Raw genomic sequence first — 72,089 nt, 5'->3', positions numbered from 1 at the left:
CCTTTTTCCCTAAGAGCCTCTCCGACCTCCTAGGCTCTTCCGCCACCGCACACCGGCTCCAGTGATACCAAGTGTCGCCTTTGCCCCTCAGCTGGACCGCGTGAGAGGTTCGAGTGGTCACCTCGAATGGTCCCGTCCACCTCGGCTCGTCCCACTACCGCTTACGCACCTTCAGCCACACCGACTTCACCTCTGGCGTGGTCACCTCCTTTCCGGTCGGATCTCCCACCTGCGTAGTGAAACTAGAGACAAGAGCCTTTAATGCTTTAAACTGTTTCACATGTTCAGACCCATTTGTTTCCTCTCTTAACTATCTTACACCTGCTGCAGGGCCTGGAAATTGTCTCCCTGTCAGCAGTTCACATGGGGTAAACCCCGGTGCTCTGATTAACTGAGCACCTCACACTCATGAGTGCTATAGGGAGAGCATCAACCCAATTCATGTTTGTCTGTGCACAGATAAATTCATCCACCCTTTTGTCCTATCTAGGTGGAGGTTAACTTTGAGTCGTGGTCAAGTCTTGTCAGCTTTTACCAGTCAGTCAGTTTGTTTTTATTTCCACTCATTCATTCATTCATCCATTCTTTCTTTGCTGATAGTGGAAACCATCGCCGCATTTGATTTCCACCCTCAGCAAAATGACGTCATTTTAAAAAGAAAAACTTTAGGTCGGATTACCTCGCTGAATCCTTTTAGGCAGGGACTCTCATTTTTTAATTGTCCCCAATAAGTGGCTTTCTCCTGAGCCCATTTTAATGTGGAGAAAAATACTTTGCGACTGTTTTCAGTAAGAATGTTTTATAGCGCTTTAAAATTCAATCTCTCAGGCCTGGATTAAAGAGCTGATTTGTTAAATCAGGAACTCACAAAATACCAAAATATCACCACCGGTGGATCACTCCTCTCAGATGTTCTTATTTCAGTGCACTGTAACAAAAGCAAAACAAACGTAACCAATAAAATACTCATATAATAACAAATACTGGGTATTTGTACCCCCCCTCCAAGGGCTGGCTCCAGACAGCCCAAAACAAAAACAGACGACCAACCCAGGGCGGGCGGCGGGGGATCCAGGACGGAGGGACCACAACCAAACAAAAAACAAGCTCCAGTGGGCCAAACGAATCGTCCAAAACACATCACACACTGGAGTTCCCGAACAGGGTCCCAAAACATAGTTCAGGAGGCCGGCCCGGAGGCTGACAACTCGGGTCCAAAAGCCGACCGCGCGGGAGGCAGCGGTGGCGAAGTGGAAACAGTTCAGGCGGCCGACCGTGCGGACAGCAACGGTGGCGACGGGGAAACAGGTCAGGCGGCCGACCGTGCGGACAGCAACGGCGGCGAAACAGGTCAGGCGGCCGACCGTGCGGACAGCAACGGCGGCGAAACAGGTCAGGCGGCCGACCGTGCGGACAGCAACGGCGGCGGCGACACAAGTCCGGAGGCCGGCCGCGCGGAAGGTAGCGGCGGCCTGTGGGAGGTCGTCCATATCGACGATGACGCCCAACAAGCGGCCTGGCAGATGACCGCCGATGTCGAGGCGGCAGTTTGGGACCTGAAGGCGGTGTGGCCTTCGCAGCACCAGACGAGACGGCTGGTGCTGAAGGCTGCAGCTGCAGCTGGCGGCTGGACGGGCTCCTCGGGCCCTCCAGCTGACGAGGCAGAAGACTGGACGGGCTCCTCAGGCCCTCCAGCTGACGAGGCAGGAAGCTGGCTGGTTTCTCCTGAACCTCCAGCTGACTAGTCTTGGGGCTGGACGGGCTCCTCGGGCCCTCCAGCTGACGAGGCAGAAGACTGGACGGGCTCCTCAGGCCCTCCAGCTGACGAGGCAGGAAGCTGGCTGGGTTCTCCTGAACCTCCAGCTGACGAGTCTTGGGGCTGGACGGGCTCCTCGGGCCCTCCAGCTGACGAGTCTTGGGGCTGGACGGGCTGGACGGGCTCCTCGGGCCCTCCAGCGGACGAGACAGGCGGCTGGACGGGCTCCTCGGACCCTCCAGCGGACGGGACAGGCGGCTGGACGGGCTCCTCGGGCCCTCCAGCGGACGGGACAGGAGGCTGGACGGGCTCCTCGGGCCCTCCAGCGGACGGGACAGGAGGCTGGACGGGCTCCTCGGGCCCTCCAGCGGACGGGACAGGAGGCTGGACGGGCTCCTCGGGCCCTCCAGCGGACGAGACAGGAGGCTGGACGGGCTCCTCGGGCCCTCCAGCTGACGAGGCCGGGAGCTGGACGGGCTCCTCGGGCCCTCCAGCTGACGAGGCCGGAAGCTGGACGGGCTCCTCGGGCCCTCCAGCTGACGAGGCCGGAAGCTGGACGGGCTCCTCGGGCCCCCCAGCGAAAACAGTCTCAGAACCAGTGGGCACTGGAGCCCCTGGCACACACAGAACAGAACCAGCAGGTGCGGGGACCTCTGGCAGGGACGGAACAGAACCAGCAGGTGCGGGGACCTCTGGCAGGGACGGAACAGAACCAGCAGGCGCGGGGACCTCTGGCAGGAACAGATCAGAACCAGCAGGCGCACGGGCCTCTGGCGGGAACAGATCAGAACCAGCAGGCGCACGGGCCTCTGGCGGGCACAGATCAGAACCAGCAGGCGCACGGCCTCTGGCAGGAACAGATCAGACTGCAGCTGTGCAGAGCACCGACCCTGCTCAGGCAGCAACAGCCGGGTGCAGTCCTCAGCTGGGTTCTTAGCCTCCAGGGGTCCAGAGTCAGCTGAGGGCTGTAATTTAGCCTCTGGTGAGGCCCTGGAGCAAGTAACAGTCTCTAAACTAGCCAGCTGTTGAGGAACAATTGCCTTTTTAACATGTTTGTCTCTCTGCAAAAAATACGTACTAGAAAAAGAGTCCAAAACGGGAGGCACAGACGCAGCCTCCCGTACAGAGGAAGTCGGTGAAGACGGAGCTGGCATAGATGACTGGGCTAGTGGGGATACCGGGGGCCGAGCTGAATGCTGCTGTGCAGCTAAACGAGCTTGCGGCTTTGCAGCTAAACGAGCTTGCGGCTGTGCAGCTAAACGAGCTAAGGACAGCTGAGCAGGAGAACGAACAGGCAACAAGCAGTTCTCCTTGTCATCTGCTGCACAAAACAAAGCCCCTGAATAAACCGTCCCACAGTCCAAAACAGAAAAAGGGTCCTTCACACTCACCACAGCCTGCAGTGCTATAGTCCTAATATCCGGCTGTGGGGTGACGCGCCGACGGCGCGATCGTCGCCTCCTCCCGGCGGACGGCTCCGGCGGGCCGGGCAAAACCTCCGGCGGGCCGGGCAAAACCTCCGGCGGGCCGGGCAAAACCTCCGGCGGGAGAAGCTGACGTGGCTGTTCCGGGGCGGCCGTAGTCCGCTGCTGCTGGACAAAGTCTGTGGATTCCCGAGCTTGGCCACCTCCCGGGCTTTACGCAGGTTGCGAATTAAGTCCGAAAATCCCCTGACCTGGTGGAGATAGGGATTTCCATCCAGAATAGCCTCAATGGCATTTATCCCCACAACCTTCGCTTGTGCGTTGGAGGTGTGGGTTACCCAGTCCACCAGGCGTTGGATGCATGCGAGGTCGCTCTCCCCAGACAAAGCTGCTGGATCCATCTTGTGGTCGGCTCGTACTGTCACGGCTGGCGGGGTGAGCCGTGTGGTGTGGAGGAAACGGAGGACCCAAAATGCAGACAGCCGATAAGATGATAAGAGTGAGGGTTTAATTTACAGTGTACAAATAACAGAACTGAGGGCAGGACAGAACATAAACGTAAACTGGGTGAGCTAAATAACAAACCGGATCATACAAATGGGGTGGGAGGCAGAGAGACACAGACGAGGAACAGACACCATGAAACACAGACGAGCCGACAATGAACACAGACCGACACCCACTATATATACACACACACGGTAATCGGGTAATGGCAGACAGGCGGGGACACAGCTGGAACCAATGGACATAACGAGACACAACCCTACAAAGTAAAACAGGAAACACACAGACTGTTTTACATAACAACGCGGGGACATGAACAAAGCACCGAGGACAGACACAGGTAGGGCTGAATATACACCAAACTCCAGAAAACACAAAACTCTGGGTCAAAATGACCCAGTACCATGACACAAATTCTGTATTTGGACGTTTGTGTGCAGCATTTTGCATATCAGCATAGCATTTGTTAGTAAAGCATTCTTCATTGCAGCAGTGTGTGTGTATCACTCTTCATTGCACAAACATGTGTATGTGAGTGTGTGTGTGTGTGGATCACTTCTCAGTGAATTGAATCAGCATTTCGATTTGTGTGCATGTGTGTATCATTTCTCAGTCAATCAACGAGTGGATATGTGTTCGTATGTGTGTTTCTCTTAATTCTGAGTCAGTGTATGTAGATGTGTGTGTTTTTGTGTGTTTGTGTTCATCACTTTCCTGTTCTGATGTTCTGGGTAAACCAGGACCTGAAGCGTGCTCTGGGGTCCTGCCTCCCCCTTTCCAGTCCGTTTGCATCCCTTGGTGCTGCTGCCCAAAGTTCTATCCATACTGGTTCTGGCCCCAATTGAGGCAGTCCTTTTCTCCAGTGTCCTGCATCTTCTCCTTGTCCAGCTCCTCCTGAGCCATGCTCAGTTTCTGCTCTGATGTCTTGAGCTCTCACTGAGGGCAGAAACCTTAGAGTCTTTTCCGTACACGTCAGATTGAAGTTTATTGATGTTTTCCTTGCTTTGCTCCACGGCCTTCTGCAGCTCTGCTGTTCGGCTCTTCTCAGAGGTCAGCTCCTGGCTGAGCCCCGACACCTGTGCCTTCAGCTTATGTTCTTCTGCTGCTTTTGTCCAATCTGAGGTGCCTCCTGACCTCAGTTACTCCTCGTGTCTCTGGCACGCCCTTTTTGCTGCACGATCATCCGTATTGGTCCGTCACTGTCCTGCACAGTTTTAATGCAGAGTTGTTAAGGTCAGCATTCTTTTGCTCGGCCTCACTTTTCATCCGGGCTTAATAGGCGTCTCGTCACAGCTCTGTCAGCTGAAGCCGTCTGGAAATCTCCCCCGTGTAGTGAAACGGGCCTTGGATTTAACGTTCTCCGTCTCCGCTGCATGAGATCTTTTTCCTGCAGCAGTGTTGACATTCTCAGGCTGTTGTTGTGAGTCCAGCTGCTGTAGCATTTAGTCAGGGTCACATCAAAGATGGTAGAAGGGAGAGCAAAGATGGTAGAGGGGAGAGCAGGAGTCCAGGTCAGCCTCGGCTTTCCGGGCCGACAAAGCAGCCTGTAATTAAGCATAAAAAGAAAAAACAAAAACAAAACAAAAACAGACGAACAGGAAAATGATGTTGTTTTGGCTGTCAAAGGAGCTTGCAAAGAAAAGCGTCTGGACTTCTTTAAGTTACTTCAAGACGTTTCACCTCTCATCCGAGAGGCTTCTTCAGTTCTAAGGTCAAATGGTGGAGAGTCCCAGATATAACCTGGTGGGAGTGTCCCCCACAGAGGGACAAAAGGACCCCCTGATGATCCTCTAATCGCCTGAGCCAAGGTGTGGAACTGGGTGTGGGTCCCAATCAGCCAGAGTTTCGGGTGAGTTCATTGTGAAACCTGGCCCCACCTTATCATGCGAATTCCTGAGGTCAGATGGCCCAGGGTGTGAGTGGGCCTTAAGGCGTCTGGGAAGGGATCTCAAAACTGGATTATAGATGGCAGAGAGTTGGTGTCGTAAACCACCGCCTCTGTTCAAAGATGGTCGCTCACAGTGGACATAGATGGCTTCTTTCACTCCTCTTTCAAACCATCTGTCCTCTCTGTCCAAAATGTGAACATTGGCATCCTCGAAAGAGTGTCCTTTATCCTTAAGATGCAGATGGACAGCTGAATCTTGTCCTGTGGAGGTGGCTCTTCTGTGTTGTGCCATGCGCTTGTGCAGTGGCTGTTTGGTCTCTCCAATGTAGAGGTCTGGGCATTCCTCGCTGCACTGTACAGCATACACCACATTGTTAAGTCCACCTTCGCATGATAAGGTGGGGCCAGGTTTCACAATGAACTCACCCGAAACTCTGGCTGATTGGGACCCACACCCAGTTCCACACCTTGGCTCAGGCGATTAGAGGATCATCAGGGGGTCCTTTTGTCCCTCTGTGGGGGGACACTCCCACCAGGTTATATCTGGGACTCTCCACCATTTGACCTTAGAACTGAAGAAGCCTCTCGGATGAGAGGTGAAACGTCTTGAAGTAACTTAAAGAAGTCCAGACGCTTTTCTTTGCAAGCTCCTTTGACTACGATGACCTGGATGACTGAGAACCTTCACAGACATATTGCCGTACATTTTGGGAGGAACACCCTTCAACTGGTGCGGGAGTATGAAAGGGAATCAAGGAAACTAGCGGATTATAGGAACCATCTCCGTTTCAACCTAAGATGCAGACAAACCAGAGTTGTTCCTAAGAGCCTGCGCCTTGGATCCACTGTCAGGGGATACAGAGCAGACTTGATTCTACAGAGAGCGCAAAATCACCTTTTAAGTGAAAGGATAAGACAGGTCCATTTCACTATAGATGCCCTCCAGATCAAGATCAGCCAGACTCTGCAGGAACTGGAAACCCTTCTACCCTCTCCAATCTTAGAAGAGGTTTACAAGTTTGTGGACAAGGCTCAGCGGGCCCAACACTCGAAAGGAAAAGAAAGACAACGCAGGAAATTTCACACCTTGCTTTCAAAAACTCACACTCCTCATTCTGAATCTGAACCTACACAACCCATAGAAGAAAACACACCTGAAGACAGTCAGGAGAAATGGGTTAAGAACTTTTCAGACAGGAATCTCACTGAACCTGAAAAGAGAGTATTAGCCAAAGGTCTCAATTTTGCCATTTCTCCACAACAGTTGCCCATAGTGGACCTCATCACAGCCACAGAATCTGCCATACGGATTAATAAATTATCACAGACAGAAGCAGAACAAATCAGGATGAAAGTCTCAGCCACCCTCTCCAGTGCCAAAGTCCCTCCGTCCAACCTCACAATACAGGAAAAGAAGGCTGTCGCTTCCCTGAGCAAAGACCACAACATCACTGTTTTACCAGCGGATAAGGGAAGATGCACGGTGGTCCTAAACACTACAGATTACCATACAAAGATCACTACTCTCCTCAGTGACAACAATACCTACGAAGCCTTAAAGCGAGACCCCACAAGCAGCTACAAAAAGAAAGTTATAGCTTGCCTTCAAGACTTGGAAAAGGACAAAATCATTGACCGCCTTACTTATCACCGCCTTTACCCAGGGGATGCCATACCCTGCATTTACGGACTTCCAAAAATCCACAAGGAAGCTGTCCCACTCAGACCCACATCAAGAACTCCACCGACTTCACTGACAAGGTCCAGAAACTTACCCTGGATTCAGATGAAACCATGGTGTCCTTTGATGTAGTCTCTCTCTTCACGTGCATACCCACCACGGAGGCAGTGGAGACTGTCAGAAAACGACTACAAGAAGACAACTCCTTGGAAGACAGGACCAACTTCACACCCGATCAGATTTGCACACTGTTAGACCTCTGCCTCACCACTACATATTTCAAATACAACGAAGGCTATTACAGACAAAAACATGGCTGTGCCATGGGCTCCCCCGTGTCACCTATTGTAGCCAACCTTTACATGGAGGAAGTGGAAAGAAAGGCTCTTGGCTCTTTCAAAGGAAGAGTACCCAGCCACTGGTACAGATATGTAGACGACACCTGGGTCAAAATCAAGACACAAGAAGTGGAATCCTTCACTGCACACATCAACGCTGTGGATAAAAACATCAAGTTCACCAGGGAAGACACAAGGGATGACTGTTTGCCTTTCCTGGACTGCGCTGTGCACATAGAAGAGAATGGCAACCTCAACATCGAAGTTTACCGGAAGCCCACACACACGGACCAGTACCTCCTGTTTGACTCCCACCACCCTCTGGAACACAAACTTGGAGTAATTAGGACCCTACACCACCGGGCAGAATATGTTCCCTCTAAGCCTGAAGGGAAAAAGAAGGAACACACACATGTAAAGGTTCTCAGTCATCCAGGTCATCGTAGTCAAAGGAGCTTGCAAAGAAAAGCGTCTGGACTTCTTTAAGTTCTTTAAGTTACTTTTAATGACGTTTCTATCCTAAATGGGCGTTCTTAAAGTCAGCAAAGAGGCACAGAAAAGAAGATCAGACACCAGCGAGGGAGGATAAGAAGGACAGACGCAACAACATTGTCATCCCCTATGTAGCCGGTGTATCAGAGAAACTCAGGAGGGTTTTCTCCAAGCATGACATCCCGGTGTACTTCAGACCCAGCAACACACTCAGACAAAAACTGGTTCACCCGAAAGACAAAACGCCAAAACACAGACTTAACAATGTGGTGTATGCTGTACAGTGCAGCGAGGAATGCCCAGACCTCTACATTGGAGAGACCAAACAGCCACTTCACAAGCGCATGGCACAACACAGAAGAGCCACCCAACAGGACAAGATTCAGCTGTCCATCTGCATCTTAAGGATAAAGGACACTCTTTCGAGGATGCCAATGTTCACATTTTGGACAGAGAGGACAGATGGTTTGAAAGAGGAGTGAAAGAAGCCATCTATGTCCACTGTGAGCGACCATCTTTGAACAGAGGCGGTGGTTTACGACACCAACTCTCTGCCATCTATAATCCAGTTTTGAGATCCCTTCCCAGACGCCTTAACGCCCACTCACACCCTGGGCCATCTGACCTCAGGAATTCGCATGATAAGGTGGGGCCAGGTTTCACAATGAACTCACCCGAAACTCTGGCTGATTGGGACCCACGCCAGACATATTGTTTTGGCTGTGTTATTCAGAGAGGGGCCAGGCCCTGTGTCAGCCTTCTCCCCCCCTTTTTTTGTTTTTTCTCACAATATAATCAAGTCATAACCCACCAAGTTGACAGGACAACACAGGTACACGTTAGAATTCTTAAGATCATGTTTAATAATTCAAAAAAGGAATTTTATTTCATTCAATAATCACTTGTATTAATCAATCAGAAGAAAACATGTCACAATTTGACTCTTTTAACCACTAAATTTATTATTTCATCACTGGTTTTGTCATACCAGTGTCTGTCTTTTTGAAGTCAAGTTGTTGTCCTGCAACCCAGAGAGTTTATTTGTTAGTAGTGGATAAACTTTATCATTTAACAAGATGTGTATGTTAAGTTTCGCTGCTTTAACCTTGCTGGAAAATCTTCACGTGTTCATGAGTGTAAGCTGTTTCTTCATTGCGTGAGTGTGCGTTTGTAGGTGGGTTATTTTAACTTTTTCTCCAACAAGGCATTTCTCTAATTGTGTGTGTTTTTAATTTTGTTTCCCAAATTTTGATTTCCCACCTTAAATAACAGCATTCCATGTCTTCAGCCAGGAATTAGAGCTTGCTTGTGAGATTCAGGGACACATGGTGCCAAAAACAATTCAGTGAAAAACTTGCCTGAACATTTCCAGTAATGGTAACCGATAACTGGAGGAGAAGATGTCCTTTAAGCTTCTTTTCAGGGTGAGGACAACGTAAGAGGTCAAGCTGTAAAATTTTGAGCCAGAGCTTGGCCTGTCTGTCGTCCCAATTTTGTTAGTCTATCCTTTTGCTGCTGTACTCAGGTTTCCAGGTTGAGAGAAATCCACCTGTATTAAGAGACTAAAACATTCATTTACTATTTTTCTTAAAACATCCATTTGGTTCATCTGCCTAGATTTTACTCTCTCTCTCTCGGTGCATAGTTCACACAGTCAGGCAGTTGCCTTTTATGGGCATGCAGATTTCCGGTCACCGACACTTACCCCCAGCAGCCGCCAAGCCATCTCTCCTATATCAAAACCCAGCCAAACATCAAACATTCACCGGAGTCATTCAAAAACTGTCTTTATAATATTATACTCAACAAAATCAGGCATTTATCATTGTTTGCAAATCATACTTATAAAACTCAATAACACACTAAACAGGAAGTCCTCTGTGGGCTTCACAGCAGCCACTTCATTTGCATGTTCACACACCGTCTAAACTAGCTCGCAGCGCACTGTCGTCACACACAGCCTCGTTTCACACTCAACTCTCTATTATATTACAAAGACGTCTTATATTTACAATCACTCCTTCTTTATCACACAACTCCTTACTCTCCTTTGCCACAGCTGCAACCTCTAATTTTTTCTCTGGCGCACTCCCAGGTCGCATGACCTGCAGCGCCCTCAACAACTCTTCTCTCTGCTTCTCAAAAGTTTTCCACTCACCCTGCACACCCCCTTTTCTATGTTAGACTTAGAACCCAACATTTTCACACCACTACACACCTTTAAATCCTCCAAATGATTTCACAGTTTCCAACAATTCACGACACAGCCTCTTGCCGCAATTTCTGCACAACACAAACACTTTTAGACACAAATTATTCTGTTACTTTAATTGACTCCCGTACTTCTGACGAGACGCCGACTCTAACGGCGCTTTCACACAAACTGCACACCTCCTACTCTCTTTCTGTCTCTTTTTTTTTTTTAACACCACAGAGTAATACACCCAATTCAGCCCGTCTATCTCTATGTGGCTCCAAATACCCTCTTTATTTAATTTAACACTCGTCAGGGGACAGGCAAACAACAATTTCAACCACTGAAACGAGGAATACAACCTTTTTCAACCTTTTAACCTTATTTAACCTTATTTCTCTGACTATTCTTAGAACTCAACCTTTGTTCGCAAAATGTGTCTTGTTCTATGTTCTCATCCAGAATAAAACGTAAACCGTGATTACACAGACGTTTTCAATATTATTCTGTAGCTATGCGGGAGTCCTCAGTTCCCAAGTCACCACCTCGGCTAACCAGACGCCGCTGGGCCTGACTGCGCGTCCACAGGCAGGGGGGTTGCCACACCATGAACAAAACCAATTTCCACAGGTCCACTAGGCATCAACCTTTGATCCTAAAATGTGTCTTTGCTCTAATGTCCTCCCATTCACACATTAACCGTCACTGTCACCGTGTTTATATTTCACACAAAAACACAGCAAGCGCGTCTCATCAGCAGTAATACACAGAAACACAGCAAGCGCGTCTCACCAGCAGAAACACACACAGAAACCTCTGAGCTCACCTTTGAAAATGCAAACGCACCATAAGCTAGACTCTATTTCACCTCTATTTCATATTCTACACTTTGGCCGCGTTTTGGAAGCTTTTCCCCATTTCTTGCAACAGAAGCCAGTCATAGACAAAATTAATTATGTAGGGTAAAAGTGGGCTGCACTCTAGTCTCAACGTAGAATATGATTAGTATCTTGCTAGAGCCAGTTCCTATAACACACTGGAATTCTAGTCTCAACGTAGAATATTATTAGTATCTTGCTAGAAAATTCCTATAACACTTGAATTCAGCCTCAACTTATGTTGTTACGTTGTTACAATTTAATGTGAAAATACGTGTAACTCAGCGAACAGATTAATTTGGAAAGCCCAATATGCACATTTGGTATTCATAATACAACAGGCTGTGCTTACCTTTTTATGTTTGGACCGGTCCTCCGTTCGCTTTGTCGCACGATCTCACCACAGACCAAATCTGCCCCTCCTCAGCACACCAAAAGATCCGGGTCACCGGCACCAAGCATCTGCTGTCATGTCAATATAGACCAACAACTTCTGAAGAGAGGCAGTGCCAACAAAGGAAGCACTGATAAACGGAGCAAGTCAAACCACAACTTTAAATGATTATTTTCCAAAATTAATCTTTTTTATATCTCAAACACAAATCAGAATTTTTAATACCTACAGCAACTTTGTTAAAATCTAAAAGATTTTAAAGATCTTATTTTTTCATAAATTTCAGGTCAGGATTTTCAGTAAGCTGCAGGAACCCTGTTCAGTGTGAGAACAGCCAAGTCTCCTCCTCTGATAAACCTCCATATGTGTAACTGAGAACATTTGTCACTTCAGTCTTTGGTTTGATATACAGGAAATGACATCATGGATCACACTTGTAGTCATTAAACTATTTCTTTATTTAACATTTTAAATTTTGGTTTAACTGTTAAAGGATTTCATAACACAAACAACCTGAACAAAAAAAAACCCCAACAAAAAATATCTGCAGAACACATGGATCAAAATACATTCAATAAAAACATAATAAGAGGAAACAGATTTTTTGATTCAACTACAGTAGAACAGTTTAGGAAGCTTAAAATGTAACGAGGCACATTTTCATTCATAGCTGCCTCATCAGATGTTTACAGGAGATTCCACCTGAACTCTGTGGAGCCTGATCTCAAGGGTTTAAGTCTGACCCTGAAACCAGAAGAGGATCTTTCTGTCTCTGCAGATTCACCGTGATCCAGAGATGGGAATGATTTCACTCCTGGATGATCACACTGATGTTTGCATAGAGCAGACAATGAGGTGAATGTTTTGGCACATTGGTAACAGTGAAACAGTTTATTAGTAACGTGGGATCGTTTGTGTTCGGAGTATGAACTGCAATTCCTGAAGCTCTTGTCACACCGGTCACAGCTGTAGTTTCATTCCATGTGTGTACGTTCATGATAGTTACGATTACCTGATTGTTAGAAGCTTTTGTCACAGTGTCTGCACTTGTATGGTTTCTCTCCTGCGTGGAGTAATTTGTGTCTTTTAAGCTGATTTGCAGTGGTGAAGGATGACCCACACTGATCACAGAGATGCTTTTTGACCCCACTGTGAATAAGTTCATGTTGTTTTAACTCACTTGTTGTGGGGAAGCCTCTCCCATATTCTTTACAGTAGTTCGTTTTGTCTCCAGTGTGTCTACGTTGATGTCTTTTTAGGGTGATTTGATATCTGAAACTTTTCCCACAAAGGTCACAATGAAAGTGTTTCCCACCACCACAGCGATGACAGGGTTGAGAACTGAATCCAACTGTGTTGCTCTGCTTCTAAACAAAGACACAAAGACAGTGTAAGTCAGTCCTTCAACATTTTTATCGCGAACGTCGCCTGAAAAACAAAAAACAAAACATCATCTGTGTCAACATCCAGGACTAAGAAAAGACAAGACATAAAATAAAATCCATTTACTGTTTGCTTTATAATACTCAGCTTAATGTGTTGCAAAAACTATAATAGAAACAATACTACAATAACACTAATGTAATTCTCAACTGCTACCACTAAAATACTGTAATTCAAATCTGAATAATCACTCAGAGCTGCTTTTCCATGCAGCAAACAGTTGTTTCAGACAGTCAGACTAAAATCACAAGATAAAATACATACCTCACAGTAACTGGAAAGTCTTTCTGGTGTGGATCTGTTGGTGTCGTCTCAGGTAACGTGAAGATTTAAAAGTCTTCTCACACAGGTAACATTTATAAGGTCTCTCCTCAGTGTGGGTAAACATGTGGCATCGTAACTCTGTGCCTGTTAAACATAGTTTACCACACTGATCACAGCTGTACACATCATGTCTGGTGTGAATGCGTAGGTGAATATTTCTGTACCCTACATGGCTGAAAGTTTTTCCACAAATGTCACAGCTGTATGCCTTAATTCCAGAGTGGGTAACTAAATGACTCCGTAAGCTGCTACTGTGAGTAAAAGCTCTGCCACACTGATCACAGCTGTACGCTTTAACTCCACTGTGGATGAGTTTTTAGGGCTTTCTTCCAGGAAAAAGACTTTCCACACAAGTCACAGGTGAACGGTCTTTCTCCAGTGTGGATGACCTGATGGATTTGTAGTGAATCATTCTTAAGAAAATCCTTCCCACACTCTTCACAGCTGTATGGTTTAACTCCACCGTGGAGGAATTTGTGGGTTTTTAAGCTTCCAGACTGGGTAAAAGACTTCCCACAGTCATCACAGCTGAACGGTCTCTCTCCACTGTGGACGAGTTGGTATCTTTTTAGGGAACGCGCCCAGGGAAAATCTTTCCCACACTCGTCACAGGTGTATTTCTTCTTCCCCTTTGTTCTGTGAGGTTTGTCGGCCTCCTGAGAGCGCTGACTTCTCGCTCCATATTGGTCCTGCAGTGACAGATATACAAACACAGGCAGTGAGTGAAATGTAGGGCTGGGCATCGTCACTGATTTCGACTCTGGGAAATTTTGCCCCAGACAATCAGAAATATTAGCATTCTGATCACTACATATCAGTACATATCCATATTTTATATTTCTAAAACGAAAGCTGACACTTCTGAGACTTCATCAGAGGTGTAAGCATCACAGCAGATGACTTTGTGTCAAAGTAACTGAGGATAAAACAGAAAAAAAATGAAGGAGATTTTCCTGGTCTGAGTATAAAAATATTCTGCAGTGGATCAAACACGAAAGAAAACCATGAATCAACATATGAACATTACCTGATGCTGCTGAAGTGAAGCAGAGCAAAGTTACAGAGGGTTTATTAGAGACACAGCTAAACGTTTTGCATAATTTTAAAAAGTTTACATTTGTTCTGTATTGAACAGCAGAAATTAGGTTTTGTTGCTGGAAGGGAAAAACAGAAACAAACAAACAAACAAACCCAAAAAAGAAACAGCGCCCGACAGCGCTGTAAACAACAGTCTTCTTTTGCTGCTGGTTCAGTCAATTATGTTTGGAGAGTGACAAAACCTGCAGCTTCAGAATCTAGCGCCAAAAAAGAGGCGGACCCGCCGACGCATCAGAATCAGTGAGCTGCCGGCTTTCAGCCCCGACGTCTTTGTTTACGTCTTTGTGCAGAATCCGTGTAACTGCTCTCATTTACTGTTTTAGCTGTTTGGTGGTTGTTGAAATTTTCTGAAGTTTAACCTGAGATTCTGGTGTTTCGGGCAAAATTTATTCATATTTAAAAATTTTAATGAATCAATATCACGTTATCCAACCTAGAATCGATTTTAATCGATAATCAAACCCCCCCAGTGAAATGCAGTCATGGAACAAACTCTCATTACTTTTCAACACAGTCCTCTTTGGTGACATCTGCTGGTCAAAATATGAAGCGCAGCTTGAATCTACAAATTATAATGAAGCGCTTCATTATGTTTAATATCATGTGACAGTTCTGTCTGATATCGGGCTGCTGTTGTGGTGCTTCGCACATGTATTTTTTGTGTGATTAAAAAGGTTTTGAAAATTGATGAAAAAATAATTTGATGAATATCCTTATGTAAACATGTGCTATGGTGTGGTCTCCCTTTGCTTGTGACTTCTTGATGTTTGTAAACATAAGAGATATAAAATAAAATAAAAACATAGCATACAATAAAATACAACACAGTCATAACAGGTTGGGAGTATGCGAGTTTTAGACGTGACTGATTATTTGGTGAAAATGTGATATTTTCCTCACCTTCTGTGTTGAGCTCATTGTTTCCTCTGTAGTGACTCAGCTGAGTCCAGATGGCTGAAAATGTTCCTCTGCTGCTCCGTCAGACTCTTCTCCTCCTGCTGATCAGCTGGGACACAAAACAGAACTTTGTTAGGCTCCACACTGCACTGAAGAGTCAAAGTGTCTCATATGTTCATCTGACAACACAAAGTACAAATTTAACTCTGATTGGTTGCAGAAATCTTGTGAGACATGTTGTGCTGCAAAGTGAGGAAACTCTCAGTCACTTATACTTCAGGAGGAACTTTGTGACATTGGGTCTAATATTGTAAGCAGCCCTTTACTATGACAGGGCCAGAAAGTCCTATTTGAAGGTTTGGGAGAAGGACCATGTTAAAGGTGGATTGGGGTTTATACACTTTGTTATGATACAGGTAAGGCTGTAAGAGCCTGAGAAGGTGTCCTGAATGAACCTCTAAAACCAGTTTTCAGCTAACGACTCTGCTTCAGTCTGGAAAACAGCAACTATGAGTTTAAAGACTCCATCAACAATTCACACCCAGCAACAGCCTGAACAGCTCCTCCTGTGGTTTCCACAAACAGGGACAGACCTGTTACCCCCCCACCCCCCACCCCACACTTTCAACTGCTTCAGCCCCCCACCATTCATAATAACAGGGGCCCAAACCTGATCACCACTTCACAAGTTTCTCCAGCCCCCATGATGACTCTCTCCAAACTCCACCATCCCCCAAAGTTTGATTCTGTTCATCTGGAAGTTTTCAGTGGGAGAAATTTTCATCACTGATCCAGGTGACTTCTTCAGTCTCAGCTGACTCCAACCTTATAAACACTACATTTACATAATGACTGAAACTAGCACCACTGAAGGAACAATGGGCTGGGAGGTCAGTTCCTTCATCATTAATATGCAAATTCTCATGACCATTGATCAACAACCAGCTATTTGACAAATGCTGTGATTGCAGCCATTCCCCAAACTGTTCGTGAAAGGTACTCATGGTCATTGATCAATGAGCTTTTATCAGTGAAAAGACTTTTCTGCTCCAACTTCTCCCAGCATGCTGAGCTAATGATTAGTTGGTGTTTTTCTCCAAACACTCTCTCACTCTTCTCTCAACGTGTTCACAATAAACTGTGAACAGACACAGAGGAGAGCAGCAGAAGACCTCATTCAGGAGCTAAACTCAGCACGAACTGAACTCACAGTAAAGTTAGCTCGGTGCTTACCTTTAGATGAGCCCACAAACCGAGAGAAACTCCGTGATGAAGCTGGAACTCTTTCCAAACACAGGAAACAGATCAGGGAGCAGAGACCCACGTGGTTCACGCTGATCTCAGCTACGATCCAGGAGACAAGGGTGGGCAGATCGATGCAGATATCGATCCAGACGTTGGTAGTGGTTTTTGATCGATACTAGTGATGTGAAGTTCTGTATCGTGGCTTCAAAGCTTGTGTCGAGTAATTGAGGGGGCGTTTCTGCGAGGCTTGCTTCATTTATGGGAGGAGCTGAAAACGATGACGTCCGAAGCCTTGCTGCCCGGCTGTACCACGTGACTGGTTCATGAAGTGGTTTGAACTTTGCCGCGAGCTATGACAGCGATATAAACCCCTCAGACTTCATTCAAAATGTTGGTGTTTGATGGAGAGTTGCGGTTAGTGAGAGTTTGGAGACAGTTTGGAGGTTTATGAGAAAAAGTCAGGAGAGAATGGAGCCAGCTAGGAAGAGGAGGATGTCCTCCCCTGTGTGGGAACATTGTGATTTTATTCCTCCCAACAAGGTATGTAAATTTCTACAGAAGATGTATTTTCATAATACTGATGGTGCAATACAATTTATGTTAAGCGGCTTTACTTTTGTACAAGGTGAAGTGTTTACTATGTGCCAGGGAGCTGGGATATAACAACACCTCATCCATGCTGAGGCACTACAGAGCTTTGCATGAGAATAAGGGGAACACTGATTGTGGAGCAAGACCAGGTGAGCCATCAAATGATAATATAGCATGCAGTAATGTTACTAAATGATATAACAATATTATACAACTGTAATAAGTTACATGTGTGATATTTATATTTGTGCTTTGTTTTTGTTGTCTCTCCTCAGGAGAACAATCTCAAATAGATGAAGACCTGGTTAGCATGGTGATTGAGGACTCCCAGCCATTTAGCATTGTGGAGGACAAAGGATTTAAAAGATTTGTTAAATCATTAAATCCTAGCTATGTTCTCCCCACTAAAAAGGTCATAAAAGCTGTGAAAATTTAGTTTTTACAGAATAAAATGTGAACAGGCAGGACTGAGGCTCAAAGCCTCAGTGTGTAGCTGTCCATACCTCAACGTTACAAAAGCACAACCACTGTCCACACCCCAACCACACCTCACCTCACAGTAAATGATCATTTCCATTTTAAGCATTTCCAAATAATCATTTTCCATACTGCCAGTATAAATATACACAGTATACTGCCATCACTACAATATAGATGTTTTACACACTCCTTTTGTTGTTGACATTTACAGGTTGTGTGTAAACGGCCACACTCTTCAAATTCATGCCAACTAATATTTTTATGTCCAGTAGGTGTCCTACTAGAGCAAATGAAGCTTCAAGAAGCTTTGTGCTGGGGTGAACCAATTGGATGAAAAGCTTCAGTGCTTCATGAAGCTTCATCTGCCCATCACTAATCGATACTTTAGTTTGGTTCTCTCCTCTAAATTTACTGTTAAATTAAGACATTACTTTCTGTGGATGAAAAAGCAGCTCAGTCTGTCTCAGTCCTACCGGAGATGCAAGATAAATTCCCCGACGTCGTTGACACCGTCCACCGCATCGGTCCCAAGAAGTCCAACAACAACCAACCCAGGGGAATCATCATTCAGTTTACATCCAGGATCTACCGCGATGCTGTCTGGCGCGCTGCTAAGAAGTCCACCTACCTGAAAGGTAACAACCTAAAGCTGGCTGAGGATCTGTCCCCTGATGACCGCGCCCGGAGAAACAGACTCTGGCTGGCTGTGGAAGCTGCGTGCAAAGAAAACAAGCTGGCGTTCTTCGTAGGAGGTCGTGCGTTCGTGGAGGGAGATTTTTCCACCCCTGTAATTTGACACAAGGTATTTTGAGGTGAAAACTGAAGTATCTTAAGATCAACTTGGTTTCACTGCTGTTCTTTTTTTTTTCTTCTGTTTGTTTGTTTTTGTTGTTGAACTTATGAAACGATCAGAGTTAAACTGATACAGTTTATTTGTTCTAAGTTTATTGGTCTTGAGTTTGGCTGCAATATTTTTGCTGTAAATATTATGAGCAAGCTGAATAAGCTTCTTTTTATTTATTTATTTTATTCTTTTTTGAATAATTAGTTATTTAAATGGAGCAAGAAAATTTCTATTAAACTCCCTTTCAATGCTCATATGTGAAGCGTTTATTTATTTTATTTTTTTACCACATTGGTTTTATTGTTTTAGGCTATTGTATTCCTATTATTATTCAAGTTCACAATTTCTTTACTCAGGGGTTGCAGTTCTAATCTTATATAGGACTCTCTTAAGTGACCAGGTTCCCAATTCAACTTTTCTTCATTTACTTGGTCTAAGCTTTTTCTTATTTGTCACTTTTAATTTTTGTTACTATCCTTATGTCTCTGTCTGTTATTTCTTTAAATGCAAGAGGTTTAAGAAACAATGTTAAACGTAAGGCTATTTTTTTGTTTTGCAAGCAGTTCAACTCAGATTTCTGTTTTATACAAGAGTCTCATTCAACAGAACAAGAAAAAACATATTGGAGATTGCAATGGGGAGATGATCTGTGGAAGTCCCATGGTACAGAGCGTGCTGCTGGTGTTTGCATACTTAAAGGAAGATTTAATGGTAACATTTTGAATTCTGCTAAAGATGGTCATTACATTTTTCTAATAGTTGAGGCTGCACACTATCTATATTTTAGTCAATGTGTATGGTTTTAACTGTCAGAGGGAGAACAAACTATATTTTGATAGGTTGGAGGAGCGCCTACTGCACTGGTTATCTAAATATCCCAATTCTTTTATAATTTTTGGTGGAGACTTTAATACAGTGTTTAATAGCTATTTGGACTGATGGCCTTCTAGAAGTTCAGACTCATTCATAAGACTGCACAAAGATTCAACTTAGTCGATTCTTGGAGGGATTCTCATTCATCTCAAATAGCTTACACATGGTGTAATAAGACTCAAACCAGGCACTCACGTATCGATTATTGGCTTATCTAAAAAGATTTAGAAGAAGTTAACTGATATTTATCCTACACTGCTCTCAGACCACAAAATGGTTAGCTTATCAATCTCATCCTCCCTCATCACTAAAACCTCATACTGGAAGCTAAATAATACCATTCTTGAGCATAAAGAAGTGATTTGTGAAGTTCAGAGATTCATTAAACTTTATTGGAATAAAGCTCTTACAGATAATACATTTTGTAGCAACTGGGAACTTTTGACCCAATTCAAAACAGGCATGATGGATGACTGGGCCATCACAAATAAGGTAAGGTGTCTTGTGACCGACACAGCACCAAACATGATTGCAGCAACAAGAACTCTCCAAATTCGACATTCAGTTCGCATTGCACACAAACTAAATTTATTAGTCCAAGTCCTGAACTTTCATCCATAAGAGATAAATCTAGACAAATTATATCATTCTTCAGATCCAGCACTACAGCCAAAAAAAAAGCTTGCTCAAGTGTAGCAGCAGGTGGGATGGCCCATCTTGAAACTTATCAACGAGGTACCAACATGTTGGGACAGCACATATCAGATGCTGTCACGGCTACATGATGAGAAAGAAGCAGTCTGGGAATCTGTTGCTTCTCTTCCAACAGATTTAACTCCACTTATGGCTGATGACTGTGACATCGTAAGGGAAGCACTTCTTGTGTTGGCCCCTTTCCATCAGGCCACAGTGGAGTTGTCTGAGGAGAGTTTCAGGATCAAAGGTCATCCCGATGATGAAAATGCTATATTGTGCACTTGAGCAGAACTCTTTACATCTACACACACAAGCAGCCACCCATCTCCATGACCAAATAAGGCGTCGTGTCACAGACACTGCTTCTAATCTGGAGTCAATAAGTGTGTTGACCCTATCAACACTTTTAGACCCCGGATTTAAAACACTCGGATTTCGTAGTTCCTCCAAGTGTAGTGAGGCAGTCAATCGCCTGAAAATGGAGTGTGCTGCAGTAATTGCCCACACAACATCTGAGCCACAGCCTGGACCAGGGGTGGGCAATCTCAGTCCACGAGGGCCGGTGTCCCTGCAGGTTTTAGATGTGTCCTCGAACCAACAGCTGATTTAAATAGCTAAATTAGCTCCTCAACATATCCTGAAGTTCTCCAGAGGCCTGGTAACGAACTAATCATGTGATTCAGGTGTGTTGACCCAAGGTGAGATCTAAAACCTGCAGGAACACCGGCCCTCGTGGACTGAGATTGCCCACCCCTGGCCTGGACCTTCATCAGAGCAATCACCTGTTCCAGGCAAATTCAGTATTATCAGCTTATTCGTACATTTATTTTGATGCTAATGTGTACTAATTTGGAGTAGATGACAAAAACTAAAACAGCGATGCGTTTTTAATTTTTTCAGAAAACCCGTGGCAGCGGCTCGATGAAGAAGTTGGCAGACAAACCAACAATGTAACAGCTGACTCCATCATTGAGGTCCAGCGCTACTTGGCGGAGAGAAACATTCCAAGATCAGAGGATCTTTTAACGTACTGAGGGAATAGGAAGACATCTTATCCGAACCTTTCCCACCTGGCTTTACAGTTTTTGTGTACCCCAGCTTCATCTGTGCCCTGTGAGCGTGTTTTCCAAAGCTGGGGAAATGGTGTCAAAAAAATAAAGATGCCAACAATATTTGCAATGTAAAAGATATAAAATGATTCCATGGAAAGTACCTTACAGTGTATACACGTATGACTAGGTCATTCAATCAGTGTCTGTTGTGAGTCTCAAGTAAGTTGCCTGCAATGATATTTCAGGTCCAGCAGGTGTCAGTATGGAGCAAAACAGCAACACCGCGTTGACACAGCATGGATACAGTTTGGGGAATGTGCTGAAACGCTTCACGAGTCCTCATCTACACATCACTAATATTTACTAATGAAATCTATAAGTGGTCTCCTAATTAATGACATTAGTAATCATCCACCTGTTTTTGCAGTGTATGACAGCAATTACAGGAAGCTCAAACAGGAAAATGCAATAAAACAGGTGAGTCTATAAATGCATTTACTTAAGCAAGCATGGGAGATGTTGCATACGGGAAAAAAAATATGGATATATATATATAAAAATATGGATAAAGCTTGTGAAACTTTTATAGGAAAATTTAAACTTATATAACCATTGCCCAGTAAAGAAATATAGAAAAAAAATAAATATGCAGCGTGCCCATGGATCACAAAAGGATTACAAAATGCATGTAAAAAGAAAAAAACCTTATATAGAGAACTTATAAAGTACAGAAGTAGAGAAGCTGAAAATAAATACAAGAAATATATAAAAAAAATTAACTACTCATGTAAAAAGGAATATTATGAAATTACTAAATATGAATTAAAATAACATTAAAGGTATTTGGAAAACATTAAATAGCATTATTAAAAATAGTTTTAGGCAGTTAAATCATCCTTCATATTTCACTAATCATGATAGAAATATTAACATGAGTGATGTGGTTAATGAGTTCAATGAACTCTTTGTAAATGTTCGGTCAGACTTGGCTGATAGAATTCCTGATATAAGAAATTGTGCAGAGAAAGAAACAAAACTCATTGAACGTAATCCTCATTCAATGTTTTAACGGTGGTAAAAGAAAAGGAAATCATTGATATTGTTGGGAAATCACAAACTTCTACAGACTTTGATGACATCGATATGGAAATTGTTAAAGTTATCGATGGCATCTCTAAACCGTTGATATACATTTGTCTCTACAAACTGGTGCATTACCAACACAAATGAAAACAGCCAAAGTAATACCACTGTTTAAAAATGGAGAGACACCAATTCACAAATTACAGGCCTGGTTCTCTACTCTCAGTTTTCAAAAATAAAAAGTTTTCATTAATAGACTCGACAAATTCATAGATAAACATAAAGTAATAATTGACAGTCAAGGTGATGAGGATGACGTGCTGAGCGGCAGGTATAGAAGCAGAAGCCAACAATCGAATTTGGTTTTCACATGAGAGCGCTAGCAGGAGGTTTGTGTAATAGCGCTGTGAAAACTCTACATTTAACAAACAACTTCCAAAGTTTTAAAAACTTGAAGAATACAACAATTCAACCACCCAAAAATGGCTGCCCATGGATTACGGCACGAGCAGTACCTGCTGTCCCTTGGCGTCACCCATATACTTGATGACCACTGTGGTAAAGCTTAGCTAATAAGTATTTAGACTGGCCTTATAAAATTGATGAGTCAGTACTGACTTTAAAGCAATAAGAGGTGCGAAAAGGTGGTCGAGTTAACATTGAAAGCCCAGGAGAGTCCAAAATGCTAAAGAAAACTCAATTTAATGCACAGGCAATGGAAGCAACGTCAGAGATTAGAACAGGTGGGAGTATGAGGTTAGGCAGGAGTCCTATTTTTATATGAGAAGGGGTCAAATTTACACGTTTTGGCAACTGGACTGAATTAGATGAGAAAGTTTATCGATTACAAATCTGTATAGAAACACGATGGAGCTGTGAGAGTTCACAGAGGCACTCGCTGAGGTTACAAAGCTGGGGGGATTATACCTAGCTTAATTTTGGGGGAGGTTAGGGAGTCCTCAGAGATGTGACCAAATTTCATCTTTCACGCATTATGTGCAAAATCATTTCTCTCGCCTGTGACAAAGTAGCTAGGACAGAATTCATTTGCCATTTGTCACTTGCATATATTGTTATTTTGTGTTCTGTTATTTTACAGTCAGCCATAATGCTTTAATTTAGACATTGCTGGTGTAACTTCTCTTAACACACACTATCCCGGGTTTTGTTTGTGGTAGCAGTAGTTACATCCTTTACATCCATGCATGTGTTTTAAAGCAAACACTACTAACCATCAGATCATCTGAATTGTAGTGATGTGACGTTCTGTATCGAGGCTTCGAAGCTTGTGTCGAGTAATGGAGGGGGCGTTTCCGCGATGCGCGTATCGAGGCTTGCTTCATTTATGGGAGAAGCTGAAAATGATGACGTCCGAAGCCTCGCTGCCCGGCTGTACCACGTGACTGGTTCAGGAAGTGGTTCGAACTTTGCCGCGAGCTATGACAGCGATATAAACCCCTCAGACTTTATTCAAAATGTGGGTGTTTGATGGAGAGTTGCGCTTAGTGAGAGTTTGGAGGTTTATGAGAGTGAGGAGAGAAAGTCAGGAGAGAATGGAGCCAGCTAGGAAGAGGAGGATGTCCTCCCCTGTGTGGGAACATTGTGATTTTATTCCTCCCAACAAGGTATGTAAATTTCTACAGAAGATGTATTTTCATAATACTGATGGTGCCATAAAACTTATGTTAAGCTGTCTTTACTTTTGTACAAGGTGAAGTGTTTACTATGTGCCAGGGAGCTGGGATATAACAACACCTCATCCATGCTGAGGCACTACAGAGCTTTGCATGAGAATAAGGGGAACACCGATTGTGGAGCAAGACCAGGTGAGCCATCAAATGTCATGATAATATAGCATGCAGTAATGTTACTAAATGATATAACAATATTATACAACTGTAATAAGTTATGTGTGTGATATTTATATTTGTGCTTTGTTTTTGTTGTCTTTCCTCAGGAGAACAATCTCAAATAGATGAAGACCTGGTTAGCATGGTGATTGAGGACTCCCAGCCATTTAGCATTGTGGAGGACAAAGGATTTAAAAGATTTGTTAAATCATTAAATCCTAGCTATGTTCTCCCCACTAAAAAGGTCATAAAAGCAGTGAAAATTTAGTTTTTACAGAATAAAATGTGAACAAGCAGGACTGAGGCCTCAGTGTTTAGCTGTCCATACCTCAACGTTACAAAGCACAACCACTGTCCGCACCCCAACCACACCTCACCTCACAGTAAATGATCATTTCCATTTTAAGCATTTCCAAATAATCATTTTCCATACTGCCAGTATAAATATACACAGTATACTGCATCACTACAATATAGATGTTTTACACACTCCTTTTGTTGTTGACATTTACAGGCTGTGTGCAAAAGGCCACAAACTTCAAATTCATGCCAACTAATATTTTTACGTCCAGTAGGTGTCCTACTAGAGCAAATGAAGCTTCAAGAAGCTTTGTGCTGGGGTGAACCAATTGGATGAAAAGCTTCAGTGCTTCATGAAGCTTCATCTGCCCATCACTACTGAATTGTCTTCTGTTTACAGGCAAATGTCTGGTAAATTATGTTTCTTTATGTTGCTTTGGTTATACTTACCATGGTGTCCATGTTGTGTATTCAGGTCCTATATGTGAGACTGGTGTATGGGAAGGGCCGCCCACTACTTCCTGTTTATATAGGGTCATGAGGTCAATGATTGCATCACTGGGTGTAACCAAATGGAGGGTTTTTCATTTTGTATAGTATTGTTTGTTTTCTTTAAAGTAGCCTTTTGAGTTCTATTGTATGCAGTGTTTTACTTTACAAACCATTTAGTTGAGTAAATGAGTTTGTCAGTTTCATGCATGACTCTATTCCTGTTCTTTGTTTAGAATTGCATTATTTGGTTTGACCTATTTGTTTCAATGGTTGGGACAAACGAGGTCAGGTGTGGGCAAAGTCCTGTATAAAGCCAGTGGGATTTTTGCATGCCTGATTGATTGTTTTATGGTAAAATGGAGATGCCAGCAATAAAATATGCCTAAAAGAACTTCCATCGTCTGCTAATGCTATTTACTTATCACCGTCCTTGCTGCTTAAGTTATGCTCCATCACATCGCCTTCTACCAATCTTTAGGCTTTTCATAAACAATGACTGCCTGTGTGTGGAAATGGCATATGATGATATAAATCCTTAATTTGTCTGATTACGTCATGACTAACACAGATGACCTTATCGTTTTCTCGTAGCTGAGCTGGTGAGTCCAGTCAGTGTACGTCAGATGCTCATCACAAACTTGAGGAACCGTCTCTTTGAGCCCCAGCCATTCGGACTCCATGAAAGATCTAGTCCTCTCGCTGTACCACGACCTGGCTACGGGATCCAATTAGTTTCCTCATATCGCAGTCAGAGGATTGTTTCACTCAGAGCAGCTGACCACACCTTTTAGACCCGTGCTGCAGAGACTCCTACAGACTCACCAGCTGGTTTGATGGTGCTGCCTGCAGCGTCATGCCTCTCAGATCCTGACTCCAGTACTTCCAGACAAGGCAGATATTTTTGTGCTGAAGGCAGACCTGAGGAACTCCACACCCTGGATGTCAGCGGCCTCACCGTCATCAGTCATCTCTGCTGTTTATTGCACAGAAGACAGTGAAATGACAAACCGCTGGAGAGTTACGGACTACAGCTCAGAGGGCAGAGTTATCATGTCTGTGTTCTGCTGGTTTCTGAGGACGTTTGCACAGAGTGCGAAGAGAAAGGCTACAGAGGAAGAGAGCAGCAACAGGAGCCCCACTCCACCAAGGAAGCGCTTCAGACTGTGAAGCCTTTCTCAGAGAAGTTTTTTTCCTTTAATAGTTTTAAGACTTTGGCACTGCTTCTGTGAACTGTGCTGGACATATGGCATGGCTATGGACTGGATGTTGAACCAGGGCCATATATTGTAGAGCCAACTGTAAATCTATGCAAAATGTACTAAGGATCAATAAAGACAGTGCCAAGTGTACATTATCCTCTGCTGCATCTCAGACATCAGCAAGAATCAACAAAGTTGTAAGTAGTAAATCATGTTTAAGGTCGTCTCTAAAATGATGTCCCAAAATGTTAGAAAACATCTTGAGGTTTTAACTTGTATTGTTGCTTTTCTGCATTTTGTTTTTAAAAGTAAGAAAAGGAGAAATAAGAAGAGACACCACCAAAAAGAATTTCCCTAATTAAAATACCACACCAGCTGGTATGATGGTGCTGCCATTCTCAGATCCGGACTCCAGTACTTCCAGGGAAGCTGGATATTTATGTGCTTTTACCATCATCTTCCAACTTCTGAGAGAAATCCTGACAAAAACTGATGACAGCCATCTCTAACAGTCTTCTGGCTGGGCCTTCCTAACCGAGGTCAGGTGACAGCGCAAACAAGAGGAAGTCTGCATCCCTCTTATTTGTTTTTTTCTCGTAGCTGAGCTGGTGAGTCCAGTCAGTGTACGTCAGATGCTCATCACAAACGTGAGGAACCGTCCTTTAAACAGCAGCCATTTGGACTCCATGAACAATCTAGTCCTCTGGCTATACCATGACCTGGTTACGGGTCCAAGGAGTTTCCTCATATCACAGTCAGAGGATTGTTTCACTCAGAGCAGCTGGCGACACCCGTGCAGCAGAGTCAGAGAGAGAACACCACTCCATCTCCTCCTACAGACTCACCAGCTGGTTTGATGCTGCTGCCTGCAGGGACCCTCCTACATTCTCAGATCCTGACTCCTGTACTTCCAGAGAAGGTGGATATTTATGTGCTTTTATCATCATCTTCCAAACTTAAGCAAGAAACCCTGAAGAAAATTGACGACACGCATCTCTGTGTCTTCTGATTGGGGTTTCCTCACTGAAGGGAGGTGACAAGGCAAACACAAGGAAGTCTGCATCCACCTGGAAAAAAGAAACACATCAAATAATTATACAAAATGCTGTAATCCTACTGTGCAATTAGTGATACAAAAATCTGTCATATATCCTGTGAATAAAAGTATATGTTTTTGTCTATGTACCATGGTAATAACAGAAGCGAAACGCAATATTGTGTCAGGACAATTCACTATTTATGCCAAGCTGAATATTTACCGTACATTCTGTCCTCAAACATGTTTTTCTGCACTGACCGTTTTAGGTAAATCACTCCATGCGCCTCAGCCAGAAGCCTCTTCAGCCCTGGGTTATTCTGCAATCTAATGAGGGTGTTGAAAGTGCACATTGCACATGCATGGTAGGTGTGGCAGAGAAGTGTGTGCATGTGGCGGCTCTCCTTTACAAAGTTGACACAACTGCGCGTCAACGAGGGAATATCCCGCCAACAGATGTCCAAGCTTAATGCAGATGTCCAAGGATAATGCCCTCCAACATCAAGAGAGTGCAAGGAGTACCTGGACACACAATTGACTACACCACCAATGCAGCAAGAAAAAGGGCACTCGACCAATCCTGTAGTGCTGGACAAAGTGACTGTTCTCCAAATCCCAAAATCCAGACTCGCACTGGTTGCAGTTCGCTACAAGTGCGTACACGGGCCGATTTAAAGCCTCTCACAGATCTCATGCATGAAAACTGGTCAGGCCTATGCGCCGTTATGGAGGACTTCTGCCACCTATATGCTGACCCTGTCCAGCCTCGTGTCCTCCCCAAATCACTGCTACGTATCTATGACCCACAGATGAAGGGCTGTCAGCTATCTGTCCTTCTGCAGCACTGCGATCGTCTGAAGCACTGCGTTGTTGTCTCAAAGGCAGAGGCACTGGAAGAGAAAACCAGGGAGCAGCACAAATGTGACCTTTGGCACACAGCACGAGCAGGAAGAATCACTGCGTCAAACATACATGCAGTTGTGTCCACTTCCATTGCCACTCCTGCATTGTCAACTGTTAAGAAAGTGTGCTACCCACAAAAACTGTCACATCAGCTCTCCGACCATAAACCGCAACAATTCAAGTGGGGAGGAGACAGTGAGAACACAGCACGAGAGTGCTACACCTCACAGGGAAAGGTGCGGCATAGAGAACTTAAAGTGGATAAGTGTGGTTTCATAATCAACCCCTCATTCCCAGAATTGGGTGCCACCCCTGATGCGCTCGTAAAATGTGAATGTTGTGGTAAAGGATGTGTGGAAATTAAGTGCCCGTATAAACACCGCAACAACAACCTCCTGCAGGCCTGTGAAGATGACAGGATCAGCCGCACCAGTGGATCCAGTGTGATGCCACTAATAGACACGGAATTAATACCTGAATTCATTCTGAATTAAGAGGTCACACCACATATTTTTGACAAACATTTCAGTAATGACTACACATACTTTATGATTGTTTTGGTTTTTTTCTGTAGTTGGGTGGCGCTGTCATTTGGTGTTCACTCTCTCTGCAGTTGAGTGTCACTTCCTGTTTCTTGTTCCAACACACAGTGGTGTTTCTGTGTAGCTTATCTGCATAGCAATTTAATGAAAAAGTTGTAGATATCTTCTTATGTCATAGTGTAATCTTCACTTGCACACTCTGTGTACTCACACGCTAATTTATAACCAAAGTATTAACTCACCGTGTCTTTACTGTCTCACTAGCTTAGTTTAGCTAATCTCGTAGCCGACTCGCTAGCCGTATGGCCTCTTCCCCTGTCCCCCGGTGTTTGCTTGTTGCTGGGGCGGTGGCGTGCGAGGCTGTGTAGCGTCGCGCTAGCTTCCGCTTCTTCGTCAGACATCTTATTGTTGTAGAGCAACTCAAACTGGTACTTTCAAAATCCCCGCGAACTATTTCTCTCTTTAGCTGCCGCTTCACCGACGTTCACTTCCTGTTAAACCTTTCACAATAAAACTGATTATGCCACACGACTAGCTATACTAATGTAACCAGTTAACATTCTCAATAAGCTAACTAGCCAGACTAATCATTTTGATATATTGAAGTTGCCTGTCAAGATATCCTTATGTACGGTGGCCCCTAGAGACAAAGCACGTACAAACTCCAAAACACTTGCAAACTCCAAAACACTTGCAAACTCCAAAACACTTGCAAACTCCAAAACACTTGCAAACTCCAAAACACTTGCAAACTCCAAAACACTTGCAAACCCCAAAGCACATGCAAATTCCAAAACACAACGGAAGTGCTCCAGGACGCTAGGGGCAGTGTTGAGCTTTTGTTACCTAGTAACTACACAAGCCAGGATGTACCAATGACCGGATTTGGGGTCTGCAGCCTTAAAGTCCGCATTTTAAGGCCGATTACGTCACAGCGACACGACGAAGGCTGTCCCAATTCAAAGGCTGCTCGAAATGCGGCCCTCAAATGCGTCCTTAATTTCCCTGAATTTTAAGAATGGGTCGCTGTAGCCTTCATGGCCCAACATATCCCAGATTTCATAGCTCGCCTGTGGTGTGGATAATTTTGCCGAAAAAAACGGCTGAAGCGGAGCCGCCAAGAGTAAACTTTCAGAAGTAAGTACTGAATATTATGTCACTTATTTATGCGCAAATGTTTTTTATAATGAAGAACATTAAAACATTACTGTTGGCCACATGTCGGGAAAGTTATGTGACATTAGCGATGTTTGTACTAACTTGGTTTTAAAGCCTTTACTCCAAAATATACGCCGTTCAATAGTTGACTTTAATCTTACAGAGAATGTGATGATTTTATGGATAATTAAAGTCAGTCATATATCCACAAACACAACAGGCTGAAAGTCAGTGATGCTGCTCGGTTTGCAGTCCTGAATATCACGGCACAAGCAGGATTCACTGCACTGTTAATGTTAGCTATGTTATATTGCTGCCTCTGTTCGGTGGTGTCGAGCCAAACGGACTTTAACGTGTGTTTGAACGAGCTGACGGTTCACTCGTTAAGCTGAAAGAAAGGTGCTTTAATCACAGGAGTCACACACGTGTCCACTGTACCATCTGGGAACTCTTCTTGTTTCGTAATAACACAGTCCTCCTTCTTTTGTGCTGTTTTGTAGCAGTGTATACACCTGAGGCTGTCACCTGTCTGTCTGTCCTGCACTCTCTCTCTTTTTCTTTCTCTCTGATTGTGTAATAAAAGTATGAACATGTATTTATAAGTTACATTTGTGTTTGAATCCTGCAGCTTATCACGCATTTGATTTCCATGTGTGACAACTGCAAGTGTCCAGAGTGAGGACAGACTGAGGGACTCACTGCTGCACATCATCTGTGAGGCTTTGCACCCCTGATGATCCACCAGGACTCAGCAGTGTGTGAGGAAGAGGAGGAGGAAGAGCCAGCAGCAGCTGACAGATGGAGAGAATAGACAGACTGTTCCCTGTTTGTGAAGGACTGCTAGGAAAGTTTAACATAACTAATTGTCTGTCCTGAATCAGTCTTATTAGGTAATGTTCAAATAATGTTATCATCCCAGTGTTTTCAGTGTGGGAGAAAGTACTCAGGGCCTTCAAGTTACACACTATGAAAGGAAGAAACAAGTTTAATATTCAGAAACCTAAAGTATGTATCAGCAGCTGAATGGACCTAAAAATAAATGTTTGTTTCAGTTCTATGAAGCTTTGAGTATTTTGGATTAGTAGCAGTGCTGTGTTTGTTGCATCATATTGCTGTAATTGTTTATATGCTTTATATATTCTGAGGTAAGTTGATCTATAGTGTTACATCATATTCTATAATGATGCTATGTGTTTGTATACTTTCTGCCCAGTTTGACCCATTTAGCAGAAGTCAGCCTGTTTAAGGCTCTGATATCTATTCTGTATGACTTAAAGCAGTTATGACATGGTCTGATTTTCTCACCCAATAAAGGAATATTCAATATATCAGTCTACTCTTCATTTTATCAGAAACAGTTATCACAGCTCATATAATTTCTTTTTACACACGTATGTAAGCAATGAGCCAAATTTAGTAATGCCAACATACTGAAGGAACAACATTTCTCTCTTATATATGATACACCTATATATGCACTGTCAAAGATACTTGTCTTTGAGTGAAGATTTAAGGTGATAAGACCTATAAATAACTGCAACTTGAATCTGTACTGTGGCTCAGTATTTGACACAGAGTTCATGTTCACTGCTGTAATAGCTAATAATGATTAATATAATAACTATAATATTGGCCATATTATATTTACATTACCAAAGTGATATGACTTTAGTCTCATGAACAACATTAGCTAATTGTTATTTACTAACTAATCTTAAATGACTGTTCAGTACAGAAATGAAGCCCAAAAATCATGTTTTACTGTCCTGTGGTCTCAACCTCAGATACTTATCAAATCACACAAAGCTCTTGTAGAAACAAACAAACAAATGAACAAAATATGTTTTCCTTCATTTCTGTCAAACAAAGTTGTATGACACGTTTCCAGCGGTTAGTATCATGGTTGCTAGGCAACCTGGGAAGCGCGACAGAGACTAGACCGTCCCATACAGACAAACTTGCCGTTTATTTTGCAAATCGAGCTCAACACTGCCCCTAGCGTCCTGGAGCACTTCCGTTGTGTTTTGGAATTTGCATGTGCTTTGGGGTTTGCATGTGTTTTGGAGTTTGCAAGTGTTTTGGAGTTTGCATGTGTTTTGGAGTTTGCATGTGTTTTGGAGTTTGCAAGTGTTTTGGAGTTTGCATGTGTTTTGGAGTTTGCATGTGTTTTGGAGTTTGCAAGTGTTTTGGCGTTTGCATGTGTTTTGGAGTTTGCAAGTGTTTTGGAGTTTGCATGTGTTTTGGAGTTTGCAAGTGTTTTGGAGTTTGTACGTGCTTTGTCTCTAGGGGCCACCGTACTTATGCTTTGCTTATGATATCCTGTCAGGATTTCATAAGCCCATAACTTCACGCCACATGGCTCCACCTTGTGGAATAACAGGACCATTACAATTAATAGGAAGTCATCATTAAAGAGTCGTATGGAAAAAAAAACCCTATCATCTTTATAACAGATTTACTTTACTTTACTGTCCAGTTTAATATTCAGTGTTCCCGTAGAGAATATAACAACTTTTTTAATGCAATCCCTTTATCTCTGTTGAGTTTGATACAAAATCATTTATATCACTCTAAAGGACAAACCAGTTTACAGTTAAATCAGATTCATTTAACTAAAGTGTGGTTATAAAATCATAAATAAAATGTTTGAAAATATATTTTACAATTTTAACAATAACACAATATAAAAAGGGAGTAATATTAAAATAACAAACAAATAAACACGTTTTTGAAATGACCTACCCCCCCCCCCAGTTAAAGAAATGTCATTTAAAATAATCAGTGGATATTACCCAACAGCAGAAAGGCTTAAAGACAGGTTTGGGTTTGAGGCGGACCCATTTTGTTTACAAGAAGAAAGTACTGACCAGGTGTTTTTTTCCTGTTCAGTAATGACTAGCTTCCTGCAGGATTTGGTAAACTGGATGAGCGTAAGAATAGATGGGATGACCCCACTGACTCTAAGGAACTTGTCATGCTTTACAATGTTCTAATAATTATGGGCAAATAGCACATCCATAAGTGCAAATGGCTTGAGGAACCATCTTTTTCCTCATCTTTAGAACTACTGAATGCTTCATGTAAAGATGCTGCTTTGTTATGTGAAAATGTGACCCAATTTCTATCCTTTTATGAATGCGTTTCATTTTTTTGTACCAAGCAAGCCTCACGTATGTTAAAGTGTTGCCAGAAAAGAAAATGAAAAAAGGCATTAGAATGGCCTTCACATATTTATAGTGTAAATGGGTTTTTTTCTCCAGATGTTATTGCACCAATGTTATCTCCCATTGAGAGTCTTTACATTTGTGCAAAGACTACATTTAAAAAATAAATAAATAACAAAAAATAAATAAAAAACTAGCCAGACTAACCTGGCTTCGTGCTAGCTTCCATCTATCCATACAGACAATTTCTTTAACTTATCCAATCCCAGCTACCACAGTGCGTTCCTGTTGATCAGTCTTCCACTCCTCATGTTACTCAATCGCTGTTTTCATTCAGCTACTACTCTTGCTGTCCTGGAGAAACTCTTAGGAATCTTAAATACTTTCACTTAGGAGAGTAGGTGTAACAGGTCATCCTTGTGCTTATTCCAAACGTGTTCCTATCCAACAAACGCTTTATTTTAAATTACTTGATCTCAACAAGTAAGAAAATGTCTTCTCAACATAGACACGGGTCAGAAATTGTAATTTCAGTCTTTTTTTCCAGAGAAATGCTCCTTCACCTATAGATGTTTTGAGCTCCATCAAAATAGTGATTTTTAAGCAATCTCATGTCATCTTCCTGTGTTGTCTCTCGCCACCTGTAGGGGCGCTATTTTTGGAAACACTCATGTTTAAGAAGAGGAACTTTTGCTTGTTATTAGTCTCCACCAGATGGCGCTGATAGAACGTCATCAGTTGTGGTCAATACAGAAATGAATTAAATCGTGAACAAATATATAAACAAATAAAACAATAAAACGTGTCACAAAGTAGTTTAAGCTTCAAGTGTTTTAGCCGACTAAAAAAGCAAAGTAAACTTTTACAAATTTATCAGTTGCTTCTCAACATGTCAGCAGGTCTGTGTTCAGGACTGAAAAGTGAATAAATAAAGATTTGCTTTTAATTAACTACCCATCATCTTAAATAAATAAAATAAAGTTTTTCTCTTAAATAAAACTGCATAGGGGGGAAAAAAGCTTTTACTGTTTATTTGCGATGCTTACAGCTGCACTGACAACAGTCTAAATGTTCTACTTTACTTGGTAAGTCAAGTAATTTCTAACATTTAATGATTTACTTAAAATAAATGTCAGAGTGGAAATAAAATGTTGGAAACATTGTCTCCACAAAGTACATTTCAGTCCTGTTCCATCTAAACGCTTTTAAAGAACCAATTATTATAAAGTTGGACCCTCATCAGACATCTCTGCAGCTTTATTCATAAAAACTGTGAAAATATTTCTGTAGGATATACGAGTTTTATTTTTACCGTTAAACAACATAAGTTACAGTGTATAAACACACAGATCAGGTGTGACACTGCAAAGCTGATCAAAGGTTATGTTTGATTGCTGCCTGGTTATGTTACACACTGAGGAGTAGACCAGTGAGAATCAGTGACTCCATCAAAATAAACTGCTTCTCTCTAATATGCAGTTTAATAGAGCTGAAAATAGAGTCTGAAAATAGAAGCAAATATTTAAAATGCAAAATAAATTCATGCTTAAAGAAATCTGGTTATAATTGTTTCAGGAAAACGGCTTCAGCACAACAAGAAGAACAGAAGCAAATCAACTCATTTACTTCACTTCAGAGACAGACTGTGACACTCAAAGAAACAAATTCAAAGGTAGAATCTGTTTTGATTCGCTGAAACACTGAGAACGAAATCTAAATAAACTAAAACCTGATTATGAAACATCAGAAGATCCAGAAACCGTTCAAAATATAAGATCCAGCAGCAGCTGATTAAAGTTAAAAATGACAAAGGAACATTTTTAATCCAGTCAGGTGTAGCTACACTGATATGTGACTGAAATGAATATGCTGCTTTTTCTGTTTAAACATGTTTAACCTGCTGATGTGATTCAGTTTCAGAACTTTAGAATTAATTTCTTTGAACCGACATGTTACTAAAAAATGTGGTTTGACTTAAAACGCTGATAATCAGGATAACTGACATGTTTTCTTTGTAAAGTCAGGGATTGTTGATGTGATACAAGTTTACAAGCAGCCAGTGTGTTTGAGGCACAGACCAAAAAGCAGCCACGCGAGAAACAAACTAAAGCGAGCCGTTTATTTAGGCTGATGAAAAACAGAAAAGCAAGAAGAGTCGAAACAAGTTGAAAATAAACTGGGAAACGACAAGAGAGTAGAAGATGAAACGATGAAGTAAACCAAACACGGATCTGAACAGTAGGAGCAAAAACTCTGGACATGGAAATAAACAGGACTTAAACACACAGGAGGGTAACGAGGGAAGTGGAAACACCTGGGGAGACACAGCTGACACAAATGAACATGATGGTGCCACAGGGCAAAAGTAAAACTAGGCAGACTGAACATAGAAACACAAGACTTTCACAATAAAACAGGAAACATGGGGAGATGTAGACGTGACAAGCTTGACAACATGAAACGCGCAGACAGGAAACACATGACAGACTGACACAGAAGACAAGAAACGACGTATAAACCAGGAATTATACAAGAAACAAAACTAGAATGAAACTCAACAAAATCCTAACTAATAATAGCAACACAAGAACTGAGCATATTTTCACATAATAAATCAAAAATACAAAGTGAACTCAAAATGCTGGGTCACAGAGCCCTGACGATGGAAAAGCTGCTGTGGTTTTATCACGAGTCTCATAAAATACTGAAACAAAGTAAAAAACAAATAATGGAATCAGAAAGTTTGATTAATGATTTCCCTTCACAACAAACCAGCTCAGTTGTCCCATCATATCATCTCTCTCTCTCTCTCTCTCTCACACACACACACACACACACACACACACACACACACACACACACACACACACACACACACACAGTTAAAATAATCACTTTACTGTGAAATCTCAGTGTGACAGACTTTGGAATCAGAGGTTTTGCGTTTCCAGGATAAACTATGGGAAGAGTTTCTCAGTGAAAGTGTCTCTGTGAGTGTAGAGTCATGTCCTCAGAGGTCACAGCTGGACTCTGGTCCTCTGGAGACTCTTCCTCACCATCACAGTCTGCCGATCATCATCAATTTATTCTCCACTCTGATGGAGTAAACATCCATATTATGGTGAAACAGGATCTTCTCCTGTCCTGTCAGCTTGTGTCTCCATGTCTCATACTGCTCAGATCAAAGTTACACTGAGCCTAGTTTTAGCCTCAGACCGTCCTGGCTGATCTTAACATTTGCTAATGTTAGCCTCTGATTTGAGCTGCTAACGTAAAGACTTTTAGCTAGCTGACCAGCAGAGACTAGTTTGCTGTTTAACAGACTACAGTCGTAATTTTATTTAAAGCTGAGCATATTTATCATTATGCCTATTTTGTAGCACATGTAAATGTAAAAAATGTAATTTATGAAATGGTGAGCATCTCATTTCTAGTAAGTGTGATGTTTTGTGACCCCATTGAGCTAATATGATTAAATGACAACTACATCTTGATTGAAGTATAATATAAGTGCAGTGCTGGGGTGCAGGGGTGTTATGCTGCTGACACATTATAAACTGTTATGTCTATATCAAGCTTTTAGTCTAATAATAAGAGATATTTGTGTCTTTCTTAAAAAATCAGATCCACAGTTGTCTGTCATGGTCCTGGATCTTTGACCCAGTGTTTTGGGTTCTGAATTATTAATAGTCTTTGATTTCATTATTATTTATCCTTTCTGGCCTCTTGGTTTCTGTCTCTGTGCTCCTCCTGTGTTCCATGTTTAAAGCCCTTTGTCTTCCTCTGTTTGTTGCTGGGTCATCTGTGTTTCACTGACTGCATTTTCCTTGTATGTCCAGAACTTTGTGCCATCAGAAACTGAATTTGAATAAGTTCAATTCAAATTTGAATTGCTCAACTTGAATAAAAGCTTCTAAAGCTGAATTTGTATTGGCCTAATTTGAAATCCAATGTATTGGTTTGAAAAGAGCTACGTTGTACCTGCTGAGTGTTACTGAGCAGACCTACAGCATCTAGAGCTGGAGCAGGGCACAGATTAAGTATTCAGAAGTCATTCGTCATTTCAAATGACCAGCAGATTAACTCTCAGGTTGATAATAAATGTATTATCTGTATAAGAAAAAGCATCATGTAAACAAATGATAGCCTAACAGTAACCGTTAAGCTTATTGTAGCTGTTAGCTAAAAAACACTAATTTAGCATAGTTAGCCCTGGGTTCAGCTTTGCAAACATGATCGACTGTTTCCAAAGTCGCGTCTTGTACACTCTCAGAGCCCTGTATGCTTGCAGAGACCACTACAGTAGGGAAACATGCAAATTAATATCTAAACCATTGTAATTTAGGTTTATTTATGTCTTACAGCATCCCAACTCTGTAGCTAACTTAATAACTTTAGCTAAAGTGAATAGTTAACATTAGTCTAATTCATTAGTGCAGCATTACTGGATCACCCCTGTTTGAAATGATATGATATACGACTGTCAGTGAAGCAGCAAACTTTGTGAAAAAACCCAACACTTCACATTCTCTAAACCAGGGGTCTCGAACTCCAGTCCTCGAGGGCCGCTGTCCTGAAGCTTTTCCATGTGTCTCTGTTGCAACACGCCTGAATACAATTAGTAGGTCATTAGCAAGACTATAGAACGTGACTGCATGCTGAGGTGGTGATTCAGCCATTGGATTCATGTTACAGCAGCATGAGTGAATGAACATGGTGCAATAAAAGTACTTTTAGAAGTATATTTTTCCAAACACTTACAGTAACTTAAATTTACTTGAGTAGGGTTAGGGGTTGCCACTTCAGCATGCAGTCAAGTTCTATACTCTTGCTAATTTTACTCATTTTACTCAGGCGTGTTGCAACAGGGACACATGGAAAAGCTTCAGGACAGCGGCCCTCGAGGACTGGAGTTCGAGACCCTCTAAACGTTTGGCCACAGCTGTAGATGACACTATCAGTGCTCGTTCACTCTTGTCAATAATTACATTTCTGGGGAGGATCCAAGATGGCAGAGTGACTAGCAACCTTACTGCATGGGTCCGAACGTTTTTGGTTTTCTTTTGTCCTGAAACTGTGAAATTATAAAAAGCAATAACCGTTTTTTGTGCACGTCAACCAACTACAGAAGAACTAACAGGACACCAACTCTACCGTAATTATCTTTTTTTTTTTTGATAACTGTCCTGTTTCCATCCGCTTCAAGGAAGGCTTCTCCGAAAAGATCTCCAAGGAGACCCATTTGGCGGAGGCAAATTTATCAACAGCCTTCTGCATAATGACAACTTCTGCCTTGAAGTGAGAAATCTAATGGCCCAAATCAACAAATGGGAATGGTTTAAATTCCAAGTTAAACAGATGGCAATTCAAATGAGCAAATCCACTGCTAAAGAGAAAGGACAGGAGCAACAAACCATTACTGAGAGAATTAACAGGTTATGCTGCAAACAGGATTTATCACTGGACAAACAAATACATCTAAACAAGTTTTAAACTCAAGTGGGCAAACTGTTCTTAGAGAAAGCTAACGGCGCCTATGTTCGTTTAAGAGCCTGATGGGTTGAAGAGGGTGAGAAAAACTCTTCCTGCTTCTTTAATTTAGAGAAACACAGACAAGCAAAAACGAAGATTCAATCACTGGATATCAAGGGGGTCTGACTGAGGACCAAGACAAAGTAAATGAGGAAACAGTTCAATTTTACAGTAACATTTACAAGTCAAACTATTCAGCAGAGAATGTGTTTCTGGAAAGTCTTAGAGCTGGGGTGTCGAATTCAAGGCCTCAAGGGCCGGTGTCCTGCAGGTTTTAGATCTCACCCTGGGTCAACACACCTGAATCACATGATTAGTTCATTACCAGGCCTCTGGAGAACTTCAAGACATGTTGAGGAGGTCGTTTGGCCATTTAAATCAGCTGTGTTGGATCAAGGACACATCTAAAACCTGCAGGACCCCGGCCCCCGAGGCCTGGAGTTTGACACCTGTGTCTTAGAGGGTTTATTGGAACATTGGACAAAGGTGTGAAGGATCGTATGGAGGGTAAACTTGTAACTGAAGAGCTGGACAAGGCAATCGAACAAATGCCCCAGGGGTAAACCACCAGGAATTGATGGGCTAACGGTGTATTTACTATTTACATACTTAGAATGTATCTCATCAGTGAAACAAGGTCTCATCACTTTAATCCCAAAACCCAACAAAGACAAACTTCTTTGGGATATTTGGAGACCCATAACCCTTCTGTGCAATGATTATAAATTATTGGCTCACGTTTATGCAAACGTTTAAATGAATGTTTAACACAGATGATGAGTGTCAGTCGGCTTTCATAAAAAGAAGAGACACACACAGTGACATTAGATGATTTTTATGAATGTGAATTTTTATCTAGTCATATTGTGTTCATGCAGTCTGGAGTAAACAAAGAACGAAAGCAGACACGTGTTACTTCATCTTTTATCTTTATTCTTATTTTACATGTTTCATTGTTAGGCATTAGGTTTATTTGTAGTAGTCCTTGCCAACTTCTCTCCCTCCTCCATGTTACTGTGTCAGCATCTATTTAGGATTGGGAGTGCAACAGAAAGTAAGGAAATCCAAAGTACCATTAAAACCAAGAGAGGATCTTATATTTCAGAAGAAGGGATTATAAAAAGAATTCAAAAGAAATGACCTCGATGCTATACATGATTTAGGAGCCCGAGAGAGCACTTTGCAAAATAACACATTTTGCACACTTAATTTCACCCTCTGATGGGCCAAGCTACGACTGTCACACTTAATGTTTATATTAAGTGTTGTACGAGAAATATAAGAAACATAATGTGATTGAGTTGCATTTAATTTTTTTTAATTTAGTAGCACCTGATGTTTAGCAGGTAAACAGTTAGTATTGTGCACTAAGAAAAATCTGCCCCTCTCTTCTTTTGAATATACACTGCTCCAAAGAATAAACACAACATAACTATGAGTCAATCACACTTCTGTGAAATCAAACTGTCCACTCAGGAAGCAACACTGGCTGACAGTTTCACCTGCTGTTGTGCAAATTGAATCGACAACAGGTGGAAATTAGCGAGACATCTCCAATAATAAAGGAGTGGTTCAGCAGGTGGTCACCACAGACCACTTCCCAGTATCTGTGCCACTGGTTCCCAATCTTTTTTTCGCTGGGCCCCCCTTTGTTTTACAAGAAAATCTCCCCCCACAAACCCATCCTTCATCCAACCATTTATTGCTTTGCAGTTTATTTCACACCTCAAACCTTTTTTAAACAATTAAATAAATAAAAGTAAACTGTAATCAATTAGAGGGAGCAATAAAGTAATCTAACTCTTTTACACTCCATCCACACCTACACGGGTATTTTAGAAAACGCAGCTTTTCTATGCATTTGGGCCTTTAATCCACACGTAAACGGCGTTTTGGGTCGCTGTTCTTGACTTTTCATAAATACCCGTGTACGTGTGGACGTAGCCTTAAATAACAGAAAAACAAACCATCTTTATGGCGTCATTATTTTACGTGTAGTTGGGTTTTTTTCTCCTGTGTAATAATATTCAACATTAAAAAGAAAAAGCGGGTTTAAAACCACAAACAGCTGTGGGATGCTGTTTGTCCGTGATTTGAAAGGAGGAACAAACTGCGGCAGGATCAGCCTGATGTTATTTGTATCCCGCTGTAACTTTACTGTATAAAGAGCAAACATCTCCAAAATTTCACGAGTAGTTAGTTTTGTGTTTGTGAACTAAAACTCAAGAATATGGGATCCTGTTTGTCCGTGATTTGAACAGCCCAGCGCTGCTCCCGACGCAGGGGAAACCAATTCTGTCGGGGAGACCTACCTCGGCACTTGTGCAGGTGAAGCCAAAGGGAAGATATGCTTCATCATATTTTCTAGTCTTTGGCTTGGAGGGAAGTTGGCTTGGAAACATATTTGGCGATGCTTCATCTCCTGCTTTGTGTTTGTGTGGGAGCCCCGTCAAAAACCTGCCCATGATGCTAGCAGTGTCTGTTTCCCTCTCCGCTCCTCGTCTCTCGTCTCCAGAATTCTTAAAGTTTAGGTTCAAGTTTTGGTTTGTTTTTGCAGGTTTATTGTTTATGGAGCTTTGTCCTGTAACTGCAATAAAAAAAACAGCCTCTTTGAGTTTACTCCTCCGTCTGAGTGTCCTGCATCCTGCTACAGCCGCTTCAATGGCTGCAAATATTTTATTCTGTCTTCAAATGTTGTTGGTGCATTAAAAATAGTCTTATTTTATTGTTACTGATATGTACTCTATTGTTATTGACTGAATATCCTTTTCCATTCAACCAGAGTTAGCATTGTGTTCATACATGTTAATAAAATGGGCTCAGTGACAATTACTGTTTCAGTTTATTGAGCCCATAAGACTCTTAACTTACATCACAAATGTCCAGTGTCCTTAGATAAACCCAAGAGATTTTATTCTAGTGGTAGCATGAGACGGAGCCTACAGGTAGTACAGTAGTACTACAGGTAGTGCAGCTCATCCAGGATGGCACATCAATGCGAGCTGTGAAGGTTTTCTGTGTCTGTCAGTGTCGTGTCCAGAGCATGGAGGCGCTACCAGGAGACAGGCCAGTACATCAGGAGACGTGGAGGCCGTAGGAGGGCAACAACTCAGCAGCAAGACCACTACCTCCGCCTTTGTGCACGGAGGAACAGGAGGAGCTAGAGCCCTGCAAAATTGCTGTCCAAATTCAGGGGAAGGATGCTTCATAGGATCCTTCGACGGCCGGGTAGGACGGAACTGAGCAGCTGTGAAATTGGACAGCCTTCTAGCTTCAAGTCCGCCCTTACTTCCATTTTTGTCCGCTCACTAACGCCAAAGCGCAAAAACTGAAAAATGGACTGAGAAATGTTGCTCGTACGTTAGCCTCATCAGAGCCAGTCATATGCAGGTAAAATAATCTACCCTAAACTACACACATTTAGGAATTACTTAGCTAATTTAACGGATAATGTCACTGACTGAATGATTGCTGGTCATTCGTACACATTCACCATATTATATAAAATAAACTAAATGTCCTTGAAACTGAGAGGAGAACATGTTCTATTTATTTCTTATCATTCATTGGATCTTGTAACATGTTTGTGTGCATAGAACAGCAGTAAAAATGCTGAAGCTGAAACAAGTAACACGACAAGCTTAGTTACACAGATGAAGTGTGTAAAATATAAGTCACAGCGCATTAGTGTATTTTACGTAAGCCTAAAAATCAGAATAATGCTTGGATCCCTTAAAATAAATGAAATCATGCTCTTCCACTGTTTATGTTGTTCTCCACCTTTTCCTTAAGCAGACGAGACCCTGATACTGCAGGATTAACCTGAGTGTCCCAGTCCTGGACCCTTTTTTCAACCCGGAGGATCTCAGGCCTTCATCTGCCTCAGTACAGTGCCAGAGACTTCCTGTAAGCTCCTGAAGCTTTTTACAGCTAGTTAGTTTTAATATTACTCTTATTATTCTTTCTGGGTCACAAAATAAACGTTTAACATATTTTCAGGCGAGAATGTAGCTGTGTAAACCTCAAATATCTGCTGTTTATCAAGACGCCACATATTTTCAAAAGCGCTGCAACGTTTTCGGAGACGTCTGTTAGCCACTAGCTCGATAGCTAGCCGGGGACTAGGCTAACTAGAGCCGTGAGAACACTGGACTCCCGGCAAATCATTTTCAAACCCACTGCCGTCTTTCGCTACTCAGGTTAAACATGATATATAAGTCACTTAGATAACTTAAAATGTTATTGTTTGGCTTTTTTTAGTATTTTATTTGTTCCTGAGTAAATCAGTTTGGCTGAGATTAAAGTTATAGTTTTTACACAGCTGAATAAACGTCAAGCAGACAGCTGATTATCAGAAGTGTGAGATGCTCGAGGATTTACTCCGGTGTCCCGTTATATTTTAGATAGCAAGGAGTTTATTAAACTTGACCGAAACAATCTGTAAATGTCATTAAAATTTAATAAACTATCATCTTGTCTTTATTTTTAGTTAGCACAGACCTTAAACACTTAAAGCTGTAAGCTAATGATAGTTATATAAGAGCAGATGCTGCTGGTGCAATAAGCTGTACGTTTTACGTCCAATGGATGATGATCTGATTAGTCGACTGTCAAAATAATCGTTTGTGGCAGCCCTAGTGCAGGAACAGGTCACTCAGCTTAATCCTGTGTGTCTGGTGACTCCGTGTTTATGTTTTGTGTTTGTTAGTTTTTTGAGTTTTCTTTTTAAAATTATTTTTCTATTATTATTTTTATTTATTTATTTTTCTTTTTTGTCATGTTTATGTTTGTCATTTTACTTTGGCGGTCCCTTGTGTCAGGTCTGTGTCTCTGGCCTTGTCTCCTCTTAGTCTTGTCATGTGTGATCAGTCCCAGCTGTGCTCTCCTCCTGTGTCCCATCCCCTCGTTATCCCTCAGTGTTTTTGAGCGCTGTGTTTCTCTCTGTCAGTGTCGTGTCGTCCCCTCGTGCTGTCTGTTTCCCGTCTCTGCTCCTTGTTCCCAGAATTCTTAAAGTTTAGGTTCAAGTTGTTATTGACTGAATCTCATTTTCCATTCACCCAGAGTTAGCATTGTGTTCATACATGTTAATAAAATGGGTTCAGTGATAATTACTGTTTGTTTCAATCAATTCATTGAGACCACAAGACTCTTAACTTACAATACAAATATCACAATGTAACGAAAAGATTCAAAGGAAAGCATCTCTCATTTAGAGACTAAATGTTCCACAATTTGGGGGGGGGGGAGTCAGTCCATCCGCTCCCAGCTCTCCTGCGCCGTTCTGTCCTCGGCCTCCCTTTGATGCTGCATATCCTCTTTGATGAGCTTGAGCAGCTCGTCGTCCCGATCCCTTCAATTCCTCCCTTCTGTGGGTGGCCGACCCTCTTCCTCATCAGTGTCCGATTCCCTTTCATTTTGGTCACCCACTGGCCCTGAACTGAAAACATTAACGAAGCACACAAGACTATCAAAGTGAAAGGCACGGAGACTCGACAAGGACACGCTGCAGACAGGGAGACAGAGACAAGAGTAACTAACAGTGACGGGGAGACAGAAGACAAGCCAACATGGAGACAAGGGTGACTCGACATGGACCGACACAGAAAACACAGACGGACGATACACAGGCTAAGATGAAACACCGAGGGAGAACTACGATCAATAAGAGCTTAAATGAAAACACTCAAAGACTATTAAGCCAAAGACACAAACACTGGGTCATCACACCCAGCACAGTGACTAAAGAGCTATTCTATTCTAGTTACTGGGGACATTTCATTCTTGCATGTACCAACTTCCTGTTTCTCCCTCAAAGTAAAATAAAAACGCACAATTTATTGTTAGCACTTGTGCCATCACAGGTTCACACAGAGCCCTCTGACTCTGTATCCTGTTGTCACCAAATGACCAAGGAATAATCTCAACACAAACAACACGGCCATATCCAGCTCAACAATGTTTAAAGTGCTAACATTAATTACTTTCCTCTGTCTGACAGCGGGGATCATTTTATCTGTTTATTTAGCATGCACAACATTTGTAGTCGCCTTCTGCACTCATGAAAGGATAAAGTTACGTTGAAACCAAGCACACCATTGTTTTTCTTGTGACATTACCAATAAGTTTGATGTGTCACATGGCCCTCTTCCTATTGGGGAAAAAAAAAAAACAAAAGTTGTATCCAAGATGGCCGACTTCTAAATGGCCACCATGGTCACCACCCATCTTGAGGAGTTTGCCCCCTCACATATACTAATGTGCCACAAACAGGACTTTAATATCACCAACCATTCCCATGTTATTACGGTGAATCCATATAAATGGCCCACCCTGTAGATGTACAGAGATGTGGGTGAATGTGCCCACCCTGTAGGTTGGTATTTGTTGCCTTGACAACAGCGTCCACTTGAAACATGCAGAGATCAGCAATCCACTCTGAAATGTCCACATCTTGCGTGACTTGTGCTGACATTATCCTTTTTTTGTGTTGCTGGTTGTTCTTTTTCATCCTGGTGAGAAAATGTATAAATTATATTAAAATAAAATGAAAAATAAAAAATTTTAACTAACAAAATACAGAATTCATAACATTATAAAAAGGCTAAGAATGATCAATACAGTGATTATTGACGTCCCGGGGCTAGCGATGTTTCCAGTCGGGCTACCAAAATCTATCTCAGCCCTGCCCGTCGGCCTATTGTAGGAAGGAGAAATATGTGTCAATGCTTTTGCATTCTTTCGGAAATGTAGCTGGGTAATTATGTCATTGGCATCGGTGAGCCACTGTCAATATGTGACATATTGAAATTGCGTTTGAATTTGCGGGGTTTTTTTTTTTGCTTTCACTTTGCAATCGCGCGAACTGTGTATAGAGAGCGACAGTACTGATTGGTGAGTGACGATAATTTGCACACCAATTCCTCTGACATCGTCTTATCAATCGTTAGCTTACTATGCAAACATGACAAGTGAAATCTCCCGCAGCTTAAACATGTGAGAGGTTGATCGCGCAGAGAATCGCTGAGCGTTATGTGAGTGCGTGTGTAAAAGCAGCAGGATATATATTTTAGTTCTGCTGAGCCAAATAAGACAGGTCAGGGTGAAGAAGTGACAGCCAAAGAAAAGCTTTCCACAAAACGGAAAAGTTATGACAAATCAGACTATAAGGCAAAAAGAAAGTGCAGCTTTATGGTTTCATGGACAAAAGAATTTCTGTGGCTGCATTATGACGAGCTAAACAACCAGGGCTGCACATAAATGGTCCGCAGGTGCGCATTCGCTGTCAAAATAAAAAACGCGCACAAGATAAGAAGTTGCAACGCGTTTTTGCGTACATAAGATTTTCTGGAGGAGGACAGACATTTGTTTCGAACTCTTAAAGATGTCGAAGAAGCTCCTTTAAGCAATTACTTTGGTGTTCCTCCACCGCCAAAGAAATGTCAGAAGGAGTCCGAACCACAAAAGAAGCGCGTATTCTTGGAAAAGTGGTTGCAGGCAATGTTCCCTCTAAGCTGCGCACGTGTGCAATTGCACACTGCTGGCACAGTCTCTGCGCACAGAAAATCTGTGTTACGCACAAAAAAAAAATCTAACCTGAATTGAAATTAAAATTTCAACAATTCTGTTTTGCAGTGTTAGTGAGTGACTGGCTGCTCCCGTATGGGATCAGAACGATGCCACCTTATCCCATAGTCCAGCCAATTCGTCCAACATTCGTATATACGCAGCTAATCAACGTGGTTGACAGAATATGACAGCGTCCTTATATGCCGACACCAGTGTTTTAGCAAAGCGGCTGATGTGGAGTGAAGCCACGTTAATGACAACGTGAACAACCATTGGAGATGTGAGCAGGACAGACGGAACAACTGACGGACAAAGTGTGGACTTTATACCAGTTTTTAAATTGTCTTGATCGGCCACGTAAAACCAGAGTTATGATAAAAATATCTGTAATGTTTGGTTTTCTTCCTGAATACTGTCGTTGTTTATATTTACTGCGGGAAGAAACGGTAAAAACGGCGTTTTATAAGGAAAAAAGCTTGAAAGCCTGTGAGCAAAAACAACCCCGCCCCCTCTCCCCCGCTGCCCCTCTCCTATTTGTCCAAAAAAAGTACCATGTCGACCAATCAAAAATGATATGGCAATGTGGCATCTAGTTGTTAAGAAATGGGGGGGAAGTTTTAGGAGTGATGGCGTGCTTTGAGATGTGAGAGATTTGCGACATTTAGCGCAAATCTTGTGTAGTTAGTGTGTTGTGTAGTCAATAGTTTTGTTGTGTGTGTCAGAACAATGAGGCGACTGCTGAATGTAACAGGTGTTACAGCAGTGATACATCTCCTGTTGTCAGGCCTGCAGGTATCAGTCTGTTGTTCTCCTTCATCTCATAGTGGACAGATATTATTTTTTGGAGTGGCACAAATCATTTGAGTGGCATCAGATTTGATGCAGAACAGCTGATTGTTCTGTAAATAGTTTGAAATGTTTATTTTAAAAAAACGCCTTGGCTGCATTTAAAAAAAATAGCTGCAAAAAACTTTGTTGTTTGCCAAACTGAGTAACTTTTTTTGAAGAAGTTACTATATAATTAATTTCCCAACATTGGTCATTATTTACTGTATTATTGTGTTGGGATCAACAAGAAAAGATTTTTAGAATATCAACAAATTAAATCCATAATAAAAAAGAAATTTAAACCAGGTCAAGTTGAACTACAAACACCACCACGTGTGGTTCAATTTCTTACTCTTAAAACCCCCAAATTACTTTCCAAAATATACAGAACACTTTCTAAAACAGATGAATCAATATCCCTTCCTATTGCAAAATGGGAAGCGGATTTATCAGTTAACTTAGACCAAAACTTCTGGTCTCAGATTTGCTTAAAAACCTTTCATCTAATCAGAAATCCCAGTCTTCAATTAATTCAATTCAATTCAAAAAATACTACATAGAGTGCACTATACAGGTCATCGGATGTTCAAGATGGGCTTTACGTCTACCAACAACTGCTCACACTGCCAAACCAATTCACCGGACAATTATATCCACGCTCTTTGGTTCTGTCCACCAGTGCAGAAGTTTTGGCGCGAGATATGTGAAGACTTATCAAAGTGTCTGAAATGTAACATTTGTGTGTTTGTTGGGCAGCTTAGATAATGTCACTACAGATAAGAATATAGCCCATATGGTTTTCACTGCCCTATGCATAGCCAAGAAAACAGTCCTCATGAACTGGAAAAATAAAAATAATCTTAATTCTAACCAATATAGAAATTATCTATTAGATTACATTAGTCTTGATACAGCCTCTGCCACCACATCAGATCAATCGCTCTGGGCTCCTTTGATCAGCTCCATCACCTAGTGGGGGTGGGGGGGCATAGTTTGGTCCCGCCTTCACTGTTGTGATTGGTGTGGGGGTAGGGACAGGCTTAGGGCATTGGGGGGTTCCCCAGGAGCATCTTCCTTGGGGGACTCAACCTGGTGTAGCGGTCATGGCCTATTAAGGGCTCTGTTGGCTCTTAGGTGACTGTTTCCTCGTGGCTGCGTGCAGCGGGGCTAGGGGAGGGTCTGTGCTGACGGACGGGGGTTACTGACCTGGTAGCCTGGCTGCCCCTGGGTGGGTCCGGGACGGGCGTGAGGTTCTGGGGGCGCTCCGGCTCTGGCCTGGGGCCCTGGCCGGGCCTCGGGGGCTTGGGTCCTGGTTGGTGTGTTGCCGGCGTTGTGGGTGGGCGGGTGGGTGTATGGGGGCCCAGCCCTGGCGCAGGGTGCCGCCGGTGCGTTGAGCCACCTGGGGGGGCTCTTCAACTGGTGGGGGAGGTTGTCACACCTTGCAGGAGCTTTCCTCTCTTCAGGAACTCTCTCTGCAGGAGGGGGAGATACAGGAGAGGTGGAGGAAGATCTCAGCCTGGGCGTCTATTGTCTTATGTAGTCTGGAAGATGAGTGGATGACGGGGTGGGTGCAGTTTTCTCTGTGGTGGGGTTGGGTGGACTGTCCCAGGCTCTGTGGGGCCGGGCGGCGCTGCTGCACTGGGCCCCGGTTCGGATGGGCCTGGGCCCCCTTTCCCTGGCGGGTCGCGGAGTATGGGGGTGCCTACTGGGGTCAGCGGGGGAGCTGAACCCATGGAGGGGTCACTTGCCCCTCCCTTCCTTCCCACCCCATCTCCAGCTGCCTCCCTCTTCCCGCTCCACCACAACCACCCACACATGCAGGGCCTTGGAGTAGGGGTGTGTCACAAGGGTGCAGAGGAGGTAACCCCCCCCCCTCTGTCCCCCTCTGGCTGCCTCTGCCTCAATTTTATCTCACAACTTAGACATTCACATTACTCACACTCTCATTACACATATATATATAGGATCTTGGGGGTGGGCACGCTACACGGACTCTAAAAGACCATCAGGGTGTACACCTCACCCCTGGCGTCGTTGCCCACCTCTCAATTTTAAATACATGTAGACATTGAGGGCTAGCGGGAGGGGTTATGCGCTTACCTGCTGCTCTCTGGCAGGTAACTCCATGCCCTCCTGGGTTTTAAATGCACCTTAGAACACACATACATCAACACTACAATAAGCGGGTGGAGGGAGGTTTGGAGTCTTCTCACACCCTCGTTCTCTGTGGCCTGCTGGAGTGGGGGGGCTAGGAGGAGGAGTTGGCCGTCCGACTGGGGTATGGAGTGTGGGGCCTCCCTGCTGCTGCGGAGTCGGGGCGGTCTGCTTCTCCCCACCGCAGGGAAAAAGGTAACACCACCTGGGTCTGGGTGCAGTTCCCCCCTCCAGGGGCAAGTGTACCTAGACCCGGTTCGTAGAGTACGCTTGGGGAGTGTGATTGTGTGTACAGCGTCTCTTTATGTCTGTCTCCACGTTGGTTGAGTGTGGAGTAAGTGCATATGAGAGCATGAGGGTGGGGATGGATGTTTGTATCTGTGTGTGCCTGTATGTCTGTGTCCATATGTCAGGTTGGGTATCAGACGCCACCTCTCTGGGGACATCTCAGGCCCTCCAAGGTTTGGAGGCCTATCTCCCCCCCCACCACTTTCCCTGCCGGGGGCGGACTCCCTCAGACATCGGTGCGTTGGTGGTTCTTTGTGTCCGGGGATGGGCGTCCAGGTGCACACCAGCTCACTCCTTGGTGGCTGCTTATCGGAGCCTGGAGCCTGGGGCTCGCTTGGGCCACTTCGGAGGTGGGGTGCCCTCGGCCTCTCGGCCTGGGGCTCGGTCACTCAGGCGCAGCTGGCTGGCGGCGGAGCTCACGGGCACGTCACTGCAACCCCCCCTGGCTTCTGCTCCGCGGCTGCTGAGTGACCCCTCATCTGGGACTCTCCTCAGCGCTTTCTGGGACAGTGGCACGGCTGCCCCTCTGTTGGTCTTCCTTGGTCTCTTGTGTTCTGGGGGCCTCTGGATGTCTGGAGTCTTGATCTCCTCCATACCTGCTTCATGCCCTGGAGAACGGGGCTGTGGCCCCCCCACACCCTCTAGCAGATCATTACATGAAGGAAACTTTTAAAAACAAGCGCGTCCATGCTCACAGGTGTACACACGGGTGATCACACACACAAACTACACCCTTTTTGGCTCCTACCTCAAAGCACACTGTGTGCTGTCGATCTTACGTGCTGCACAATAATGTTTAATATTTAGTATTTACTGTTATATTCACATACATCATTGTGACGTTGTTTATTCTATTACTCTTGTTTTCTTCTGCTTGGTTCTTTTTTCTTTCTCAACAGGTGATCCAGGTGATCGATATATGTATTTTTTTTTTCCTGCTTATTCTGTTGGTTTTTGTTTTTTGCTCTTCTCCCCCGTCCCTCTTCTCAGCTCTTTTTCTTTCCCTCTTTCTTTCTCCCTTTTCTTTCACCCAGTCAAGTCTGTCCCGTATTCAGCAAGTGAAAATAAAATAAACAATAAAAGGTGAATCAAATGGACCATTACGGCAAGGCTGGGATGGTCAATTTGGTAAAGTAAATCCGTTGGGCATCTTTCCTCGCCTTTAGACAATAATTCTGATGGCAAAAGAGCCAAATGGGACAGGCAAAAAAAAAAAAAAAAATTCATAGATGAAAAAATGGTGACACCTTACCTGTTTGACTCGTTTCCCCATCATAGGAGTAACAGAAGCCTTTTTGCTTTCTACTTTTTTTCTTCCACTTCTCGGTCTCCACTCGGTAAGACTGAAAAGTACACAGCAAATTCAAAAGTGTTAAATGTTTTGGTGTTAGTAGTCTTAGAGTTAATTTTACTCTAAGTAGAGTCACATTCTTTTAATGTAACTCTGAGGTGTAAAATGATAGTAGTTAAAATCGAGTGTTAAAAATGAGTGTTTCTATTTCAAATCTGGAGGTGTTACAATGGAAACATTAACTCTTGACCTCTTAACTCTGAACTCCTACAGGGGCTATGACACTAATAGAGTAAATTCACAGACTCCGCCCCCAGCACGGCTCCAATCGAAGCTGAAGTGAAGCCGTTTCAGAACATTTTGCTCTACATATTTGAGTTGTTTGCCATGCTTGGTAAGTCATTTTTTCAAAGATTGTTTCAATTATTATTATTAGCTTTTACTTCTGTGGCTCTTTGGAGTTGAGACAAAGCTGTGTGAAAGGCATTAGCCGTGTTGCTCACTGATAGCACCGCTCGCTGTTTTAGCTAGCTGAAAGGTATTGTTTTCGGCAAATACCACAGCCTTGAAAAAAAGCTTGCATGTGAATTTTCGGTTAAATTTTTTTGGTTAAATACACCTAAAACAATGTCTAGAATGTGAAATGTTGGTATAATGGTGCTACTTGAAGCCTGAAAACGATCTCCCATAAAAAACGAGCAAACAGCAGTAGCAGATGTCCTGACTGAGTTCTACGTTAGCATTTAGATCCCTCCAGAGTTTTGTGCACACGGTTTTACATTTAGTTCAGTACTACCTGTTGCCCGTGTCCTTATCTTTTGGGAAAATACTTTACACAAGTAATGTCTCAAAAAGGATTCCTTTTTTTTTTTTTTTTTTTTTTTTTACTGTGCTGCAATTGATTTGTGCCATTAATTAGTGTCAACTAATTTTTATTCAATCTCCACATAGGATATGCTTGTGAAGATGGAATATGGGGGAGAGCAGAAGTGCGTTGCAGTTCCACAAAGTGATGAATGAAGGACATGCATATTGTATTTTGTATTTATTGAAATAAGTGATGAGAATGCTGTTATTTGCATTTACCAGCTCACCTATGTCAGACCTTTTGATAAACGAAATTCTAATGAAAGTGAGAACATGTACACTGTTACATCTTTCAGAAAATGTTTTGAAATTGTGGTGCACAGTTCAGAATAAATGTTTTTCAAAAACCATTGCGTCTTTTTAGTAAATGTTTATTTCCAAAAGAAATTTCTAGAAGTTCAGAACAGTAAAATTCCCGCTTTTTAGAATTAATTAGAAGATAACTCTTACGTAGTTAAACTAAAATACTCTTTGAGAGTTAATATATAAACTCTTAACACCAAGTGTTAAATTATCAACTCCAGAGAGATTTGGTGTTTAACACTAAATCAGAGTTAACATACCAACTCTCCAAAAAGAGTTAAATTAACACTCTCTGGTGTGGACCCATATAGACACTTTAAAAGTGTTGAAATCAAATCTGACAGTGTTAATTTGGACATGCTGGATTTGCTGTGTATAATTTTGAAATAAATAACATTTATTGGACCATAAGATGCTTAATGCTTCCTGTCTTTTGTTGAATTACAGTTGTTACTCAAACAATCTCCTTGATTTATCACATCAGAAATGTCATTCTCACCACTTGTAATGCAGTTCTGAAAAAGTTTTTTAATAACACATAGTCACAACGACAGTAACAAAGGCATTTTAGAGTAAGTATGCACAAAAAACTGCCAATTTCAAATGGGAATGAGAATATGCATTACATATTTGAGAAATATGTATGAATGACTTTCGTTGTGAAAAAAACGCACTTTACTTCTCCTATTTAAACCTCACCTTCTTCCTTTGTTTCCCTACATCGCCATATTCTCGGAGAAGAGCATCATGTTTCTTTTGATATATCTGCACAAAGTCATCTAGTCTAGTGAGACGCCTTCATGCAAAACGAATCCTTTTCAGGTCCCATTGACTTTTTTCCATGATCCCTTGCGTTCGATTGTCTTCAGTCTAGTTCTGAAAATGGTAATTACATCATTTACAGTTTGTCCCAATACAGCGTAATGTTTCTGTGGTGCGAATAAGGCTTGCCGTGCAGGTGCGTCCGCCCTCCCTGCACGGCACCGCAGACCACGCCCCACCACATACCCCCATCGCCCGATTGAGGCTGGGGAGCCATCCGGCCGAACCTACTCCCCCACCGCGAGTGGAAGAGGGAATCAGCCCCGACAGCTGGCGCCCCCAGGCCCCTGCCAAGCGACGGGGAGGTGCGAGTTCAGGTGGCCCACAGCGAAACCAGCGGCGCAGGCCAAGCTGGTTCGGAAGTCGGACCCGTGGCAGGTGCACCCGGCGCGGCCGGCACAGTCGTGAGCCCCAGCTCACAGGTGGCTGGGCAGAGGTGTGGCGTGTACTGGCCTCTGGTGGTGGTGAGGCCGGTCTGGCGAGCACGGCGATCTCAAGCGTGGCGCACGTTGTGACTATTTTTTAACTAGGCGGGCATGATTTCGGCCACCCTCTGGGCCAGCTCCTCCATTCCCTGGCTCCGATACGGACGGGACCAAAGATCATAATTTAGAGCCATTTTATTGATTTCACATCACACCACAACACACCCAAACCCCTGAGTCCCCGTGTTTTTAATTAGGCGGGCATGATTAAGGATGCCGTGCAGGTGCGTCCGCCCTCCCTGCACGGCACCACAGACCACGCCCCACCACAGTTTCATTTACTGTGTTAACTTATTCTACCTGCTTCTTCAACTGCAACACATGATTGTAGAGTTTACTGAGAAAGCTGTACGCTGGGCCTTTCCCATGCTGTCCAAGGTCTCCTGAAGAAAAACAGAATTTTTAATCAATAAAGCACTTCAATAACTACATATAGAACGAAGAAAGAAAGTGTACTTTATTGATCCCTGTGGGGAAATTCCTCTCTGCATTTAACCCATTCACTCAGTGAAGCAGTGGGGAGCCATTGGGCGCCCGGGGAGCAGTGTGTAGGGACGGTACCTTGTTCAGGGGTACCTCAGGGTAGCTGTTCAGGGGAATCGAACCCCCGACCTTCCGATCATGGGGCTACCACTCTACCTACTGAGCTATCCCTGCCCACATATAAGTGTTGATTTACCAAAGCAAGACATACCAAGCAGCATTCCTGACCACAAGGTAGCATGTGGTAGAAAGTACTTTGAAATACTTGAAATGAATGCTGGGGCATGGTACACATTCATTGGTCCAGTCACATCAAGGGGGGCACTGGCAATTACTTTGGCAAAGTGCTGATTAAGTGATGAATGACCTATATCTGTCTGAAATAAAAAGTTAAATATCATCTAAGTACAACCTTTTTATTACTAAAGAAGATCTTTGTGTTAAAAATACACAGAAATGTACTACAAAATGATGTTATTGGTGTCACACAATATCATGAACACAATTAATATCTACCTTATAGTCCTCTGGAATGATGTCTGTGTCTTCAGCATCCACATTCCCCGTCTGATCGATCAGCATTTTGAGGTTCCGTAGGTGTGTTTCCACTGCATGGACTTTTGAAAACAACTGTTGCACATATAATGATGCCATCCATTTCTTTCAAGTTTGAAGAACAGGCCAGTATACGTGCATGCCAAATCTGTAGTGTTTCTGTAGTCTATAGCGAAAAAAAGCATATAAACATACATACTAAACACAAAGTTTAATCATTAGCAAAAACAACACTAAAAAATAAAATAATAAAAAATAAACACAAATTAATAGAGAGGAAATAGCAATTCAACAATCAACTACAAGGGCAAGAACACTAACACCACATAAATACTTAAATCAGAAAAATAGCACTCGTACTCACAGACTGTAGCACACATACCTCTTTTTGCAAAGATCCTTTGCGTTTTTCATGATGCGACTTAAACACCGGTGGAGAATGGGTATGTTGAAGTTGTCTGTGTCTAACTGTCCTGTGATAACCTGGAAGTATCGCTTCAAAAGGTCTTCCAAACTTGCTCTGCAGAATGTAATAGCAATGGACTGAAGAAGCACAAGTGAGCCATCACACATGATCATTACTGGCCTTTTGTTTGCCCTGCTTCCATTCATGTAAGCTCTGTTTGAAATGCTTGAAGAAAATATGTAACAGAAGCAGTGGTATGGTCACGCTGCTGTTGGTAAAGGTGATGATCCCTTGAAGGGACTTCTCACTATAACTTCATACACATAGTACGGAGTAGCAGAAGCATTATCTTTAGAGATAATGCTTCCAGTTGCATCAAAATATACTATATCATCTTTGCACCGCTGGGAAAACACTGAAAGGGGTTTTTTTTTTGGACCACAGCATTATCCCTTTTGGATGCAGGAGCACTCTCTGAAGGACTTCATTTGGAAGTCCTTGCTGTCTGTCTACTAACATTTGCAGACTGACCATCTCATTTAAATGAGGTCTCTGTTTTTTATTTTCTGTGGAACCAGGCAATATTTTTCAAGACATCTTTAGATGGTGCCTCATCCTGACACCCTGCTTGAAAAACTTGTTCTGGTCTTTGATTTAGAGAATCCAGCCCAGGACTTTTGTTTCAAGTTTTTCCGCTATTACATCTCTGGACTGTCCACGCACAGGTCTTGTTTTAATTTCATTTGTGTTGTGGCACACCTCACCTCCTTGGATAAGCACATCAGCCTTCAGGGTTTTTTCGTCTTTAACCTCCACTTTCACAGTCACTGGACAATCCTTAAAACGGCAGTATGCCGCACATGAGAATACAGCCGTCTTAGACCTTGACTGACTGGTGTTGATGGTATGCCTCTTAAATCCAAAACTGCAAAATGGGTGTACTGACTTAATGCCAGTGGCTACCACATTAGTCCACTGCATACCTTTGAAAAGCCTCCCTTTCTGTGTGTTTGTTGGTTTTTTAGGTCTTGCCAGTCTTTCTGGTCAATGGAAAAAAAATGGCTGCTGTGGTAAAGAGTTTTTGTAGCATCACTACTGTCACTTTTGTTGGATGAATTTGTACTACACTCCTGTAACGCAAAAAAAAAAATGTGATTAATAATAGGTGATGTAATTTTATGAAAGCAACATAATCAGTAGTTATTATTTTATCTGAAAAATACTTTACCTTTTCGAGGGATGAAGACGATCGTGATGGAGACACATCAGTTTGTGGCTGTTTCGATTCAGGAGAAACATTTTGGACAATGCCATTATCATCACTGCCCTCCGTCACAGCGACGCGCCGAAGGCTGTCCAAATTTGTAGACTCCTCCGAATGCAGCCGACAAATGCATCCTCCTTTTCCCCGAAATTTGAAGGATGGGTCGGGTGTGTCCTTCGTGGCCTACCATATCCCAGAATTCATAGCGCGGCCCAGCCAAACTCCAGTTTCCAACAATGGTGGCCACTACTAAGTTTTAAAATTACTCTTACTAATCTTTCTGGGTCACAAAATAAAATTTTAACATATTTTCAGGCGAGAAAGTAGCTGTGTAAACATCAAATATCTGCTTGGTTTATCAAGATATCGAATATTTGCAAAAGTGCTTCGACGTTTTCGGAGCATCTGCTACCCACCAGCTCGATAGCAAGCCGGGAGCTCGAGGGTCACTGATGCGGCCGAGAACGGCACAACTCCTGGCACATCATTTTCAGATCACTACGGAGTTTCGCTACTCAGGTTAAACGTAATATATAATGAATGAATGAATGAATGAATGAATGAATGAATGAATGAATGAATGAATGCTTTATTGGCCATATGCAGGTTGCGCTGCAGAGGAATAGAACCCCCCGACAACATAGACATCACATGGGGATACAGGTCGGAGATCGGCAGCGTTACAGAAAAACACTGAAAAAGTACACAACAATGGGAAAGTAGAAGAGGAAAAAAAGAGACTCTACTCATGCTGGCACCTATGGGGGGACAGCATGAGAACAGGAAACAAAAAAACTCCTCTGCACAGAGAGCACATAAATGTCCACAGTACAACATTGGAGCACGTGACAAGCCACAGGGTTGGGTAGGGGGTGAGGAGTAATCCGAACGAAACACAGCAGTCATCCTGCACAGCGCTACCATTCCAGCGCGGCACACAGACCCGCCGTCTTCCCCCACAGGAAACAAGCATCGAAGGCGTTTGGAAAGGGAGGGGGATGAGTGCGTGCTTATCAGTGTATGTGTGTGTGTGTCCAGAGTTCAGCTGAGATAGTGTCCTCCGCCCTGCCAGGCTAAGTAAACAGTCTGCTAGCCAACCCAGGTGGCCTTGCATGGGATGGGAAGAATATTCATCACACAGTCGTTATCAGGGAGTGTTTGTTCGGCTCTGCAGCTGGCGCCGTGGTGTCCGCATGCTGATGTCGTTGAATTTTTCTTTTATGCGAGCAGCTCAGGAGAATTTCAAAGCTGTTCTTTAACACTCCGACACTGGTCTCTCAATCTCCCGTTGGAAAGCCGCGAGCCTCCCCATGATGGTATCAAACTTCTGTTCCATGGTGTTGTCATTCTTTTGATTCTGAGACCTCACAACTGCAGTGAGCCGTTCTGCGATGTGATCCAACTTTCGCTCAAGGGTCTCGTTTTGAGCAGGCCTCTCTTTGATGTATCCCAATATAAGCTCAATGGTGTTATGTTGAGTCTAAGTGACTTCATATAAGTCACTTAGACAACCTAAAAATGTTATTGTTGGGCTTTTTTCAGTGTTTTATTTGTTCGTGAGTAAATCAGTTTGTCTGAGATTAAAGTTATTAGATTAGATTGGATAAAATAAAACTTTATTAATCCCCTGGGTGGGTTCCTCCGGGATTTTCACACAGCTGAATAAACGTCAAGCAAAAAACTGATTAAACAGAAGTGTGAGACGGTCGAGAATTTACGCCAGTGTCCTGTTATATTTTAGATAGCAAGGAGCAGACGGTCGAGTTTATTAAACTCCACCGAGACAGCGGTGACGCTAATCAGAAGGCTAGACCGTCCAATTTCCCCAGCCGTTTACTTCCTGCCTACCTGACCTTCTGAGGACCCGGCCCACGTAGACCGCGAAGGCCGGGTCCTCAGGAGGATGCAGCCCATGAATTTGGACACAACTGTCTTCTGCAGTGTGGACATAATGCAAGTAAAACACTTCCACACACAAATATAGATGGTAAATGGACTGATTCTTATTTAGCGCTTTTCTACTCTCCCGGATTACTCAAAGCATGTATACAACATGCCTCATTCACACCAACTCATACATGCGCTTCTAAAGTCAAGTGCAAACTAATAAACATTCACACTCCGATGAGCACATCGAAGAGCAACTTGGTGTTAGTATCTTGCCCAAGGATATTTGGCATGCAGACTGGGGGAGCCAGGAATTGAACCACCAACCTTTCAATAAGTAGTTGATCTGCTCTACCACACTGTAAAAAATGTTTGTGACATTAACAGTAAAATGTGTAAAATCTTGACATCACAAATGTGTAAATAGAAAAACAAAAAAGCAATGTTTAATTTACATCAACATCTTGTAAATAATACATATATACCTGTAAAGTGTTAATTTTACAGTAGGAATATGTTTTAAATATCAAATTTCCTTGTTGAATTTACAGTTTACTGTTTTATAAACACTGAAAAATGGTAATTTATAAAGTGAACACGTACAACTGAAATGGTAACAAAATAATGTTAAAATTACATATTTTGTTTGTTTTGTTTTTTTTTTAATTCAGAAAGTATCTGTATTACATTTTACAAATTCATTCAAACTCATTTACAACGTTGGTCACATACAGACCACTTTAAGTGGACTAGACCAGTACAATTTCTGTCAGTGTAAAGAAGTTATCAGAGATATCTTTATATGACAGTACAATTTCAACAGTACTTGTCAGTTTTTCTACATTTTAAAGACAAACTGCTGTAGTAAATAAAGGAAATCCTTCAGCATCAGTCTTTAGTCTTAAATTGTAATAAATAAATGTTAAAAATGACCTAAAAGTTATGACAGCCCACTGGCCAGACTGTCATGTAATTATAAAATAGAAAGGTTTCAGTTTTGTTGATTCATGTCCTGTTTTTTTACTTACTTTACTTAATTACTTTGGTGTAGTATGAATGGTTATGGGGGAGGTCTTTTTCAGTGGGAGAAAAATCCAAAACTTGTTAAAATCCAAAGCTGGCCAGTGGGCCAGACTAGAGTCTGTGCTGGGCTGATTATCTTCCAAATAGACAGCTGGTCATCTCCTCCATGTTAGTCATTTCTTTACTTTTGCACCACGTTCAATCATTTTTAGCCAGATTTAGTAAAAGTTAAATTAATCATTTGCTCAAATGTTTATTTTTTAATGCCCAAAGTGTGTTAGTATTTGAAACTACACGAGCTCTACCTTGGCAAATCACTGAGCGTGAGAGTTTCTGTTCTTTGATTGGACTACTTAAATTATTGCGGGAGTAGCACGCTTGGCGGCTCGTGCCATTACGCGCTCAGTCTGCGAGCAGAGTGGTGGAGATGTGTATACGTTCAGATATTCTGCTATTTTAACACGAGCAAAAGTTTTGGTAAGCTAACATTGCATTTTCTGTTTTCTTTAAATACATGAGAGGATGTTTTCCAGTAATAGTATTCATGGCGTCTGACCGAGCGATAGGCTAGTCCTATTTTTTCCTTGCTGTTTTCAAGCAGTGCTTATTGAAAGGTCATAGGAGGTTAGTAACCTAAAACAAATGTGCTGTCGACAGCTACAATGATTTTGTGCTCTTTTTGCAACAAAACGCTGAAGACGTTGAGGGTTATGTGCTGCATTGTAGAGTTCACAGGAACGACCCCCATCATTTTTTCAAATGCGTCGGTAATGAATGCAGGCGTACATTTTATGCTTACGCGGCCTTTAAAGCCAGTTTCTATTGGGTTCACAATGTACCTGCACCCCCTATTGCTGGTAGCGCCATTTTTACAGACTTAAAATGTGCCACTACACTCTGTGAGCGCCAATTTCACACAGTGAAAGAACTTATATCCCACTTAAAACAGCATATAATGGAGGGGCGACCTGTGGCATGTCCAGTAACTGGTGGAAAAGTATGTTCTCTGTGAAATCATCATTTACTGCGCATATGTCCAGAAAACATAGAGAATGCTCTGTTGAAAGCATAAGCAACATATAAAGCAGTCTTCTGCTGTATTTGCAGGTGAAGATGCTCCCCAGAGCTTAAATGAGGCAACAACAAATGAAGGCACCGAACTGCCACATAATTTCAGTGAGGCCTTCCTTAGGAATGTGTGTTTGCTTTACCTAAAACTGCAAGGGCACCTCCTTCTTCCAGCTTCAACAATACAGACAATTGTTGAAGAGATGCAAATGACTTGTGCCCAACAGATGACACTATTGTTAAAATCTGATTGTATTAAGGAGTCAGATCTGTTTTCTACCTGTCATAAGGGCCCACTGAGAACAACATACACAAGAACTCAGACATTCAAAAAGATATTCAAATACGTAGAACCTGAAAAATTAACATTAGGAAATGATGAAAATATGACACCACGGTTTGCCTACTATATACCAGTGAAACAAACACTAAGCAGCTTATTAGAATCAGAATTATGGAAGAATTCAGTGTCACAGTCTTGTGAAACTGACCTTGAGGCTTTTGGAGACATAAGTGATGGACAAAGCTTTAAGTCCAAGTTTTTCATTGAAAATCCAGGATGCCTGAAGCTAATTCTGTACCAGGATGCATTTGAAATCGTTAATCCTCTTGGCTCTGCTAAGAGAAAACACAAAGTGGTTGCAGTCTCTGTCAGTGGCAAATTAGCCTGCTCATCTGCGGTCCAATACTGATCACATGTCCCTTGTCTTACTATGTGGAGAGAATGACCTTAAAAAATTTGGAAAATGGTATAATTTCTGGTGATGAAATAGTCAAAGCAGCTTTGTACAGCATTGCTGGTGATAATTTGGGTTCACACAACATTGGGTTTACTGAGAACTTCAGTCGCTCTGAAACTCACTTCATGTGATTTCACAGTATCTGCAAAAGTATTCAGAGTAATGATCCAAATGTCTGTGGTCCACAGCGCACACCTGAAAGCTACAATTCTGCTGTGGGCGATCTACAAGCTGAAGGCAGTCAAGAGATCAAAGGGATAAAGGTAAACTCTGTTTTTAATACCTTGAAATCTTTTCATGTTTGCCAACCTGGTTTACCACCTTGTTTAGGCCCTGACATCTTTAGCCTATGATAGTGCACTGTACTTGAAGTATTTTATTAAGACAAAGAAATGGTTTACATGTGCACTTTTGAACCGGCACATTAAACAGTTCAAGTACAAAGGAGCTGATGCGCTAACAAAGCCGTGTGCTATCAACCCAGATTTAACCAAGCTTTCAGGTCAAGCCATTCAGAACTGGAATTTCTTAAGGTTGCTACCTGTTATAATTGGTGATGAAATCCAAAATCCAAAGGATGATGTACGGCAGCTAATGCTCCAGCTTAAAGACATAGTTGAAATGATTTGTGCACAAAACATGTCACTGTCACAGGTGGCCTATCTTGACATTATAATCCATGAATATTTGGATTCAAGAAAGTGTTTATTTCCAGAGAGTGTACTAAAACCTAAACACCATTTCCTCCGTCACTATCCTGCACTTATTTTGAAATTTTGCCACTTGATTAGGTTATGGACTATGCGTTTTGAAAGTAAACATAGTTACTTCAAAAGATGTGCCAGGAGTTTGAAAACCTTTAAAAACGTCTGCCAAACCTTATCTGAAAGACATCAGATGTTTCAGGCATATCTTTCAGCTGGGCCAGGATACAGTCAGTTTCTGCAAGTGAAAGACAGTTGCACCTTCTAATCCTTTAATTGTCCCACAAGGGGAAATTTGGTTGTAACAGCAGCCAAAAAGACACATATACAACAAACAGTACACAGGACACAACAGAAACATACACAATCTTTCTTACATATTTACATTAAGGACAATAGTTACTATATACAGAGTACTGTACAGTTATTAAATAAAATAAAGATAACTACAGATAAGAGGCAAACCAGGTTGTAGTGCGAATCGGTTAATTAACTTATTGCAGTTACAGCATTGATGTAAACATCTGTTTGTTGGGAGCAGTTCTGATTGTACAGTCTGACAGCTGCAGGGAGGAAGGACCTGCAGAAACACTCCTTCATGCATCGAGGATGCAGCAGTCTGTCACTGAAGCAGCTCTGCAGTTCAGCAACATCTACATGCATGGGGTGGGAGACTCTGTCCATCAGAGATGTTACTTTGGCCAGAGTCCTTCTGTCTCCCACTGATAGGTTTGTAGCTTGAACCAATTCGCTGGAACGTTGAAGACAATTTAATTACACAGCAAAGCAAGACACGAAGTAGGCAAAGTTCTTCATGTTTCTCGTGCACGGGAGAGAACCGGACAAACGCCGTTCCTTCGCTTGACCCCAGTCGCTCTCGTCCGCTCCCCCGTAACACTGCTCTTTATTGAGGTTACATGAATATGCATAGGTTCATTAACATATGACGTCTACATACAAACAAAGAGTACCTGCTGTGTGTGTGTGTGTGTGTGTGTGTGTGTGTGTGTGTGTGTGTGTGTGTGTGTGTGTTTCAGAGGTGAGGAGGTTCACTCGAGGAGACAGAGTTCCTGACCAGACTGGCTCCTCCCCTTCAGCTCACCTGTCTGCACCTCCACCCTGACTGAGCTCCACCTGCTTCGTTGTGACTTCATCTGTTCTACGTGTTCGTACAAATAAAACTTTATTGTTCCTCCTCCTGTCACACGGTATCTCACCTTCACTGACACTAACGCTGGTGATCAGGGTCAGAGGTCACACGAAGCTCTCTGGGTTTAACCTCACACGAAAGGGGCGGAGCTGTCGTCATCACAAAGGGGCCTATAACAGATCATGTGACCCTTCTACAGGAAGTGATCCCTGTGAGTGGCGCCCACATCAGAGACGTTCTCAGATGGTGATTCATAAAACCTGAACCAGTAAAATGTGACAGTAGAAAGATGATGAGTGAAACTGGTTAATCTGGTGTTTGTGGCACAGAAGGTTTGACCTCCACTGTGTGACACGTGTACCCGAACAGGTGCGCTGTGTCACACGTGTGGCTCTCGGTCAAGTGTAACTCCCACAGCCGGCCTGTAGTTCAGACTCTCTGTGTTTGAGTCAGTGAAGTAAAACTAAACACTGAACGTGTTTCAGTTTGTTTACAGACGTCAGACGGTGAAAGCTTCAGCCTGACCAGGAAAGAATCTGCTTTAAATCACACTTTAAAATGAATTCCTCCTCACCTTCATGTGTTTTGTATTATTTGATCTTATACTGAAAGAGTTGATTCATCGACACATTTTAACCCTGCAACATTTCACCGTGTTAGTTTGTCATAAATTGGACTATTTTAGGATTTCAGTTCATCTTTCCAATAAAGCTGGCAGCTCTGAAACAGCTGTTCTCTCTGAGGGTGTTTTACATGTAAATAAAAGTGAAATAATTAAATGTAACTTCTGTGAACAGACCGTCCAGTGGAGCTCCTCAGGGCTCTGTGCTTTCACCACTTTGTTTTCTAATGAGTGTCAGAGCACGTCAGCATTAGTCCTTCAACATGGTCACAGCCACTGATGAAGGTGTTCAAATGTGGGGTTTTTAATCCAGGTTTACACTTAAACAGTCTCCATGAAACTCTGCCCTCATTCATCCTGGAGATCACTCGTCTAAACCAACTAACATAAAGAATGTGATGTTTTCAAAGCGAACACGTACAAACTGTTGTTATGGATACGATTAAATTTAGGAGCGATGATTTGTGAAATCCTACATGTGTGTTCTAACATGCTTTAATGATGGTATGAGCTGAAAATAAATAACATAAAGTTAATAGTTTATCTGCAACAAAACATTTTTCACCGCTTCAGTTTTTGGTGTCGGGTTCTTTTCCACATACGGTGGTTGTTGTCATGGAAACAGTGTTTAAAGTGAAACAGGAGGAGAACGGAGGGATGAAACTTTGACTTTGTCTTTATCTGTAAGACAATCGGGCCTCTGATGGACGTCGGGAGTTCTTAACAGCAGCTCGTTGTTCGTTCTGATGTTGTTTTAATTATATTTTATATTTAATATCATATATTGGCCTTTTTCAGCTTTATTTGAAGGGCCACGGGTCAGACTCCACCTGGGCTGCCGCTCTCAGCCTCACTCTGAGGAAGCCTACAGTCTGTCACAGTGGAAACTACACCGGGAGACCCGATCCTTGGGGTGGGCCAATTTTTGTTATAGCGTGTTTTGGGGTTTAAAAGCCACAGAGACGCGGTGCTTAGAAAAAATGCATTTCAGCTGTGCTGATGCTCCTGACACGTATAAGACTGGGGAAACCTGCATTCAGCTGAAACTGAAAAACACTATGTCCAGATAAACAGAATCAACTTTTGGAGAAAAATAAAAGATTCTTCATCAGACTCTAACAACTAAAAACATGACACTTACCTTAATTGTATGGGCTACATCAAATATATTCAAGACCGACAGTAACACTTCTCACTGCTGCTAATTTTAACAAAACTAAACAAAAAGGAGGCCAAGTTATAAAGAAAAAGGCAATTCACCAAGTCTTGAAAAGTAAAACTGAAAAATAGAAATACAGAATAAAATAAAATATCCATCCAGATCTTTACAACCAACAACATAAAATCTATCTTGATTAAATGGCCTAATTTTCCAATAAATTAGCAATAATAAAGTTAAAAAAAAAAAAAGATATTCAATTTATGGACGCTCAAATTAACAGAGCGACATTAAACGCACCTCATTGCCTGCCATAGCGTTCTTTGCAGCTGCACTTCACCTCAAAGGTCGGTTAATACATCGGATTTAACTTAACCAAAGTCCCGCAATTAAAGGAAAATAAAATGTTTCTAACAAATACAATGAAGAACATTAAAATAATTCACTGTCAGTTACTGTCGCTGTGAGTTTGACGAGATTAGCTGCTTCATTTGGTTCTGCCTAAAGTTAAAGTTCTCTCAGTGATCGAGTGTTTATATGATAAGATACATGTTTAATGCAGAAAGTTGGAATTACAAGTTGGTAAGAAGGTTTAATTTAAGCTTTAAGTTCAAAGGTGAAAGAAATTTCACGTTTGATGAAGGAAGATCAAGGTTTATCAAGGCTAACAAGGACATAGGTCAAAGGTCAAAATAAGGTAAGGTGATAAAATATAATAGATATATATATAATCAATAAATAAGGTGAAAATATCAGATAAAAGGGTTTTTTGGTTATAAGGAATGAATAGGTCAAAACAAGAGTACTGTTAAGTTAAAATTAATAGGTCAAAGGTCAGATTAAACCGGTTGAACAGAAAGGATCAGCAAAAATTAAACAAGGATGAAGGATGAGCCATGGCAGACATGACTCTGTTGATCTTTAACCCAAATCATCACAACATGCAAATATAATCATCAAAATGATGTGACTGGAAGGATGCAGCAGTCTGTGCTCCACCTTTCTCCTCCACACCTGCAGGTGGAGGAGAAAGGTGGAGAACATGGATGCATGAATCTCTACAGAGTTCTTTGAATATTATCCGTCTCATCAGTTTTCAGTGAACAAAACTCCTCACAGAGCCAAAATAAGCAGTTTGTATCCAACATAACTCAGCTGGACTCTGATGCTCCGTATAACAGCCACACATGAGTCTGGATTCACTCAAAGCATTGAACAAACTTTATTGTAAATGAAGCTTTTGGACATTTATTCTCTGATATTTGCTCTTCAGCTCGAGTCTCCATCAGTGGGAACATTTCCTGATTCAACTTTTCTTCTGTTCAAATCAAACTCCATGAGAATCAAAGTGTGAATCAGAGTCCTGATGATCAGATTCTATAGAAACATGGAGACTGTAGAGGATTTACACTCAATATGTTGAGTGTAAATCAATATGTGAAGGAGCAGCCAGTAAAGGAGTAGATCAGAGCTGCAGCACCTACATCATAAAAGGAGACCAGACCCTCCTCATAATCCACAAACACCCCCACCTTCTCAGGACCAGGATGAAGACAGAGGGGAACTAGAGGGGAATCACAAGCTTTGTACTCATTTCCATTTCTCAGCATCACAGTCCAGAAACCATCCTGAGGACTCAGTGAGATTCCTCCCTTCCTGTTGATCGACTCTGTGGACACTCCTAAATCCCATTTAGTCTTTCCTTTAACCTGAACCTCAAAGTAAAATCTGCCTGAAGAGAAACTCTGCTCTCCTAAAACATTTACACACAGAGAAAATCTCTCTGGGTTGTCTGGAAGTTTCTTCCTCACATCACTATGATAAACTTGTTTTCCATCATCAGACAGGATGAGTTCAGGATGAGCTGTATCAGGATCCAGAGTCACGTCCACCTCATGCTGCTGGACCCTCTGCAGCTCAGCCTCAAACAGCTTCTTCTTCATGGGTTTCCAGACTGTCTCCTCCAGCTGAGCCACAGCTCTCCCCACAGTCCCCTCATATGGTGGTGGATGAACTCTGACCTCTGTCCAGTCCTTGGTGGGTGGAGCAGCTTTCAGGGAGGAGAAGCTTTGGAGGAGGTGGAGGTGGTCTTCAGAGCGTGAGAGCTGCTCCACCTCAGAGCTTCTCTTCATCAGCTCAGAGATTTCCTGTTCCAGATCTTTGATGAGACCTTCAGCCTGTTTCTCTGTAGCTTCCTGTTTGTCTTCGATCTCCTTCATGAGCTCCTTCAGGCGTCTCTCAACAGACTCCATCAGAGCCGTGAGGACCTGAACACCTTCTGCTTTCTGTCTGTCTGCAGCATCTTTACTCATCTTCACCGACTCTGTGATCTCCTGAATCTTCAGTCGTCTCTTCTGGATCATCTGCTGAATCTCAGCCTCTGTCTTCTCCAGCTCTGCCTTCTTTCTTTCATATTCTTCTCTCAGAGGAACAAACTCATGGTTCTTGTGGTCTAAAACAGGGCAGAGCATGCAGACACATGTCTGGTCGGTCTTACAGAACAGCTCCAGGAGTTTATCGTGCTTCGTGCACATCCTGCCTTCCAGGTTCTCCACAGCATCAATCAGCTGATGTCTTTTCAGGCCTTTCAGTGTCAGATGAGGCTCCAGGTGAGTCTGACAGTAGGAGGTCTGACACACCAGGCAGGACTTCAGGGCCTTCAGTCTGGTTCCAGTGCAGACGTCACAGGGAACTTCTCCTGGTTTGGCAGCTTGTTGCTCTGAGCTGCTGCTGCTGGCTTTCTGCTGAGCTTCACGTCTGAACTGAGCAACCATTTCAGAGATGAAGGTGTTGATCTTCAGCTGAGGTCGAGTGTAGAAAGTCTCTTTACACATGGGACACTGACAGCTCTGATTCACGTCCCAGTGCTGACTGATGCAGGTTTTGCAGAAGTTGTGTCCACATGGTGTAGAGACTGGATCAGTGAACACATCCAGACAGATGGAGCACAGAAACTGATCTTCAGATCGCAGATTGCTGGCAGCAGACATGTCTGCACTCTGAGGGAGAAAGAAAAGAAACATTTGATTCAAAATTCACTTTAAATTTCATTTTTAAAAAGAGAGAAACAAGCGTCAGTAGTCTGAGGAGCTTGGAGAGAAAAGCGTCTGGACTTCTTTGAGTTTCTTGAAGACGTTTCATCAGAGAAGCTTCTTCAGTTCTCAGAGTAACTGGTGGAGACCCAGCAACACACTCAGACACAAACTGGTTCATCCCAAACACAAACCTAACATCGTAGTGTCTGCTGCGTCCAGATGAACTGGATCAACGTTTGGGGATGAACATAAATACAGTCGTTAAAAAGATGTGAAATTCTGACTGTTTTACAGAAGGTCCAAGATTCATGCAGATCATTTGTATACTTGAATAAATCAGTTTGTTGGATATATTCCATCATATTCCATCCGTAAACTTCGACCTTGTTGGTGACTAAATACTTCTTATTGTCCAGATCAACGAGCCATTAATATTAAACAGTGACTGTTCCAGTAGAACTGACAGTGAGGAGGACGATGAATCATAAACCTCAGAAATGTGTTATTAACTGTTGATCCAGTATTTTAATGGCATTTATGAGAACATGTTTATTCAGAGGTGTCTGTATATTTGGTCCATTTGTGCGTCCTTAAAAACTGTCCTGTTTTCTCTCACAGATACTGGAACATCACAGCTCCTCACAAACTCAGGATATGGAAGATGAACTTTTCCAGTCACTCGCTGGGATACATCATTCATGTTATTCTGGATCCTCAGAAAACATTGATTTATTTTTGTGTTTCATATATTTGTTTGTCCAAATCAAAGACTGATGTTAGTAGAGAAGAAGCCACCATGATAAAGCCTGTGTGTGAAAATGAGATCAGTGGATTTGATCAAAATCACATTTAAGGAGGAATTCTGTCCTCCAGTTTGTTTAAATAAGCTTTGGGATTAAACACCATCATCTATGTTTGTGTCTGATGTTTGATCCAGTTCAGCTTGAATATCACAGCTGATGTGTGGACATATTTAAAGCCTGATTATCAGGATGATTCAAACACATGTGTTTAAATAATGAGATTCATGTTTCCACACAAAGTTATAAAGTGCAGCATCGACTGTTTTCTGAATGATTTAGGAACATCTGTGACTCTTACAGGATACACTAAGTCAGATAATCTTTGTAAAATGTGTGAATGACTTTTTGAAGTCTACTGGTTTACAGTATCAAAGGCTTTATATCAATAAAGAATAAATAGGTGTTTTCACGTCTGTAATCCTTATGATCAATCAGATCCAGAATCAATCTAATAGGAACAGGAAGTGATGAATAACCAGGAAGTGTGGAGTCAGTCTGAAGTCCAGAGCACAGCCTGAGTCCACAGTCCTGAGCAGAGCCACAGTGAGACTGAAGCAGCAGCTCGATGTTCCTACAGTGGATCTGTGGTTACATGAGCAGATTTCTATGGATCCAGTGTGACTGTGATGAGTCCTGATGAAGTGAACAGAGTGAAGATTTGTGTAGAAACAGGAAGTGTGATCAGCTGCACTCACCACTGTTGCTGAGAGAAACCTGATGGACTCCAGTGGATCTTCTTTTAGAGACAAACAGGACTCGACTGCAGCTCTGCTGTTGCTCTCTCACACTTTCACTTCTGCAAAATGACGTTGAGCTTCTTGTTTTTCAGCTGTTGCTCCGCCTCTTCCTGCAGCTGTTTGTCTGGTTTTGCTGCCTCTCCCTTTACAGGAATCAGCCGGTCTGTACTCAGTGACTGTGTGCAGCGGGTGGGAGGAGTGAGGAGTGGTGTGTGGGTTCACACAGTAATGACGGCCTCAGGTGATCAGGAGAAACTCACCTGGATTTCCTTTTTCCACAGCAGACTGAGAGCTTCAGGTGGACCCTGAAGGAGGTCTCAGACACAGGTGGTAAAAGTACACACAGTGTGTACTGAAGTAGAAGTACTACTGTTAAAAATACTCCAAGTACTAATTCAACTTCTTTACTGAAGTAAAAGTAAAAAAGTACTATCTGAGAAATGTAAGAGAGTAAAAAGAGCTGATTGAAGAACATTTCTAACACATGTGTTTATACAAAGCTAACTGAACCATGTGCTGCATCAACGTGATAATAAAATATTATTCACTTTATTTCTAATAAATATTCCCAGCTTGAATCAGACAAGTTGAACATGAGCAGAGAAAAAGAAGGAAAATCCAAATATTCCTGTGTTCAGTTTTCTCCATTTTCAGGCCGACTGTGCCTCTAAACAGGAACATGAGCAGGAAGAGGCTGACGTGGATTCAGCAGGTGGAGGATGCCTAACATCAGCTGGAAAGATTTACTGTGACGTTTGTTTGCTGTTTTCGCCTCGTGCACGAGAACATCACCAAATAAACTCGAGACAGTTTTTAATATTTTATTGTTCAAGAGCAAAAAGACTGACGGACTGTGTTTAAGGTAACCTCACAAATGTCACACATGAAATATTCAGTGTTTATTTGCTGGTGTTGTGGAAGTTTTCCACTTAAATAAAGCCTGCAGACGAGCGGTAGCTAACATTCTTTAATCCAAACACACAAAGAACAGAAAAAAAACAGCTTGATGGAGAGCCTACATGACCGCGGGGCAGACGGTCAGCAGAGTCTCACTGAGCCTAGCATGGCTCTCAGTTAAATACCTCCTCCAGGAACAAAGGCAGTACACAGCTGTTTCACACCTTAAGGTTCACACTCCCTTGCTACTTCCCAGAGTCCTCAAAGAGACAAAAGACTCTTCCTGTGGAGCTGTCTGCTTCCCCCAACATCCTTACTACACCCCCCACCATTTGTCTTAACGTATGAGTGTCAGACATGTTAAAATCCAGTGGCATTTTAAAATCTAGTGGTACATTTTGATGCTAATGTGTACTAATTTGGGGTAGATGACAAAAACTAAAACGGCCATGCGTTTTTTATTTTTTCAGAAAACCCGTGGCAGCGGCTCGATGAAGAAGTTGGCAGACAAACTGTCAGCCGGTGATCAGGTGATCACCAGCTGATCACGGGGCCGGGTTTAAAAGAGAGACGCCACCCACCTGTTCGCCGCTCAGACATCGTTCTCTGCATGTCAGAAGCTCCGACACTTTGCCGACGTCAGTTTCCGTCTGATTCAGCAACCGTGAGTGTTTTTCCTCTCGATTCTTTTTCTCATCCCGGCTCCGCTCGCTCTCCGTCTGTAACGCCAGTTCCAAAGCCACACTTCGTGCACTGATCGTTACTAGAATAACTGCGTGTCTGTTCCAACCCATCGCTAGCCTTCGCCGCGTTTGGGTCTAGCCAGCACGCCACACGGGCACGCCGAATTACCGTGTGTAATTCGCCCGATCGTGACACAAACCAACAACGCAACAGCGGACTCCATCATTGAGGTCCAGTGCTACTTGGCGGAGAGAAACATTCCAAGATCAGAGGATCCTTTAACGTACTGAGGGAATAGGAAGACATCTTATCCGAACCTTTCCCACCTGGCTTTACAGTTTTTGTACCCCCAGCTTCATCTGTGCCCTGTGAGCGTGTTTTCCAAAGCTGGGGAAATGGTGTCAAAAAATGCAATAGACTGAATGTAAAAACATTGGATGAACTTATTTTTCTGAATAGAAATTTATAATAAACTCTGAGTCAATTACATTTAAATGGGTAATATTACATTCACAATACTTTCATTTTAATTTTCACTTAATGACATTCACAATATATTTTAAAGATGTCAACAATATTTGCAATGTAAAAGATATAAAATGATTCCATGGAAAGTACCTTACAGTGTATACACGTATGACTAGGTCATTCAATCAGTGTCTGTTGTGAGTCTCAAGTAAGTTGCCTGCAATGATATTTCAGGTCCACCAGGTGTCAGTATGGAGCAAAATAGCAACACCGTGTCGACACAGCATGGATACAGTTTGGGGAATGTGCTGAAACGCTTCACGAGGCCTCATCTACACATCACTAATATTTACTAATGAAATCTATAAGTGGTCTCCTAATTAATGACATTAGTAATCATCCACCTGTTTTTGCAGTGTATGACAGCAATTACAGGAAGCTCAAACAGGAAAATGCAATAAAACAGGTGAGTCCATAAATGCATTTAGAAGTTATTTACTTAAGCAAGCATGGGAGATGTTGCATACGGCTGATCTTAACATTTGCTAATGTTAGCCTCTGATTTGGGCTGCTAACGTAAAGACGTTTAGCTAGCTGACCAGCAGAGACTAGTTTGCTGTTTAACAGACTACAGTCGTAATTTTATTTAAAGATGAGCATATTTATCATTATGTCTATTTTGTAGCACATGTAAATGTAAAAAATGTAATTTATGAAATGGTGAACATCTCATTTCTAGTGTGATGTTTTGTGACCCCATTGAGCTAATATGATTAAATGACAACTACATCTGGATTAAAGTATAATATAAGTGCAGTGCTGGCGTGCAGGGGTGTTATGCTGCTGACACATTATGAACTGTTATGTCTATATCAAGCTTTTAGTCTAATAATAAGAGATTTTTGTGTCTTTCTTAAAAAATCAGATCCACAGTCTGTCATGGTCCTGGATCTTTGACCCAGTGTTTTGGGTTCTGAATCATTAATAGTCTTTGATTTCATTATTATTTATCCTTTCTGGCCTCTTGGTTTCTGTCTCTGTGCTCCTCCTGTGTTCCATGTTTAAAGCCTGTTGTCTTCCTCTGTTTGTTGCTGGGTCATCTGTGATTCACTGACTGCATTTTCCTTGTATGTGCAGAACTTTGTGCCATCAGAAACTGAATTTGAATAAGTTAAATTTGAATTGCTCAACTTGAATAAAAGCTTCTAAAGCTGAATTTGTATTGGCCTAATTTGAAATCCAATGAATTGGTTTGAAAAGAGCTACGTTGTACCTGCTGAGTGTTACTGAGCGGACCTACAGCATCTAGAGCTGGAGCAGGGCACAGATTAAGTATTCAGAAGTCATTCGTCATTTCAAATGACCAGCAGATAAACTCTCAGTTTGATAATAAATGTATTATCTGTATAAGAAAAACCATCATGTAAACAAATGATAGCCTGACAG

At 42.4% G+C, this 72,089-nt stretch overlaps 1 protein-coding gene, 2 long non-coding RNA genes and 2 pseudogenes across 3 annotated transcripts in view; 1 reads left to right on the top strand and 4 right to left on the bottom strand.

Annotated features, from left to right (window-relative positions):
• The window catches only part of LOC146510832 (uncharacterized), a 12,972-nt gene extending 1,355 nt beyond the window's left edge, over positions 1-11,617 (bottom strand). The window contains exons 1-2 of the long non-coding RNA XR_014876093.1: positions 11,511-11,617; positions 1-242 (exon numbers count right to left, since the gene is read on the bottom strand). The exon at positions 1-242 is cut by the window's left edge and continues 1,355 nt beyond it. This is a non-coding gene — a long non-coding RNA (uncharacterized LOC146510832). The remainder of the gene's footprint in view (positions 243-11,510) is intronic.
• A 10,830-nt stretch (positions 11,618-22,447) lies between these two features.
• On the top strand, positions 22,448-26,221 carry LOC146510831 (uncharacterized; annotated as a pseudogene).
• A 284-nt stretch (positions 26,222-26,505) lies between these two features.
• On the bottom strand, positions 26,506-28,998 carry LOC146510830 (uncharacterized). Its single transcript, XR_014876096.1, has 3 exons — positions 28,743-28,998; positions 28,504-28,629; positions 26,506-27,086 (listed from the first exon to the last, which is right to left on the bottom strand). It is a non-coding gene; the product is annotated as an uncharacterized LOC146510830 (long non-coding RNA).
• Positions 28,999-43,773: 14,775 nt separating this feature from the next.
• Positions 43,774-55,081, bottom strand: LOC146510829 (uncharacterized; annotated as a pseudogene).
• A 10,136-nt stretch (positions 55,082-65,217) lies between these two features.
• LOC146510828 (zinc-binding protein A33-like) lies at positions 65,218-68,975 on the bottom strand. The gene is made up of 2 exons (XM_085172685.1): positions 68,553-68,975; positions 65,218-67,018 (listed from the first exon to the last, which is right to left on the bottom strand). The coding sequence occupies exon 2, from the start codon at positions 67,007-67,009 to the stop codon at positions 65,450-65,452; it is 1,560 nt and encodes a 519-aa protein (XP_085028811.1). The 5' UTR covers positions 67,010-67,018; positions 68,553-68,975; the 3' UTR covers positions 65,218-65,449.
• Between the last annotated feature and the right edge of the window lie 3,114 nt (positions 68,976-72,089).

Source organism: Neolamprologus multifasciatus, chromosome 9 (genome assembly GCF_963576455.1).
Source record: "Neolamprologus multifasciatus chromosome 9, fNeoMul1.2, whole genome shotgun sequence".
Lineage (NCBI taxonomy): Eukaryota > Metazoa > Chordata > Actinopteri > Cichliformes > Cichlidae > Neolamprologus > Neolamprologus multifasciatus.
This window is presented reverse-complemented; position numbering and strand designations above follow the sequence as displayed.

What these genes read in the sequence shown, in the direction of transcription:
- LOC146510828 (XM_085172685.1), bottom strand. Translation starts at nt 67,009, where the DNA reads ATGTCTGCTGCCAGCAATCTGCGATCTGAAGATCAGTTTCTGTGCTCC.